This window comes from Macrotis lagotis, chromosome 1 (genome assembly GCF_037893015.1).
Source record: "Macrotis lagotis isolate mMagLag1 chromosome 1, bilby.v1.9.chrom.fasta, whole genome shotgun sequence".
Lineage (NCBI taxonomy): Eukaryota > Metazoa > Chordata > Mammalia > Peramelemorphia > Peramelidae > Macrotis > Macrotis lagotis.
In genome coordinates this window covers 528516569-528588657 of record NC_133658.1, presented here as the reverse complement: position 1 = coordinate 528588657, position 72089 = coordinate 528516569, and the positions used below count along the sequence as shown (strand labels likewise).

Genomic DNA, 72089 nt, shown 5'->3' with positions numbered 1-72089 from the left:
CTATTTTACTACCAAAGGCTAAAAAGAGTTTCTGCTATATTCATATGTCCATCAAAGCTTAATGCTTTTGTTAACTAAAAGCTTTTCTTGGTCTTGAACCTAATGCCCTCATCACTCAGGAGTATACTGCAGACTTCAAAATTCCTCAAATGGTTACATAGATGATAAAGTATATATAAATTAAAATGATTTCTGCTTCTCAGTCACTAAAGAGCCTTCTGCTAGCCTTCATTCCTCTCATCATATTGGAAAATTAGACCTACAAATTTCAGTTACACAACAACTTGAGCAGCTCATGGTTTCATCACACACATGTACACACACATACACATATACTTTTTGTGTTCATTACACAGCATCTCTATAAGAGAGTTAACCTTCTTGGTTTTTTTCTCTTTCTTTGTTTTGTTGGGAAATCAGTCTGAAAAGATTAGAATTCTTTACTCTGGAAAATTAATGTTGAAATGGACTATTATCTAACACCAAATCTACTGTTTCCATAGATTCCATCTGTAACACTGGACAAATCTAGTCTCAATTAAAACTTGTTTAGCAACAGTGAAACTGATAACTTACAGGACTATTTTCAAACATCTCTAACTATCAAACAGTTTTCCTGTTGCTAAACCAAATGAAACCTTCCTCCCAGTATATCATCTGATTTCTAGAGCCATACAATCCTATCCATTTCCCATATAAGAAATACTTCAAATATTTAACAGCTATCATGTTCCCTAAAGTCTTCTTCAACTCTTCCTCAGATAAAAGAGGATTTCATTCTTTTTGTTTTTGCAAGACAAAAGTGGCTTGCCCAAGGCCACACAGCTAGGTAATTATTAAGTGTCTGAGACTGTATTTGAACCCAGGTACTCCTGACTCCAAGGCCAATGCTCTATCCACTATACCACCTAGCCATGCCCTAAAAGAGTATTTCTATCCCTTTGCCACCCTATACATCCTTCTATATATTATTATCAATCTTTAAATATAGTATAATGTTCTGGTCTTGACTCAGATTGGTCTGAGGATTCTAGCTTGGGATTGGAATGAAATGCAAAATTCATAGACCATATTGCTGTTGTTGTTTGTTTTCATTCTCAAAGAGGACCATGACATTAAGGGGGTGACGTCATGATATGCAAGTGAGGGGAGGCTGTGCAAAGTCACCAGCCTCACTTTCTTCTCTGGAGTCACCTGGGTCCAGTAGCCACATGTAGATTAGTATGATCTGAGAAGACCCTGTATGTGGAGGGAGACCTTGGCCTTTTAAAGTTAAGGTCTTTAACAGATCTCAGTTTGCCATATTTCTTACCTAGGTTTAATCACTGAATGGGTGTTGCCTCACTCAAACTGAGCCCATATAACATTTCACAAAAAGAGATTCATTTAACAATAGCATGGAAAAGATTTTTTTTTTTGGTTTTTGCAAGGCAAATGGGGTTAAGTGGCTTGCCCAAGGCCACACAGCTAGGTAATTATTAAAGTGTCTGAGACCTATTTGAACCCAGGTACTCCTGACTCCAAGGCCAGTGCTTTATCCACTATGCCACCTAGCCACCCCCATGGAAAAGATTTTTAACTAAGTTGCAGGTCCCTCCCCTCCACATTTATCATTGTTGCATGCCTAGTTACTAGACAATGTGGGTTGTAGGTTGAATCTGAGAAACGCGAACTGCTAAGGCTTAACCTTTATGTCTTTTAAACAACTAGTAACCTAATTAAATGGTGCAAGTCATTATCTCTTGGATCAATTAAATTTTAGGGCCTGTTTCTTTGACATTATAGAGGAAAATTAGAAAAGGACCTTTCAATCTTACTTCTGTATCATTCTCACTACTAAAACATTCTCAGTCTGCATTTCAATCAAGGGCTTGGAAGCCTGGGGTAGACCTGCCTCTAGAAATACATAGTAAAGGGTTATTTTCCTAAATACACTTCAGAGCAGAATCAGATATCCTCTTATTGCTTCCTTTTACTCATCATTGCCAAGGGATGTGAACTGTGTGATGATGACAAAAAAAAAACCTTTTAGTTAGCTGCTAACTCTAAACTTCATGGATATAATAAAAGAGAAATCTTTGCCCCACAGGTCTCTCCCTTATGCCATCTTTGAAAATATTAGATGTCTTCAAGAGACTTCGATGAGGAGTAGAATACTTTGGTCTACCCAGTCACAAACATGAGCAAGTGTTTTCCTAAGACTGTGCCTTTGTGGTACCACCTTCTGTTGGTGTCTTCTTAGGAGGGAAGTCTTGCATGAACTCAAAAAGTAACTAGTCTTTTGAGAGCAGGATCCCCTCTCCAAGTATCCAAGCAGCAAGACAGTGAATAACAGAGAAGTGCTATTAACAGTAGTAGAGGAAGACATAGTGAAAGGGAGGGGAGAGAGAGAGAGAGACAGACACAGACAGAGACAGAAGAGACAGAGACAGAGACAGAGACAGAGAGACAGAGAGACAGAGAGAGAGTTCATAAAAGAGAGAATTGATCTGGCTATATATTATGCAGAGTAAAATGTAAAATGACTAATTAATGACTCTCAGAAAGAATCTGTAACTGACCCACAGAAATTTGAATTTTAGCTTCTCAACTTATTTTACCAATAATAATAATAAGCTCCTAGATTCATTCTCTTCATCCATGATTCTTTGTTGCTTAGCATTCCCTTTTTATGTGTAGGAATAAAACTTCCTATTCCATACCTAATTCATGTTTGTACTTTCAATATCCTTTTTATACTTACCTCTTCCTCTGCTGGGAAAGACTCCTTAGATTAGAACCCATTGTTAGGAATCTCAGTTGGCAGTGGAATTGCAGCAGTGAAGAGTCAAGGTTCCATATGGAAAAGACAAATAACCCCAGAGCAGTGCAACCAGGGCTAGCCACCAGAGTTGGTAAGGAAAGGACTGACAAAGGTCGCTAGCCAGCTCCTGTGACCTCGACATAGTAGTATACTATGTCAGGGGTCCCCCAAAAATATTAAATGTTCCTTTGACAAGCCCCAAACTAAATGTTTATATCAGGTGTTGTACTTGGATAAAAGTAATACACAAGGGGCGGCTAGGTGACGTAATGGATAAAGCACCAGCCCTGGAGTCAGGAGTACTTGGGTTCAAATCTGGTCTCAGACACTTAATAATTATCTAGCTGTGTGGCCTTGGGCAAGCCACTTAACCCCATTTGCCTTACAAAAACAAAAAATAAAACAAAACAAACAAACAAAAAGTAATACACAAGACATTATTTTATCCTGGGTGAATAATTGTAACACCATTGCAGTAAATGAACTGTGAACTTCACAAGTGAATAATTTACATCTTATTTATAGTTAGTAGAGGCAAGTAAGTGGCACAGTGTATAAAGGACTTGATCTTGAGATTGAGTTCAAATCCTAGTCTCAGGTACGTTGTATTTGAGTGATTGATGATGCCTGAAATTTCCTACAATATAAGCAACATGTTCCAAGGCTATTATGTATCAAGAAGGGGTGGAATTTTCTTCATTTACCAAAAAAGTTGGGGAAATCTATGGTATAAACATATAAATAATTCACTTTTGTCAAGCATTTTTTTAATACTTCAGAGTAATCAAGAATAGTATTATCTATGACCAAAAAAATCAGATTTAGAAGCTTTAAAACAAATTCAATGCATGAGAAAGTTTTCAAAATTCTTAGTTTCAATTCAACCTTCTTGTATTCACATAGCAACTACTGCTTATCTTAATAAAGTCACTAGAGACACAACTCTGGTACAAAGGGACCTTGGGGAAATATGAATGAATGTGGTTTTTATAGAAGCTGATTAGAGAGTCTCCCATAACATTGTTTTCTGAATATTGGTTTGCTAGATGCAGTTACTTTCATCCTTCAGAGGATTTCTTTGGTATAACTTGTCGAGTGGTAATATGAAGTGAGAATTCATGAATAGAGAGACCAGTCCTGAGGCTGGAGCTCAGCTTTACCTTGACCATAAGCATGCTTATGAAGCTAATTTTTCTCAAAAGGTTTTTTCCATTCTTTTTCCCTCTGTATTTCTCTTGTTCATTCTCCATATCATCTTTAATATCGTTAATCATATGGAGATGCTCTCTGACTCCCAGCGCCTGAAGAGGGTACCATCCCCCAAGATTAGCATGGTGCAATACTGATCAGTATTAACCACAGGTAATGTAGCATTGGCTGCAGCACATTGCCGTGGAGGCCTTGACAGTTCCCTGACCCCTGTCCCCCTGCATCCTCCCTCCTCTGATTCCCTCATGTTCGACTGCTGCCTGAACAAAACACATCAGCACTGTTTACTGCAGGAACCCAGCCAAGGAAGTCATAACAGGACAATAGACATATAATCTGATAACCTTGTTAGCCTGAATCAGAGCTCCTGACAAGTAGGAGAGGTTACTGAAGTGGAATAAAACTATTACAATATTTTGGACTCCCTGAAATGGCCTTTCAGCTTTTTCCCTATTAGAAAAATAGTAGCATTTCTTGTCCTTTTATTTAAGATTAAAACTAAGCACAAAGACATGAAACATAACAACATGTACAAGGTCAAGGTTGTCTTTTTTAAAAGAACACAAATGGAGAGGGTTGGACAAGGTTCCCTGATTTTCTTCTACTATCAAGCAGCACATGGTGGTTTGTTCACTGTCCCAAGAACTCTATGAAGCTTTCCTCCATTGGGATGAGCACGATATAACCTTCCTGAGCCAAAAAGAGCAAAGGATGTGGAATTAATTTGTGCAGATGATAACCAGTAATGAACTCATTTCAGATAATGGGGAAAGGACAATCAAGGTCTTTCTATTTTCTGTTTTATTTACTTCAGATTACAAGATGCTATTTCAACACAGATCCTATTTTGCCAGGTTTCATTTGGGCCTTTTTCCCTGACCTTTCTTATCCCCATTTTCATTCATGCAGCAAAATTCCTCCATCTTAAGAAACATAATATTAACCTTAGTATTATCTCCTCATGTCTGAAAAACAGGATGTTTACATGGTATACTGTGAAACTTCAGGAAATTCAATGAGCTTACATGGGTTTCTACATCCATTTTTCCCACTTTCAGTTCCTATGCTTTTACTGGTACTCATTAAATCAATAGAGGTGGCCAACCTTGGGCTGGGAGCCTGGAGACCTGACTCTATCACTATTTATATGACCTTGAATACATCACCAAACCACACTATGCCTCAGTTTCTGGTAACTAACAGGTAATACAATTTCTGAGTGCATTCTGTGTGTCTCAGGAGAATGATTCCTTCCTGTAAACCATGTGAAACTAAGGGATTTTCATTTTATTAATAAATTCCAGTAGAAATCATTTGTAACATAATGGTTTGGCATGACTCCTAATCCTAGTTAAAAAAAAAAAAAAGACAATACTCCACCCTTATTTGCACATCACTGGGATCCAGATCTTCTGAAAGATTAATGAATTCAGGCCAAGTTCATACCTGAATAGTACTTTGAACCTAGTTAAGAGATTTTTTTATTGTGAACATTTTGTACTGTTGTCTTTTACTTGTGAACTCTCTTGAAGTGTCAAAAATATATATTGGCTTTTATTTTGACTTGGAAAAAAACATGTCTTTGGCAGCAGCTGGAAAATCACAATAATAAGCTGAAATTTTCCTGTTTTTTGCAACCCCTTTTTGTGAAGGATTATTAATCATGATAGAAGTGCATTAATATTCCAATTAATTCTGATTTTAAAAAATATTAAAAGAGTAGCAAGGATTTTCTGTTTCTCCTTTCTATTTTGTGCTGGGTTTTGTTTGGAACCATTCAGCAGATGAGTTTTTTATTTTGTTAACATTTTTATTAAAGTTTTGAATTTCAAATTTTATCCTTCCTTGCCTTCCTCTTTCATTCTCTTTTCAAGATGGTAAGCAATCAGATTTAAGCTATACATGTGCAATTATGTAAAACATTTCCATATTAGTCATTTTGTGGTAAGAACACTTAAATAAAAGGAAAAAAAAGGAAAGGAAAGGGAAGCATTGCATGCTTCAGTTTATATTCAATCAATATGAGTTCTTCCTCTGGAAGCAGATAATATGCTTCATTATTAGTTCTTTGGGATTATTTTGGGTCATTGCACTGCTTAGAATAGTTAAGTTATTCACAGTTCTTCATCAAACAATTGCTATTATGATATGCAATGTTCTCCTGGTTCTGTCTACTTCACTATACATCAATTCCTGTAATCTTTCCAGATTTTTAAATCATCCCACTCATCATTTTTTGCATCAAAGTATATTATTCCATATAAATCATATGCCATTAACCATTCCCCAATTAATGAACATTCCTTTTATTTCCAATTCTTAGCAGCCAAAAAAAGAGCTGCTACAAATATTTTTTTGTGCAGATATTTTGCAAAAAGATGTAGTGCTGAGAGAGGAGTAAGCCTTTTAAAAACTAAAACTTAAGAGAAATGATCCAAAGGCTACTCATTATTTGTATTCTTCAATATTCAGATGAAGATATGGCCTCAATATTGAGAACAGGGGCAGTTCCCGCTAAGAATAAAGATCTACACCTGCCCACAGAAAGCAGCACTTGCTCATGTCTTCCCATAAGTTTGTCACAGGGATTTCACTCAAAATTCTGGAAAGTCTTTCTCTATTTCTTGATATTGTATGGAAACCAATGGAGAAGACTGGCAAATAAACCATTAACCTTCACTTATATTATATGAAAACCCCATTTTTTTCTTCTGGAAACACACTTCTCTGATGGCTTCCTAAAAGCACAATTCTAAGTTACTCTCTTTTTTCAATAAACTCCACTGGTTTCTAAATTTATGGTTGATATATCAGTATATATATTTTATTTTATATTTATTTTTTTTAGGTTTTTGGAAGGAAGTGGGGTTAAGTGACTTGCCCCAGGCCACACAGGTAATTATTAAGTATCTGAGGTTAGGTTTGAACTCAAATACTCCTGACTCCAGGGCCGGTGCTCTATCCACTGCAACACCTAGCTGCCTCAAGTACATATATTTTAGAGAGACATGATAAATGGACCACAAGCTGAAACCAGAATTGAAAAGGACAAAGAGTCAGCTATATTGTTTGAGGAGGAAGCAAAACTCTTTAAATAATTCCCAAGTTCCACCCTCTACCTACCCTAAAAAAAGTAAAACCTAAAGGCCTATCTTTTTAACAGTAATCTTATTTTGTGATATACTGCATCAAGCTATGGAATACTATAGCTTTCAAATATTTACACACACACAACCACATAGCTCACTCATATATAGTTATTTTATATGTTGTCTCCTCCATTAATTTGTTGGCTCCTTGAAGAGACTATCTTTTACCTTTCTTTATAGTACAAGTGTCTGTTACAGTGCTTGCCACAAGGTAAGAATTTAATCAATATTTATTGACTAACTTCCCTTTTCAAATATCTTGAGAATCAATCACTCTGTGAATGAACCTTTTCTCTGAATCTAATTGGTCCACAATTATGATTCTCACTTTTGCTTTTTTTTCCCAGTATCATTTTTAACTACCTAATGCAGGATACCCAGATCTGTGTTATCAGAGGTTAAATTTGATGACTCCTTTTTCCTGATGGTGAAAAGTTATCTCTTATAAAATATTTTTTTAAAGCAAGTCACTTATTTGACTCCTCAATTTCCTCCTCTGGGAAGATGGACAAATTGGACAGAGTGACAACCCCTCTTTCAGATCTGAATTTGTGTTTTAATGCATTCCCACATCTCATTAGACTGAAACAGGAAAGGAAATGTTTGCCATTATTCATTCTTTAGGGTTAGTGTTTCTAAGGCCTCTATTAAAATGCAAATGTTATCTTGGATATATACAAATTATAATGAATTTTCACCCATTATTACCTTAACCAGAATTGGTTGATCAGACTGACTTTTAAAGTCACCTAGTGACCTGAGGGACACCATGGGGGTAATTTTGATGTTGATTGAAAAGCAAAAAAACACTGACTTCTGGAAAGACAAACTCAGATTCTGTAGGAGACTTCAACATTCTATAGAGTTTGAGTCTCAAAATAGTTGGATAAGGGTAGGACTAAGGAATAAAAAAAAAGTAAAGGAATAGGTCAAAGAATAGAATAAAAGGGCCACAAACTTCATATTTTTCACAATGTATATGTTTATCTGGGGTAAGCCCTAGTAATATTTTATGACATATATTTAGCCTAGTCCTCTTAAGAAATTAGAGGGGAGGTTAGGTGGTGCAGTGGATAGAGCACCAGCCCTGGAGTCAGGAGGACCTGAGTTCAAATCTGCCTTAGACACTTAAAAATTACCTAGCTATGTATGTGACCTTGGGCAAGTCATTTAACCCCACTGCCTTGCAAAAAAAATAAACAAATAAATTAGAGAGAGATTTCTTCTCTGACTTTATGTATGTCAAAAATGCTGGTGATTATGCTCTACCTTTATGCAGAGCTTTCTATTTAGTCCTATTAATATCAATGGGTCCCTGGCTTTCACAGTCCTTAGGTTAGAACAATTTCCTTCTAATAGTGGTAAAATGAATCATTCCAAGTTTTTACCTTTTGAATAATTTCTAGAACTGGAAAGAATTTTTTTTAATATTTCCTACTAGAAAAATTATAAATTTCAAATAGAAGGAATTTTACATACCTCATAAGGAAATTATATGGCTATGAAATTTAACCATCTAGCCACCTGTCAGGAATCTAGATGCCACATAATTTCCTTTACTGAGTCCCTCCAATTCTTTTATTTGTTGTTTTGCTTTTGCAAGGCAATGGAGTTAAGTGACTTACCCAAGATCACTCAGCTAGGCAATTATTATTAAGTGTCTGAGGTCAGGTTTGAACACAGGTCCTCCTGACTCCAGGACCAGTGCTCTGTCCTCTGTGCTATCTAGCTACATGAGTGCCTCCAATTCTTACCTCCATACTTTGCCTAGAATGTTCTGTCATATGGCTAGAATGATCTGTTCCCCACATTTACCTCAGAATCCCAGACAGAGTATGGCCCCAAACACCATTCTCTCAGAGTTATGACTCTAAGATAACATAATTTCAACCACAGCCCATTTATTTAGCAAACATTTATTAAGAACTACAAGCAATGTACTTTTTCAAACAGACATTGTGATGTACAGCATAACTAAACAAAACATTCATTAAATGTTATTGTTTATTCTTCAATTTCAAAGAGAACCAGTAACATCATAGGGTGATGTCTTTACTTGAAAATGAATTGGATTTAGGTGAGGCAGAGTTGCACAAAACCACTCACTCCCTCTTTCAGAATCATCAAGGTCCAACAAAAGTCAAGATGACTGGCAATGCCTGGGGATATAGTGGATGACCTTGGTATCTTCAATGTCTGACCAACCTTAGTGCTCCACAGAACTTACTTCATCCAACTTCATTGTTGTTGGAACAAATTATTCTCACCTGTCCATTCTATCTTCACATGCTTGGGGTTGACATTCCCCTAACTCAGTGGAATTGAGACTATCAGTTACCCTCAACCTGGACTACCAAGGACTATTGAGAAGATTTTATTGGGAGGTGGCTGATGCATAACTACAGCTTCCTGTAGCCACAGGTAAGAGATGGGTGATATGTAGACACTAGAGATAGATGAGCACTCCTGAAAAGAGGTTGGCAAGCCCCATACTAGTCCTTAAACACCTCATATACCCAAAATGTTATGGTTTAAGTAGTAAAGGTGGTAGCAAAAGGGGGTAAATATCCTAGAACCAGCTCCTATCAGCTCCAAGAGCTTATTATTGAATTTTCTGTATGAGTTTTATACCCTCTAAATTGGTAAATGTTATAATCAGACTTAATTTATTGCTTTGCTGATTGTCTGGGCTTAAGTGGTGGAGAAAATGGCAAAGTGGGAGAAATGGGAGAGGATGGAATGAAATTGGGGCATCTGGGAAAATACAAACAAGTAGATATAAAAGTAGAAAGAAAGTTTGACAGAGAGCTCATAGAAATGATTCAGAATAAAGGGCAGGTAACTTTGCCATGGTGATACAAATGAAACATTGCTAAAAGCATCTTGGAGCTCATCAAAGCATGGTCCAGAAGTTAAATGCAAGGAGCATGACATGAGTTTAAAGAATAAATGGAAAAAGGATATGTGTACTTATCTCCAATTTCAGGAAGGCTCAGTAATGTAGACTGGGGCCAGTGGTGAAAGGGTACTATTCTGCATTCTGGGACAAAGAATAGGATTCATTAAGTCTAAATAAGTTTTCATTGAGGGTACCTTTTTGCATGGTGAATGCAAAAGTGAAGTCATGAAAGGGAGGTTCCTTTTACATGGTGAATGCAAAAGTGAAGTCATGAAAGCACCTGAGATATATTTCTCTATGTTAGTTGAATGTTATATTGAGCTAACAACCAAAAAACCCTGAAAATATTCTAGATTTATCTCAAAGATAGGTTGATATGAATGTGATATAATACTGAAGAAGTAACATACTTCCTTAGCAGATGACAGCTTTAGCAAAATCAGAGGTTGATAGTAGGGGCAGAAGTTATGGTAGGAACAATGTGGCCTAGGGTCCATGTCTCACAAGCCAGAATAATTTATCCTAAGACTATTCTCATGCAGCAAGCTTTTCCTTAAAAGTGAATGAAACTATCTTTGTGACAACTGAATATAGGGAGCTAAGGATGAAACCTCGAGAGTGACCAAAGTATGAAACATTAGGAGTTGGTAAGTCATCTTGGCATAGAAAGAGGCAGAGAAACTGTGCCAAACTGAAACATATCCTTTCTGAATATTCTTTTATTGCTACAGATAAGTAAACTATTTTTTAAAACTTTTAAGTGGTCCATCAATGCATCATTTCATTCCCACCAGGTCATCACTTAGTCAGTCCTGGTCCATAAACTGAGAAGGACTTTCAGCAAATGTAAATGCAGGAGTATAAAGCAAGAACATAAGTAATAGAGCTCTGGGACCATGCAAAAGGGGGTATGAGAGGAAGAAGGAAAACAAGAGGCAAAGATCAGTTAGAGATCCATCTTCATTCACACACACACACACACACACACACACACACACACACACACACACACAGACACCTTTCCTTGATATGGATTGGGAACACCCAAATAGATGAGTCAGTACCCATCCATGAATGGAACTGAGAGGAAGAAAATTATTTAATTACTTGATTTTTTGGCAGTCATTTACTTTAATATTCCCTAATAATTAAAGACTTTGCTATTTGATCTATGATTTTTATTTTTCCTGTTGATAAATAAATCACTGGATAAGGATACAAGTTAAGCATTAATCCTCCATTGAACTCAAGGAATCTTATGAGTATACATTGGGTAAACCTCTCATTACTTTCACAATAGGACAGAGGACCCAAAGGTAAATAGAAAAGGTACTAATAAAGAAGACAGGGAGAGGGGACTGGACTTGGAGACTAGAATAACTGGTTTCATATTTTGCTTCTAATATTTATGAGTTGTGTGATCATCTAACCACATTCCTGTGTGTAGGAATGGCAAATAACAAACTCAATAATAACGTGTTATTAGGACAGGATGAAGTAATACATATATAATGTATATGCACATATTTAAACAAAGCACTTTTTCAACTTAAGTCATTTATATATATATATACATATATTTATACATGTGTATAAGAATATCTAGATATATGTCCTGTTTGTGTATAACTGTTTGTAGGTTATCTCTCTTGTTAAACTATGAGCTCCTTGAAACTAAGAAGTCTTTTCCCTTTGCATCTCCAGAGCAGCATAGAGTGTTTGATACATAATAGTCACTTAATAAATGTTTTCTGATTGAATATGTATTCATCCATTCATTGGTCCTTCCAATAATCCTGTAAGGTAAAACTATTATTTTTATACATAAGAAAACCAAAACTCAGAGAGTTTAAATGACTTTCATAGGGTCATATAACCAATAAAAATCTCTGGTGGGATTTGAATCCAAAGCTTACTTATTCCAAGCTTAGTGACTATTCATAATTCTGGGTAAGCATGAGAGCAACATCCCTTATCTAGAATCCATGCTAGCATGCCATCATGAAACTGATACACAGCACTGATGAATTTCTTCAAGAAACCAAATTTCACCATGATCTTCCATAAGTCCTAATGACCTGTAGTATCAAAGGCCTTGGTCAGCTCAACAAATGTTGTATAAAGTTCTCTTCTGGGCCTGGCCTTTCTCCTAGAGTGGCCAGGAAGAAAACACCATGTTGATGATTCCTCAACTCCTTCTGAAGTCACATGGGCTCTAGGGTAGATGACCATCTTTCAGGTGAAGGATCAGCCAGTTAAGGAGGACTCTGGAAAGAATCTTGCCAAAAAATGACCAAATGAGATATTCTTCCAGCCCTATGATTGTCACAGGACAGCCTATTTTCTTTTCATTTATAGAGATGGACAATGGAGGTATCCTTGATCTCCTGAGGGATAATTAATATAAATATAATATACTATAATATACATAATCAAGAAGATTTCAGTCACCTTTTATATGAGTAGTGGACCATTTGCCTTGTAGACCTCTCAAAGATGGAGTCAGGCCCTTTTGCCACACAAGGAGCCCAATGGCATACAAAATCTCTTTTTTTCAGTTGGAAGTTCAACTAGAGAGGAATTGACTTCAACTTGAGGTTTATGGCCAATGGCTTCAACATTGGTCAATGATAGTCCATTGGAAATGTTCATTTCTCTAGGTTCATGACCTTATCTCTCATCTATTACTGCTGAGTAACTGAAAAGCACCAAAGATCTTTGGCCTATAAATAGTCTTCAGGCATTGGAGAAATGTTTTGGATTGTTTCTATTAGCGTAAAACTGAATTTCATCTGCCTTCTTACTGAACCAAGAATCCTACATCTCTCTAAACTTCACTTGCACTTTACTTTTGATGGGATTAAATGCTTACTTCTTAGAGGCCAATAAACTGTCTTATTGGTAAACCCTGTTTGTTTTTGTTTGTTTAGCAGATTCCAAATTTCCCATCATTTTCATCAAATGAAATGTTCTGTCCTAATGAGCAAATGTAGTACTGTACACCAAGATAATATCTCAGAAGATCACTAAGAAAGAGATTGAATCCAGGGAGGCAGGTTTAGCAACAGAGATAAAGGAAATAGGAGACAGAGAAGTGGATCAGAGCTATATATTATATTACCAGAAGGAGAGTGATTAATAGATAATTTGGTTTTTTTTTAAGTAAAACTTCAATGGTTGACTAACCTCAGCTTTCATTTTGGAATGATGCTGTTGTTATGGCAGATATTTTGCAGGATAGAATGTATTCTTATGTGCTGACAGAAGTTCCCCTAAATTCCTGTAAAAGGAGTGTTATATTCTCAGATGACATTCTATGAAACAATAATTTTTTAAGCAAACTGGTTTTAGAATTTTAAAAAAGTCAACAAATCAGAGTCAGAAGACTAGGCCAAGTAGATCAAATCTAATTGTTCTTCCATTTAAAAGTCCTCCATATGCTTTAAAATTTCTATCTTGTCTGCCCCAAGTCTTCTCTGGGTTAGACAACCTTATTGCTAATATCAAGTAACTTCATTTAGTAGCTGACTGAAATGAGGAAATATAAAAGGCAGTTTAGTGAAAGGAAAAGAACATCAGACTTTGAATCAGAAGACATAGATCTGAGTACTAGTTTTACTATTATTAACACATTTGGGTAAATCATTTAGACTTTTATGCCTCCCTTTTCTCATCTATGAAATGGAATTATATTATAGGTTAGTTTTTTTGTTTCTAAGTGCCTTGTAAACTGTTTAGAATTATGTGATAAAGCACAAGTCAGGAAGACCTGAGTTCAAATTTTGCTTCAGGCACATGCTGACTAAGGAATTCTGGGAAATGGAGGTAATAATATTACCTACCTCAAATAGGTAAAATATAAGCAAAATATTTTGCAAACTCTAAGGTGCTATATAAATGCTAATCATCATTATTAAGTTGAAACTATCATTATGGAAAAATATAACATATAACAGTACATAATGTAACAAACAATTGGAGTAATGGAAGTACTCACATTATGAGGGAGATAGGCATGGACTCTAATATGGAGAATTTCAGTCAGAATATTAAGTTTTGAGTTATAGGATCTCTATTATTTATTTTCTATGTGATTTTTATGTTTAGCTAGGTTATATAGTAGATAGAGTGCTGAACCTCAGGAAAACCTGAGTTCAAGTCCAGCATCAAAATACTGACTGTGTGACCCAGGCAAAGTAACTTAACTCTTTTTGCTTCAGTTTTCTCTATAAAATAAGCTAGAGAAAGAAATGATAAACCAATCCCATTTCTTTGATAAGAAAATTCCAAATGGGATCACCAAGAGTCAGACATGACTAAAATGACTGAAGAACAACAACAATATGGACTTTAACAAGTCACTCCACCTAGGACCCAGGTAGATGCTTCATCTGGAAAATGAAGGATTTGGCTTGAGTGATCTATAAGAAGACAGTAGGGCTGCTTTTCTTATTCATCGTCCCATAATAAGTCATCAGTGTTTTTATCTATAGCATATTACATGCACACACATCCATATAATAAATTCATTGTTTAACAGCTGTCTTATTGTCTGTTTCCTCTCTTCTGATAATTAAAAATGTTTCACTGACTCTTCACTTTCCTTGTTTCTTTTTGCCATAACTATCATTACCTTTCTCACCCCACATTATAGTATTATATAACAAAAAATTAGTATTATATATTTGCCTTAGAGAGATACATTTATGTATTATATATATAGAATTAGTATTATATCTTTTGCATACTTCTACACACATGTTAATAAATAGAATCAGAATTGAAATGTAAAAACAAATTACTTTTTAAAAAGCCCTAGTAGGACACTTTACAAGACAAACTCCTTGAAGTCACATACTTTCTTATTTATGACTATGAGAGATTTTCTCTCCTATATTAATAATTACTGAACTAGAGCTAAGGTATTTTTTCCCCCTTTCAATTTCCTTATTCAAAAATCAGGCCTGGTAGGCTTTTCAGCCAGCATCTGAAGGACATTGCTGATAATGAGATTGGATTAGCTTTCTCTTCAGTCTTGCTCAGATCCCCCACCCAAACACAGAAACTCATTATGTTCTACTCAGATTTGGTGCAGGTACTCCTTCATCTAGATTGCCTGGGACTGGGGACAGTCTGGGAGTAAGAGTGAAAAAATCAGTCACATTCTTCAGCTCTTCATTAGAATATGTGATTCATTGTAATATTCATTCTTCTCATTAACTGTAACACTCAGAGTTGATTGTCATCTATTAGGAATACCCCTCCTCTAAGGGTATATGAGATTCAATAGGGTACCATGATCTTTGGTTTACAAGAGATAGCCAAATGACCATTCTTTTATTATTCACTAGTCATACTTAATAAAATGATATCCTAGAACTTTTTTATGGATCACAACCCTCATATTTTCTATTTCTCCTAATATAATTTTGTTTATTTTACTGATCTCAAATGTTAGCATACTTCTCAAACTATGTTGTATTTAATTACTTTGCATTTATTCTTCAGATGCTTATGCAGCATAAATGCACATATGTCTATAGAGTGTAAATTCCTAAAGATCAGGGATTATATCACTTGTTGTACTTGCATTCCCACATCTTTAACAGCACCTGGAATATAACAGACATTTAATATATACTTTTTGATTGATCAGTTGATAATTGAAACTAAATAAATCCTTAAATGATGGAGAAGTAAAACAATTCTGAATTCCACAAACCAAATCATCTTGGCCTTTGACCTTTTAGAGTACAATATTCTATTTTCAGTGATGAAATATTCAATTAATAATCTGTTGTGCTTACTTTTATTTGTGGAGGTTAGGGAAGAGATAATAAGGGATTAAAGGACTTTATGGTCAAACTAATTAATAACATCATTTGCAGCTCCTATTTATCAGCCCACAGGTTCCAAATTGATTTCATTGATTTAGTTACTTTTTAAGCAAAGAAGGAAATCTTTTGCTTGTTTTACTTAATAGCTCATTTGAAACACTAGTTCTTACTTTAAAATTAAAGTGACGTAGAAGTGTGAGAATGTGTAATTCCCTTAACATTCTGCTGTTTCCTTATAAAGACACAGTGGGCACCTGGAATTCTCAAAGTCTGTGCTAATGGTGCAGACCCCTGACATCAAGGTAAAATAAATAGGATGAATGCTGCATTTGGAGTCAAACCTAAAAAAATCAAGCCTGACTCCTCATCTGTAAAATGAAAGGATTGTGCAATATAGTATTTTAGGTCTATCCTATGATCTACCCTATGATTGGGTTTTAGTTTCCCATCTAACATGTTTCCTACATGAAATGACCATCTTTTAGTCTGCTACTTATCACTATATTTATAACATCATCCGCATTTGTTTGAACATTTCTTTATTAGTTATTAATGTTGCAATTCTCATTAATTTTTCAGTTAGCTGTGGGATTTTGTTCTATTTTTCTTTAAATACTGACTATGCAAATAGCTACACTTAAATATGGAAATTTAGTTTTCCATAATCACTGTCTTTCTCTTTCTATAGAGGAAGAAGGGAGGAGAGACCCTCTTAGGTCTAAATAAACATCAAAGGTTTCTAGCTATACAATTTATTAACTGGGCAACAAATAATAATGCAAAGACATAAATGAGTATTTAAAATACATTAGTTGTGAGATCACAGCCATTGTCACTTCTTACATTCACTTATACCCTTGACTCCTTACTTCTGAAACAAGGAGGCTTTTCAAAATTCTCCAAGAAGATAATGCCTGCTATCATTGAAATCACTCTGCAATGTCTTACACATATTGTTTGTTTATTTATTTGACATACTTGCAGTGTCCTTATAATAGAATGCAAGTTCTTAGAAGTTCTGTTTTATTTTGTTTTTATATCCCAAGTACCGCGTACAGTACGCTGAAACAGCCATTGTCACTTCTTACATTCACTCATACCCTTGACTCTTTACTTTTGAAACAGACTTATTATTCAGTGTCTCTGAACAGGAACCAAAATCTCTCAAAAATACCCATCTTATTTGTTCAAAATATCTATTCTCTCAGAGAATAAATTCTTTCTGTCCTCTCACACAGTGTAACTATAGTTATGTAATTTACAATACAACAGTTAAAAGTGTCAAGTATTCCCATTTGAATCCCCAATTCTATCAGGAAAGGAGGCTTATTCATATTTTTTTTCTGTCTCTTTACCCATCTACTATATAACAATCCCTCTACAATAAAGGGTCTTAATCATCTTTTGTGTGTTATGGATTCTTACAGCAGTCAGCAGAAAGCAATGATCACTTCTGAAAATAATGTTTTAAATGCATAAAATAAAAATGGGATTATAAAGGAAATCATTTATAATGAAATAGAAATTTGTTTCCATAATTTTATGGATCCAAGATTAAGAACCTTTTTCTAGAATGTCAGTTAAACTTCCAATCCTGCAAAAATACCTACCAGAATGATAATTAAATTGAAACTGTTCAAGATTACAAAACTTCTTAAGGAGACAATAATAGTTTTTATAATTTCTGAAAAAGATGCCTTTGAAACTAATGTTACACACTGGTAATCTGCCTTCCTCCCCTCTGCTTCTTGCAGTTTCAAGGGCCCCCTCCTAAAGGTAGCTTTTTCAAAATGCTCCAAGATATCAATGCCTGCTCTCAGTTGAAATCACTTAACAATATCTTACACATATTGTTTGTTTATTTATTTAGCATATATGTAATGTCCTTATAATAGAATGCAAAGTTCTTGGAGGGTAGTATCTGTTTTATTTTCCTTTAATATTCCAAGAACCTGGCACAGTACCCTGAACAAAGGGAGAATTAATAATCTGATATTAATTGGCAGGTTCTATAAAGATAGAAAAGTTTTCCTTAAGATAATTAATTATGGAATTCTTTATACTTATTTTAAATATTGCAAGGGGGAGAAGGATACTTGTGTGAGAAACATTGGATATATATTTTTAAACAGCCCATCAAAGTTCTCATGTAAAAACAGGCAGTTCTGAAAAGACATGAGAGAAAGCCTATCCAAAAGTGGGAGGCAAATATAGGCAAACCATCATTTCTGAGGTCATTTGGATATTATTTTTAGGTGGTCTTTAGAGATGAAAAGTGGAAAACCGTAATGGCCAGTACTTTTTTAGTAGCTATGGTGTGTCTATGGTAGATCCAACAGAAATAGAAATTTTAGTTTCTTGATCTAAGCTAAGTGACTTACTTGAAAAAAAGGAAATCCACTTTGAAGCAGTTTGCTAAACAATAGGAAACAGAAATCAAGTACAAGAGAGATGGGTAAAAAAAAAAGAGGGGGGAAGCAAGGCAGCTGTTATGCCCTGAGATCAGCTGAGTAAAGGATGACAGGCTTTACAGAAGCTGGTGGGAGCTGATATGATTGGAGAGAAGCACTGCAGTTCAGAAGAGCTGATGTGAGAAAAGGAAAACCTTTTATTGTTTGAGGAACTGTCAGGGAGAAGAGAAATGAAAACGTAAGCTGCCTTGCCCTTTACTGCCACCCACAGTTTAATACATGGAAATCCCTTTAACAAGAGGATATTATATGGAATATAGTGTTTACTATACAAATGTTTCTTCCTTTCCCATCTTTTTATCAATACATATGTATGGCTTGAGTAAGGAAAAACCTTCAGAGTCTAGTAAGCCAAACTGAAATAAGCACCAGACACATTTATTGTCAGACGCTGTCCTACAAAATTACAGAGAAAAGCAAAAAACTTCTCTCTTGAAGCTCACAATTTAGTGGAAGAAACAAAAGACAAACAACTATGTTCAAATAAACTACTAAAGAACAAATAGAAAATAATCAACAGATGGAAGGCACTGGAATTCAAATAGATTATGAAAGACTTCCTGTAAAAAGTAGAATTTTGGCTATAACTTAAAGGAAACCAGGGAATCCATGATGTGAAAATGAGGAGCAAGAGTATTTCATGGATGGGTAACCAACCAAAAGTACCTGGAGAGTGTAAAGTGTAAAAAGACTGAAAAGGTTGAGGTCATTGGGTTGCTAGGGCTGCTATATTATGAAAGGCTTTGAATGCAAAACACAGGATTTATTCTGTAGATTCCTAATGATATCTAGTTTAGTTAAGAGATCTTAAGCTGCCAAGGACATGAAGCACTCAGCAGACCCACAGAATTTGAGAGTAAGAAGGGATTATAGTGGTTATCTAGTGCATCTATATGTCATATAACTTCTACTTGAAGACCCCCTAAGGAAGGGAATCATGTCAGTACACATTTGAATGGCTATAGTTGTTACAAAGTTTTTTGTTTTCTTTTTCCCTAGACACCCAGTTCAGGTTTAGGGTCTCTGCTTTACAAAAGGGGCTAAATATTGTTTCAGCTGCTTGAGTGTAGTAATCAACAGAAAAGCAGTCCTGCCCAACTGGTAAGTGGACAGCCTCAGAAGAGGAGTAGCCCAACCCTCAGCAGGTAACACTAATGAAGACTGTTTCTGAAAGAGGCCAAGGACATTATGACCTGTTTTCCAGAGTTGAACAAATACATGGATTCCAAGTATGTGGATTCTTCTATTCAAGTATTTTCCTACTAGTTTCTGCAAAGCACCACCATATCTCCATGGATATTTTGTATTTATGGATGAAGTGTTAGTTTATGATTATTATTGCTTTTGCCACCTTGCTTAGTAACTGTTTGATGAGTAAGTATAAAATTTTCTTCTTGATAACCTGATTGGCTTAAATAGGAAGTACTTCAGTGGAATTTTAGGAGCTAGGGTTGTGAGTGGTAGACATATAATTTTCCATTCTTAGCAATTTCCCCCCACCAAGGGTACCCTTAGGAATCTGAGAGTAACATCAAGACTGCCCCACCCTACTTCTAACTGTAACCCAACAGAGAGAGAGAGAGAGAGAGAGAGAGAGAGAGAGAGAGAGAGAGAAAATTAAAACTAGATATCATGCAAACACCTCAAACTCAATGTGCACAAAACAGAATCCATTATCTTTTCCCCAAAACCACCCCTTTTCCAAACGCCCCATTAATGTTGAAGGCAGACAGCCAGTCAACATTTAACATTAGTACTAATCTCAACTTCTCACTTGCACTTATCCTGCTCATCCAATCAGATGCTAATCTTGCCATTTTTATGTTTACTATCAATCTTATCCCTTCCCTTCATTCACATGGTAAGCATCATATTTCATCTTCTAATCACTTCTCAAATGGACAACTATAATATTCTCCTAATTAGTCTTCTTGATTTTGGTTTCTTCCCTTTCCAATTCATTTTCCACACAGCTGTCAAAGTAATTTTCCTAAAGCACAGTTCTAACCATATCACTCTCCTGCTCATTTAACTCCAGTCGTTCTCAGTTACTTGTAAAAGGAAATATAAAATCCACCATTTTCATTAAAAAAAATCTTCAAAATCTGACCTCCAAGTTTGGGGGTCAGATTTTGAAGGTTTTTAAAAATACATATGCATGCATGTATACATATGATATGTACATATATATATATATCTATCTAATATTTTCTACCTTTAAAATGTAACTTCCTTTCAAGAACATTACAGTTCAGTCAAATTGGCATCACTATTCTACACACATATGATACTTCATATCCTATCTCCAAGTGTTTGAATATCCCAATAGGAGGATGAGTATCCCAATTGGAGCATAAACATCCTCCTTCCTCCTCTTAGCTGCTTTAATATTTTTCAAGGATCAACTTAAGAACAACTTTCTAATGAAAGTCCCTGATCCTACAATTTTTATCAACTCCTTCAACATCAACTTTGTAGCTAATTTGCAAGTACAAATAAGTATGCCCCTATACATACAGCCTCTAACTCTGCTTTTTTAAAACTATCCTTCATATAGCTGTCAAAGTAATATTCCTAAAGCAAAGAAATGTCTGACCATGTTATTCTCCCACTCAATAAATATTAGTAATTCTCAAATATCACTAGAATAAAATACAAATTCTTCAAGTTTTTATATCACTTTACAACCTAATTTCAACTATCTATATTTATTAGGCATTACTCCATATTGCATTCTTTATCCCGAAAAACTCTCCTTCTTGCTATTCCTCATGCTTGGCCCCTGTCTCTCATCCCTGTGCTCTTGCACACTTGGTTCCTATATCCTAAACCTTCAGTACATTGCCTTCTCACTTCTGCTTCTTAGAATTCTGTTTCATTCAAAACTCAGTGCAAACACCACTCCCTCTATGAAGTTTCAATAGGTTGCTATTACCTGCTCCCTCTGAAATTACATTGTTCTTATTTTAAGTTATATATACATGTCTCCACTGATAGAATGTAAGCTTCTTTAGAGCCAATGATAATTTAATTTTGTCTTTGCTTATCCATTTCTCAGAATATCATCTACTAAAGTAGATGTTGTTATTTTGATGACAATGTATGATGCTAGCCATTGTGGAAGGTAGACTAGGCAAAATAATAACAGTAATAATAATAATAATAATAATAATAATAAAACTGGTCTAAGAAGGGATGAAAGAGATGGTAGTGAGAGGAAAGGGGATTGAAAGTATTGTTTTTCTGTCAGCAGTTTTCATTCTTTTTCTAAACTGAGATAATGAGATTTGTTCTATTTTTTACAATTAACATGACAAATTGTGCCCGGCATTTATCAGACATGTCACATTAGCTGTAATGGGAGTGCCTAACTCCTTCACATCAAACATTAATTACAGGAAAAAGTCATATACACAAGTAACCACAAATCAGAATGAAAACTGACCCTTCTTACCTATTGAATTGCTGAGTCTTTGTCTAGTATCTCATTAAAACACCATTTAAAATTTGCAGCTGTATTCCCTTGCCTTTAGTTGTTCTGAACCCATATTAATTTTAGAAATTATGTCTGTGTGTGTTCAGATATCTATACACACAGACACACACTTCCTTGGGAATGCAGTAATCTTTCACACTAAGATATATTTAGCACAAATTATAAATTACAGAAAGAATCAAAATGACAATGGACCCTGATTGAATTTCAGAAGCGATCCTAATCCTGTTTTTAAAAAATGGACCATTTTTTAAGTAGAGTCTCTGCTGTGCACTGGTTGCAAATGAGTCACCTTTAGAAATAATATTAACCTTTTCGGGTCACTTAGATAGTTCTAACTAGCTAGAGTTGTAATTAAGAAAATAGGAGTTAACTATCTCTTAGAATAAAATAAATGAGACTGTATCAAAAAATTGCCGGTCACAGTAAGTAGCTATCCTTTCAGTGCATTTTTTCTCTATCATGATACTAAGTTTCAGAGAAATATCACTTGGAAATTGGATAGATACAAAGTTTGGTATATTATTAAACAAGGGGTCTTACTTTACTTCTCATACTCCCTAAACTACACTTGAGACCTAGGATGGCCTTAAGAGGCCTTTAGGTTCTCTAAAGTTTTCTATGGTCACAGTTGTAATCATATATAACTAATTTGTACATGGAAAGAGTACTAAAAATAGTATTGATTTAGAGAACTTGAGTTCACATCTTGGTTATGCTACTTACCACTTGTATGCCCATGAGCACTCAGGTCATTAGGTCTCTCCGGTCTCGTTTTCTTATTGGAACAATAGGGGTAGGGGTGCACTAAATGACCGCCAAGATACCTGATAACACTAAATTCCATTTTTTTAATGGAGTCTAAAGTTTTATATCAATTTCCTTATCTGAAAAAAATCATAGATTTTGATTCATATCAGTCATCAAATTTCCTCTCCTCACAACTAGCTGAGGTAATATAAGTATTTTTCTCTCTTTAACAGATTCTCTCTTGAAGGGAATGCTGCTCTTAAACTATGATAGCTATCCCAGGGAGGTTGACTTTTAAAAAGGGATTTGGATTGGGTGAAACACAAGAAGGTAGAGTATTCCCTTAAATATTCTGCTACAAAATATGAGTTTAAGAGGGAAGTTGAACTAATCTAGAATTAGAACTCACTGGAGAACTTTAAATTATCAACTATCCTTGTTCAAATGTTTAATTAAAAAAAGAATATGAAGCTATGCTCCATGAGAATGTATTGTGAAGATGCACAAACATATTTAATAAGTGTACTAACAGCAGGCACAAACAGCTTAATAAATTATTTGGGGAAAATTAACTCTGTTGACAACTCAAATACTCTGTTTCCTGCCCTTATCTACCTCACCCTCACCTTAAGCTTCCAGGGTAAATATGGAATAAAATATGATTTTGTCAGGGATGTTTCCTGAAAAGGGATACAGAAGTAAAGTCAGCAACCATTTCCAAGGTCTTGTAGGAGAAAGGGAGAAAGGGAAAAAGAAATCAGACAATACAGAAAGACATTCTGAGTTCTTCTGAAGATGGCTGAATCCATAGTTCTAGTAAGACAAAGATACTCCGATTTCAAGATACTCAGTGAGTTTGAATTCACTACAAACTACAGCTTGAAACATCAGCAATTCATTTAACTTTTCTCTTAATGCTGAGGATATAATTAGCTCAAAGCAAAAACATTTAATAAAATAGTATGGTAAAACAAAGTGGTAATAAAATATTATCAATTATATTGAGCATACTTTCACACATATATACATTTTCACTCACAAGAGTGGTACACATAAAAAGGTGAGTAGGTAATGTAGAAAAAAAAAGTATGAAATGTATGAAAAAAATCCATCCCTTCTAATATCACAGGACCACTGATATCACACCAAGATGTCATCATGCTATTCCCTATTCCCAAAGGTTATGTTCTTTAATGGTCTTCTATGGGCTGAAGTGGCTGCTGGATGTTTAGTCTCTAATATAGGTACCAGTATGATGTGCATTACTTTTTATCATACTTTTTTTTTAAGTTTTTGCAAGGCAAATGGGGTTAAGTGGCTTGCCCAAGGCCACACAGCTAGGTAATTATTAAGTGTCTGAGGCTGAATTTGAACTCAGGTACTCCTGACTCCAGGGCCAGTGCTCTATCCACTACGCCACCTAGCCCCGCCTCTTTTATTATATTTTTTGTCTGGTGTGCTACTTAATGGTGCTCTGAGCATCTCATAGATATTGCTTGTCACTGCCAAGTGTACTGCCATTGAATACAAGGTTCTCATGCCTCTTTTTAAATTTAGTTTCTGGCTTTTTTCAGACTTCTTAATTGAGAATCTACTTATTCTCCATAAAAGGAAGAACAAGTTCTGCTACCTCTCTTTGAAGCTTAAAACTTTGGGTTTAAGATATGGTTTTTTCAGTCAGACAAATTCCTAATATATCCAGGCACTGGATAAGTTAGGAGGAGGGGTCCTTTACAACATTCCCTCACATAAGGAGCACTTATCTGTTGTCAGATCCTTAACCCAAATGGGATTTCTTTCTTGGATCCTTGTTTTAATGTCTGATTGCCTTAAGGGGAAAATAACCAATTTTTGTTTATTTTATATTATTATAATAATCTGTTGTGAGAGTAATCATAAAACCCCTCCCAACCCCCCAAAAAGATGAGAAACATCAAGAAAAGTGAGAGAGAAAAAAAAAGTGTACTTCAGTCTGTGTTCAGATTCGAATAGCTCTGTCTCTGGGGTGAGTTGCCATTCCCATTATAGCCACTAGAGAAGTTGTTTCAATATTTTTTTCCCACAGTTGCTATCACTAACTGTATTCCCCCCCCCCACTCTATTTTTCCCCACTCTCATTTATTCCATTCTCTCTCTCTCCTTTCATCCTGCCCCTGTTCAGAACTGTGTGGTATCTGAGTACCCTCTCCCACAATCTCCCCTCTCTTCTATCACCTATTCCCCCTTCCCTCCTCCCATTTCCCCTTATCCCATCCCTTTCCTCTCATTTTTCTCCAGGGTAAGATAGATTAATATACTATATTAGTGTATATGTTATTTCCTCTCTGAGCTGTTTCTGATGAGAATGAAGGCTCATTCATTCTCCCTCACCTTCCCCCATTGCACTCAATTGTAAAAGCTTTTACTTGCTATTTTTTAACTTTTTTAATCACTATATATTTATTATGAATTTTTTTTACAATTTTACTCCAATCTTGCTTCCCTCCCCAGTCCCCACAGAAGGTAGTCTGTTAGTCTCTACATTGTTTCCATGGTATACATTGATCTAAGTTGAATGTGATGAGGGAGAAATCATATCCTTAAGGAAGAAAAATAAAGTGTTGTGCCTTATTGTTGCACTAATGGAATGAGCAAGTCCATCAAGGTTTGTTATCACCCCCATGTTGCTGCTAGGGTGCATAATTTTCCAGCATCAGTCCATGCAAATCAGGCTTCCCTGAATTCCCATTCCTCCTGGCTTCTAATAGAACAATAGTATTCCATAACATACTCATACCCCATTTTGTTAAGCCTTTCCCCAAGGACATTTATTTAATTTCTAATTCTTTGCCACCACAAGCAGAGCTGCTATGAATATATTTTGTGCAAGTGATTTTTTTATACATTACTAAAATATTCTTGTTTAAGAGTAAGCATAATACCTCCTCCCCACAAAAAATGTAGACCTTCATGAGAAATAAAGGAAAGGAAAGAGAAAAAATGTGTTTCAGTCTGTGTTCTGATATCATCAGCTCTGTCTCGGGTGGATCATATTCTTTATAAGTCCATCATCAAAGGTACTTCCATATTTTTTCCACTGTTGCTGATTATAATTCCCTCCATCCATTCCTCCCCACTACCATATATTATATTTTCTCTCTCTGTTCACTCTGTCCCTCTTCTAAAATGTGCTATAGTGTAGCTGAGTGGCACAGGGGACTGATCACCAGCCCTGGGGCCAAGAGGCCCCAAGCCCACATACCACCCCTAGAGACACAGAAATGACCCGGCCCCGTGGTCCCAGACAGGCTACCCAATCCCAGCCCCTTTCAAGAAGTAAAAAAGAAAATGTGTTATATGTGACTATTCTCTCCTTTGATCTATCATCCCCTCTATCACCCACATTCCCCCCTTTCCCCTTTCTCTCCTTTTTACTCTAGATGTCTATACCCTATTGAGTGTGTATGCTGTTTCCTCTCTGAGCCACTTCTGATGAGAGTGAAGGTTCCCTCATTCCCCCTCACTTTCCCCCTTCCATATCATTGCAATATTTCATTGCTAAAAAACTATATGTTTTATACAAAATATCTTAGCCTATTCCACCTCTCCTTTCTCTTACTCCCAGTGCATTTCACTTTTAGCCATTGACTCTATTTTTACAATATAGTATATCTTCAAATTCAGCTCTCTCTTGTGCTTCATCTATAAAAGTTCCTTCTACCTGCTCTAATAAGATTCTCATTTGCATTTCAAGCTCTTTTTTTTTGCTTCCAGAATATTATATTCCAAGCCCTATGAGTCCTTAAGGTAGTTTCTGCTAAGTCCTGTGTGATCCTGACTGCAACTCCACAATATTAGAATTATGTCCTTCTGGCTGCTTGCAATATTTTCTCTTTGACTTGGGAGTTCTGGAACTTGGCTATAATATTCCTGTGGGTTGTTTTTTTAATCTCTTTCTAGGGGAAATCAGTGGATTCTCTCAGTTTCTATTTTGCCCTCTGCTTCTAGGATATCAGGGCAATTTTTCCTGTAGGATTTCTTTAAAAATGAGGTTAAGTCTCTTTTCCTGATCATAACTTTCTGGTAATTTTTAAATTATCTTTCCTGAAACTGTTTTCCAGGTCAGTTGTTTTTTCAATGAGATGTTTCACATTTTCTTCTAATTTTTCATTCTTTTGGTGTTGAATTATTGTATCTTGACTTCTTGTAAAATTATCAGGTTCCTTTTGCTCCATTCTACATCTGAAGGATTTGTTTTCCTTAGAGAGCTTTCTTATCTCCTTTTCCATCTGGCCAATTCTGCTTTTTAAAGCATTCTTCTCTTCAATAATTTTTTGAGCTGTTTTATCCATTTGACCTATGCTAGTTTTTAACAAGTGATTTTATCAGCATTTTTTTGAAACTCCTTAACTAAGCTGCTGACTTCTTTTTCATGTTTTTCCTCCATCTGTCTCATTTCTTTTCCCAAATTTTCTTCTATCTCCCTTACTTGATTTTCAAAATCTTTTTTGAGCTCTGTCATAGCCTAAGTCCAACTTCAATTTTTGTTGGAGTCTTTAGATGCAGAAGCTTGTACTTCCTCATCTTCAGATCGAGTATTTTGATCTTTCTTGGGCTCATAGACAAAGACTTTCTCAATGGTGTTCCTCTTTTTTCTCTGTTTACTCATTTCTCCAGCTTGTGCATGATTTTGGGGTGCTTCCTGAGCTTTTCAGTGTTATTGGGACACCTGCTTTGGGGGATGTTTGGGACACCCTACTGGGACATTTATTCCTCCAAGGTCTTATGTTCTCTTGCCTGTGCTTTGATATGTAGATGACAACAGGCACTCCCTGGAGTTGTGAGGAGGATCCCTGCTATCTTAGTATGGAAGGCCAAACTGCAACCTGGATCTGAATGTTGGCAAACAGCAGAGTCCTGCCTCAGGGAGAAAAGAGATTTCTGCAGCCTCCCCTGACCCCTTTACCATCTATGGGCTGTTCTCTGGATGTGCAGACTAGTTTTCCCAGATTCCTGCTCCAGGTTCTCACCACAGGGTTGTTCTGAGGCCAGTGCTCCTCACTCCACACACATTCTAGTGCATCAGAGTTCTCTCACCTCCCCTTTAAGCTGTTCCCAATGATCCCTGGGCTGGGCTAGGCTGGGCTGTGCTGAAATGCAGTGGGGGCTTTTTCCCCAACCCCCATTCCTGGTGAAATATACCTTTCCCACTGAACTTCTAAGTTATCTTAGACTGGGAAAATGTATCATTAAGTTTTTCTGTGGGTTCTGCCCCTCTAAATTTTGGCTAGAGTCATAATTTGACAGCTTTTGGAGTTTGGGGGGGAATGAGTTTCTGGGAAATGCTCATGCTACCATCTTGGCTCTGCCCCCTTTTATTGACTCTTATGTGAAATATCTTAGCCCCTTCTTCCTCTCCTTTCTCCTCCTTTCAGTACTTTTCTTTATCACTCATTGACTCTATCTTTTTACTGTATTACACCATTGTATTCAGCTCCTTCATGTGCTTTGTCTATATATACTCCTTCTGACTGATCTTATAAATGAGGAAGTTCATATAAGTTATCAATATCTTTTTCCCATGCAGGAATACAAGCAGTTAGACATCATTAAGTTCCTGATAGTTAGTTCTCTTCATCCATCCCCTCTATGGTTCACCTAAGTCCTGTACTTGGAGTTCAGACTTTCTGTTTACCTCTCGTTGTTTCAGTAGGAAAGTTTGAAAGTCCCCCATTTCATTAAAATTCCATCTTTTCCCCCTGAAAGAGAATGTTTACTTTTGCTGGGTAGTTGATTCTTGGTTGTAAACCATGATTTTTTGCCTTCTGGAATATCATATTCCAAGCCCTATGAGCTCTTAATGTAGATGCTTCCAGATCCTGTGTTATCCTGATTATAGAGCCACAAGTAGTTGAATTACTTGTTTCTGGCAGCTTTTAGTATTTCTTCTTTGACTTGGGAGTTTTGGAGCTTGGCTATAATATTCCTGGAAGATTTTCTTTTGAGATCTCTTTCAGGAGGTGATTAGTAAATTCCCTCAATTTCTATGTTATCCTCTGCTTCTAGGAACTCAGGGCAATTTTGCTGTATTATTTCTTGAAAAATGAAGTCTAAGCTCTTTTCCTGGTCATGATTTTCAGGTAGCCCAATAATTTTTAAATTATCTCTTCTGGATCTGTTTTAAAGGTCAGTTGCTTTTCCAATGAGATATTTCACATTTTCTTCTAATTTGGGCTTTTTTTTTTGGTATAGTTTTATTTCTTTCTGAGTTCTCGCAAAATCATCAGCTTCCTTTAGTTCAATTCTCCATTTGAAGGAGTTATTTTCTTCAGAGAGCTTTTTTTTTAATTTCCTTTTCCAGCTGGCCAGTTCTGCTTTTTTTAAGGTATTCTTCTCATTTGTCTTTTCTGTTGTTTTTTCCCATTTGGCTTAAACAGGTTTTTAATACACTATTTTCTTCAGTATGTTTTTGTATTTCTTTTACCAAGTTGCTGACTTGGTTTTCATGATTTATCTGCATCATTCATTTCTCCTCTCAATTTTCCCTCTACCTCCCTTAATTGCTTTTCAAAGTCTTTTATTTGAACTCATCCCATAGCCTGATCCATTTTCTATTTCTCTTTGGAGGTTTTGGATACAGAAGCTCTGATTTTGTCATCATCTAAGTATGTATTTTGATCCTCCTTGGGGCCAAATTAATATTATATGGTCAGATTCTTCTTTTTTCCTATTGTTTGATCATTTCCTCAGCCTATTAACTTATTTAACACACTTCCAAGGCTTTGGGAGGAGCTGGGACAACCCACAGGGACCTTAATTCCTGCAAGGTCTTATGAGAGGTTCTGACTACTCTGTTATCTGTGTTCAGGCCCTCCCCATGCCCTGGAACTGTGAGAATGGTCCCTGCTATGATGGTATTGTGGGGGTCCAGACTGCAACCTGTATCTGAGTGTGGGCAAACAGCTGAGTCCTGCCCCAGGTAGAGTAGAGAGACCTCTGTAGTCTCCCTCCAACCCCCTTACCATCTATGGTATGAGAGCTCTGGATGTGCTAGATGGCTCTGTCAACTCCAGCTGCAAGTTCTTACCTCAGAGCTCTCTGAGACTGGAGCTGCATTCACTCTAGTGCTACAGAGTTCTCTCACTACCCCTTCTGGCTATCCCTGATGATCCCTGGGCCAAGAGATCTGGAAACCGCCCCCTCTGCCACGGGCCCAGGAGTCTGGCCTGGCTGTGCTGTGCAGCAGCTGCACCTGTACTATGAGTTTTCCAACTGCCAGTCCCAGTGGAACAGACCCTTCCTGCATAACTTCTAAGTTTTCTTGGACTGGGAACTTATATCACTCAGTCTCTCTGGGTTCTGCCCCTCTAAATGTTGGCTAGAGTTATAATTTGACAGTTTTTGGAGTTTCTTGGGGAACAAATTTTTGGGAATTCCATCTTCACACCACCATCTTGGCTCTGTGGGAAATAACTAATGTTGAAGGGGCTATAAAAAAAAGATACTAGTTGATGTTACTGTGAAATGACTCAGTGGAAAGTGATTTGGAACTATGTTCCAAAAGTTTCTTTTATCAGATATATCACTATAAGACATACCTCAAAGAAATTTTAAAAAGAAAGAGGAAAAGGATCTATGCAGCAAAAATATTTATAGTAGTTCTTTTTGTGATAGTCAAAACTAAGGAGGTATTTTCCTATTGAAGAATAGTTAAATTATGTCTTATGTAATGGAATATTATTGGACCATAAAAATTATGAATTGGGCAACTTCAGAAAAAACTGGGAAGATTTCTTTGAAATGATGTAGAATGAAGAGAACTAGGAGAACAATTTATGCAACAATAATAATAATAATATAGAGGGGGAAAAGCCTTTAGAATACTTTAGAAATTCTGCTCGATATGAAGATAAACCATGAGTCTCAAAGTATGAAGATGAATCTTCCTTACAAAGAAGTGATAACTTCACTCAAGATATAGAAAAAGACATAGGTGGTTAATATGGGAATTTGTTTTGCTAAATTATGCATCTGAGTATTGAAGGCATTTCCATTTTTTTTTTACAATTTGTTTTGGGGGGGGGTTGGGGTTTTTTTTTTTTAGGTTTTTGCAAGGCAAACGGGGTTAAGTGGCTTGCCCAAGGCCACACAGCTAGGTAATTATTACATGTCTGAGACCGGATTTGAATCCAGGTACTCCTGACCCCAGGGCTGGTGCTTTATCCACTACACCACCTAGCCACCCTACAATTTGTTTAATGGGAAATGGAACATAGTATGAGGGACAGATTTAAAAAAAAAAACTTTAAAATTTCTTTTTATGATTAAAATTTAAGGTCCATCAATCTCTCCCTCTGCATCATTCCTCCAGGTTTATTGTCTTGCCAAAATCACCCTTCAACCTTTTCTGTTTCCCAAGTCTGTGCCAGTTAGCACCATGATGAGCTAACATCTATATAAAACTGGTTTTCCTGTCTGGTCTTTCCTTTTTTTCCCTCAAAAAATTATCAAAATTATATTCTTAAAACAAAATTCTGCCCACATCAGTGTCCTCACTAAACTCTTGTGATTCTTTCTTGTCTTAAAACTAAACTCCTCTTTTCAACACTTAGAGACATTTACAACCTAGTACATCCTACCTTTACAAGTTTATTTTAAAATGCTTTCCTTCATGGACTGCGTGACCGAACTGAACTTCCTGCTCTTTGTCATATGCTATATTCACTTCTATCATGTGGTTGTCCCCCATACCCTGAATGGGGTATACTTTACCTTCCATTCTCAGAAACCCTGCTTTCCTACAAAGTTCAATTCAAAAATTACTTATCTGGGGGTAGCGAGGTTGCGCAGTGGATAGAGCACCGTCCCTGGAGTCAGGAGTACCTGAGTTCAAATCCAGCCTCAGACACTTAATACTTACCTTTCTGTGTGGCCTTGGGCAATCCATTTAACTCCATTTGCCTTGCAAAAATATAAAACAAAATTACTTATCTGAGGTTTTCCTTACTCCCTCTAGCTACTTCTCTCCCCAGTAATCATATGAGATTTTATCTGGGAAAGAATTTAATTTAGAAAGACCAACGTTACCCACTGCATTCCGGATCATCACCACTTACTTTGACTTCTGTCTTGCCTCTGGACTTCATGACAGAAGAAGAGAGTGAGGCTGATAACTCTGGACTGCTTTGCCTCACTTAAATCCAATTCCTAAGCAAGTCAAGACAATAACCTCATGATGCCATTGGGTCTATTTGAGAATGAAAAATGATCAACAACAATTTTTTAAAATTTATTTTTATTTTTTTCATCCATATGCACATGTATATTTTTAAGTTACAAAATTCCCTTCCACTCTCCCTTCTCACACCCCTCCCCTTAGAGGCAAATAGTCAAATTAGCATTGTATATACATTTTTTGACATGTATGTTTACAGATTAGTCATTTTTGGTATGAGCAATTAGGATTAAGGGAAAGACATAAATAAGAGGTACTTTTTATAGAGTCTTTATGAGATCCTGAAGGGTTGGGTTTTTGTGTGTTTTGTTTTGTTTTGCTTTTCTTCCTCTGGGGATGGGGATATAATTCATAGCTAGTCTAATATAGTTGCCCTAGTTCTCTGAACTGAGAGGAGTTGCTTCCATCAGGGTAGATCATCCCACAGTGTTGTTGTTAATGTGTACAATGTTCTCTTGGTTCTGCTCCCTTTGCTCAGCATCAGATCCTTTAACTCATTTCATACTTCTCTAGAGTCTGACCATTTATGGTTTCTTATTGAACAATAGCATTCTATACCATAACTTGTTTAGCCATTCCTCAATTGATGGGGATCCCCTCAATTTCCAATTCCTTGCCACTTCAAAAAAGAGCTGCTATGAATATTTTAGAACATGTGGAACTTTTCCCATTTTTTATGATTTCTGCTGGATAGAGACCCAGAATTGGAATTACTGGGTCAAAGGGAATGAATAGTTTTATTCCTCTTTGGGCATAGTTCCATATCGCTCTCCAGAATGGTTGGATCCATTCACAACTCCACCAGCAATGCATCAATGGCCCAATCCTCCCACAACCTCCCCAACATTGATCATTTTCCCTTTTTCTCATCTTGGCCAATCAAATTTTAGTTAAAGTAATCACCACTTGTTTTATAACAGTAAAGCATGACTAATTGGAATGTCCTAGTAACCATGATTGTTTTCCTTCATTAAACTTTTAGGAGAATGAGAAATTACAACTAAACAAGCAATCATCAAGAAATCCTGTAAGGGAGGGAAAGAATGGAAAGTATGGAATGGAAATTCTTGAATATGTTTTGGGATTAATAATAATACAGCCTTTTTTTTCTGGTATCTCCTATATCAGTATTATGAGAAATAACATTTGTGATTTTATGGACCTTCAAGGCCCCAAAACAGAAAATAATAAATTAAATCCAATGCAATGTTAATTATTGAGGCAAGAAAGTTAATACATACGTTTAAGGAAATCTTTCAATAGTAAATCTTAAAGCTAATCTTTTGATTAGTGATAAGTGCTTTATAAATATTTTAATTGTCTCATTTATCCTCATAATAAAACTTGAGGTTAAGGGTTATTTTATTTTTATCTCCCTTTTACAATTAAGAAAGCTGAGACAGACAGTGTTTAGCATCTTGCCCAGAGTCTCATAAGTCATTAGTGACTGAGGTCAAATTTGAACTTAGATCTTCCTGACTCAAGCCTGCAGTAATTTCCCTGAACATTTTATTAATGGAGACTTTCATTCAATATATATGTGAATAGCACAGAATGCCTTCCCATTGACTTTTCTATTCCATGTTTCAGAAAATTAAAATTCTTTTTTAAAAAGTGCAAATCAGTGCAATTGTAAGGCAGAAAAAGTTATTTCTTTGACCACTAGAGGCAATAGCAGTTGAAGTGCTAAGGGAGGCATATGCCCATTCTTTAATAGTCTATTATTCACCTCTCTGACTTTTAAAGACCTCTTCAGAGACGATCTAGAATGCTTTGCACACATTCAAAGTACAATAAATGTTTCCTTTCTTCTCATTCTTTCTATCCTACCCTGCTGGTGCTGGATAACAATTCTCTATGTTCTTTTCAAACCATGCCTCCCACTGTGTCATTTGATGAGCTAGAGATAGGCTGAAATTATCCAGCTGTGATGTAAAAAGTAATTGAGAATTGTCCCTGAGCCAGTGCATTTCCCCCTTTGAGACCAGTTTGATTGAAGTTGTGTTACAAATATATTAGAGTATAAACATGATTTCCTCTATTCCTTTGACATTCAGAATGGCTTACATACTTAAAGAAAGTAAAGTGTTGCTGATTTCTGACTGATGACTATGATGAAAGGATAAAAGAATGATGTATAATCTTGAAAACATTCTCCCTTCTCCCCCACCCCCAAATATTCACCAAACTGAGAAGTATATTGAAGGTAGAGAGAGATTATATGAAAGTTCTGTGATCTAAGCCTTTATACATCACATCTAGGCAATATATTATCATTTAGATATGGATAAGTTAGGAAAAAAGTCTTCCAAAAGATTTCTTAATCATACCTATTATACTTTAGCATTTCTATCAATTAGATGAATGGGAGAGTGATAATAAAATATTTCATTTATCTATATAAATGGATTTTCAAGCACTTCATATAGGGTTGTCTCTTTTAAATTATACTACTTTCCTGTGACATAGATGCTCTTATTGGTCACATTTTTATATCTCTCATAGAAAGGGTGAGTTGCTCAGTATCACACAAGCAGTGGATATCTGAGGCAAAATTTGAACAACTCAATTCTTCCTGACTCCATTGCCATCATTCTATCCATTGTTACCTAATTGACCATAATTTTTTTTTGTATGAGCACTTTAGAGCCTACAAATGGATAAACCCCACTCAACTCAACTCCCCATATTTCCACCTTTACAACTATGCCAGCCATGGTTGGAATAGGCAGTCACCTAGCTTGTGTGATGTTATATATACAGTATATCTTTCTAGTACTATACTGTTATTCATAGTATCATAGATTCAGCCCAGAAAGAAACCTACTAATCATCAAACTGAACTCCTTCATTTTACAAAGGGGGAAAGTCAGGCCTTAGAGAAGTTAAGTGGCTTGGTCAGCATCACATGGGTTACTAAGAGATTGAATTTCAATAGTCTCTAAGTTCAGCCAACTGATATACTGCTCTCATTAGCTTATGTGGGTAGACAAAATTCCCAGTAATGCTGGGGGGGGTAGTATTAATTTACAGAACCCCCCCCCCTTAAAATGAAGCTCCCAACTGTCAAAGTGTCTTGCTCATAGCAGATATTCAATCAATATTTATTAATTTGTATTAAATTAAAAGGAGTTGAATGTTGGATAACTCATAAAGGATAATACATAAAGCCATTATCAGCTTTAAAAGTGAAAATACTTAAGAAATCAACCTTGAATTTTACCCCTGACAGACTGACCGAGAAGATTTGAGTTTACCAAGTTCATGGCTGAAAGCTGGTTAACAGTGACTTCTCACTGTTTCCTTAGTATAGGAAATTATGTTACACAGAAGGCCATTTCTGCATTCATGACTCATTGCTGTAAACATTCCTACCTAACTGTGCTTGTTTATGCTCTACTCGGCTTTTCCTGAACCTATCTTTAGGAATGACTGCAGTCCTTTGGACTTTAGCAAATCTCTAACAGCTCCTCATTCAGGAAGGTCACTTCAACCTCCAGACTCATTCAGTTCCCTCTGCTGGGGTGGGGGGTGGGTGGGTGTACAGTAGAGAGGAATCTCTTAGGCTGGAGGTGGAAAACTGAGAGAGCTCTTCCCAGACCCTCCATTTAAGGAGGTTTTCCCCTCCCCAGTTACCTCTCCCCTCTATTTCAGCTTTCTTTTGTGAGTAGATTTTCCTTATTGGATTTTAAGTTTCCACAGGGCAAGGACTGTCTTTTCTTTTTTTTTTTTTAATATCCCTCAGTGCTGAATATAGTGTCAAGCATATAATAAATGTTTTATGACTGTCCCATAGATTCTTGAATGTAGAACAAAGAAAGTCTTACTAATGGCTCTAAGAAGCAAGAAACAGATGTCTACCTGATAAAATAGTGTGCTTCATACACATACACATATTCTTTTTTTTAAGGTTTTTTTGCAAGGGAAATGGGGTTAAGTGGCTTGCCCAAGGCCACACAGCTAGGTAATTATTAAGTGTCTGAGGCAGGATTTGAACTCAGGTACTCCTTACTCCAGGGCCAGTGCTCTGTCCACTGTGCCACCTAGCCGCCCCCATATACACAAGTTCTACCAATATTTACTAGATCCAGGAATTCCATCATTTTAAAATGCAATTGCCTCATTGGGAAACTTAAGCTTCATTCATTTCATAATGTCAAATATTATTCCTAATAATAAGATCAATAGCTATTTGAATTAGATAAATACAAATCAACTCTAAATAAAATGAAGAGAGGAAATTTTAGGGTGGGAATTGTAGTCCTGAGTAGTGACTTTGGAGTCAGAAGGCAGGAGGAAGACATCTTGGAAGAAAGGTAGCACTGGTCTGTGTAAAATTCTTCCTTCACCTTACAATGTATATAAATGTCAACCAACATGATTATTTACATTATTAACATTTTTAAGGTTTATTGGCAATGATCAATTTGATCAGTTTAAAAGAATGAAATTATTGTATAAGATAATAGGTCCACTCTTCTAGACAATCATTTTCAAAGCTGAGACTTTCTCAGTGAATTGTGAAACTATAACTACTTAATTTTTCATTAATTAACAGATCTATTCAGTAATTTCAATTAGTCATAAATGAATATGTTCACAACTTCCAAATGAAATCAAAATCAAAATCTTCACACCACCTACTCCACCCAGAATTTTTCACCTATCCTGGAACTTCACACCCTCCGAACATTATCACAATCTCTAGCAATGGCTTCATCCTTTTAGCTTCAAGATTTCAGTTTATGGACTAAAGGAGCCATTCTTTTTTCCCATTCATTCCATTCTCAAACACCTTATTTTCCAAGATTATCAATCAAGGTACTGATTTGTTTTGCATACTTATGTAATACACACACATATATAATATATATAAATATGTGTCTATATACATACATATATATGTGTAAATATGTAATATGTATGCATGTGTGTTATCTCCCCAATTAGGCTGTAATCTCTATAGGAAGGAGTAGAAGCTCTCACTTCTTCCCTAAACTTATATCATGCCTAGCATATAGTAATCATGAATAAATACTTGGTTATTGATTACTTGATTTATCGATTCTATATATTTTTCTACCCTTGGAATTTTTAGAACATACTTCATTAAAATGCTAAGGATCTACTGTGTTGAAATTTATTATAGAATTCTTGAACAAAGAAGGAATGGGCTTAACTAAAAGGCTGCAGAACTTTAAATATAATATAGTACTTTCTCATACTAAAGGCTGTTAAATTTTGAAATAGACTGATAGAAGAGACTACATAATGTCCTTCCTAAAAGTCTCTAAACATAGACTTCATAAACTATAAATGAATTAGTCTAGAACCTATTCATTCAGAGGTTAAAAGTCTTCTCAAGGTCCCTTTAGACTTATAAATCCTGTGTGCTCACAACAGAATGAAGGTCTGAATATTTCATAGACACCTTAAGAAATATGCCCTTAAGATCTTGAACCTTATAATCATGAAAATTGTAGCAGATAAAGCATTTTAAAGCTTTTGGTTACCTTTGAGAAATAAAACTCCTCCCTGATTCTACAAAATTCCCTTTTAGTTTTGAGTGCCTTTTCCTGAGGATATTCAACCTTCATACCACTCAGGGATTCCCAGTACAGTTTAATCTTCCCATTTGGGGAGAGGAGAAACAGGATTGATTAAGCTCTATTATGTGCCTGACTAAAGTTTTGATAAATTTCATCTCCTTTATCAAGTTGGATTTTATTCAGTAACCTATTGTCCCAGTTATGTTCTATTTACTTACTTATGGTAGCTTCCACCTTATATATATATATATATATATATATATATATATATATATCTGTCTCGTTATTTTTATCTTATTTCCCCAGTTAGCACAGTGTTTCCAACTTTGTAAATGTTTAATATATGCTTGCTGCTTGATTGACCAATCCCACTTCCCATCTCCATCACTCCTCATCAAAATTTATTTTTCCTATTACCCCGTAATCCAAATAAACAAAATACACTAGGTATAATGGCTAACTTCCTGAATTATATTTTTAATTGAGTCTTTATCAATGCTTTATCCCAGAGAAGTGGTTAAAAGTGCTTTATAAGAGCTTAAAGAGCTTTATATTTATGTAATTAATTATAATATATAGTAATGTGGTAAAATTAGACACTTTGGGGCAGTGGTCCATTGGTTGCTTCCCCTCAAATCACGTAGGTGGCTGCCTGTTCAATTTTTACATAGATGAGGTTTCATCTTTTCTAGAACATTTAAGTTTTTTAGAAACTATAAAAGCTGTCGAATAACATTTGGCATTGTAAAACATGTCTATGAATGAGTTCAGAAATCTGTTGCAATCTCTTGTTTTACTCCCAAGTCATGTAAGGTGGCTAGAGTATTTGCTCTAACAAGGTGAAACACTGAATAAAGTAAGTGTTGCCTTGCTGCTTAATGAACTACATTTGATTAGTTAATTAACCTCACGGTGCACCTTGCAAAAACAACAAAATTCTTATTTAGCGCAACAGAGAAAGATGATGAGAGAGAGAAAGAGAGAGAGAGAGAGAGAGAGAGAGAGAGAGAGAGAGAGAGAGAGAGAGAGAGAGAGAGACTCTGGCTATATTCCATGGGAAAAAACCATTTGCCAATTTTAGGGATTATTTCAAAATCATCTCTGGTACTAGGGGGTCAAAAACTAATAACCTTCCATTTTAGAAGGATGGGTGCCAGCAGGGAAAGAAAGAGGGAGTAATTAGAGTCTATTTGTGTATTTATTATTATTATTTTAGATTTTTGCAATGGAATGGGGTTAAGTGGTTTACCCAAGGCCACACAGCTGAGTAATTATTGAACTCAAGTACTCCTGACTCCAGGGCCCATGCTCTATCCACTGTGCCACCTAGCTGCCCCTTAGCGTCTTCTTTAAGAGAGATGCCCTGGGGCGGCTAGGTGGATAGAGCAGGAGTACCTGAGTTCAATAATGACCTAGCTGTGTGGCCTTGGGCAAGTCACTTAACCCCACTGCCTTGCAAAAAAAAATAAATCTAAAGAAAACCAGAAACAAACAAAAAAAAGAGGGAAGCCCTTCGAGGTATAGAAGGGTCATGGCCCCACCCCCAGCACAAGTGCGCATGCCTAGCACACTGGTCCTGGAAACGTCCCTCCCTCCCCAAAGGGGGCGGGGCCTCACGTGCCGCTTTTTGGCGCCGGTTGAGCCGGAGGCGGGGAGAAGGAGGAACCGGTGGTGACGTGTGACGTGGTGACGTGATGACGTGGGCGCGCGTGCGCCTTGGCTGGCTGCCGGAGCCCCCTCCATCCTCGCCGCCATGCCGCTCCCGCCCGCCCTCCAGTCCCGCCTCGCCAAGCGGGGGCTCCTCAAGCTGGTGGAGCCCGAGCCGGAGGAAGAAATCATCGCGGAGGACTACGACGACGACTCAGTGGACTACGAGGCCACCCGCCTGGAAGGCCTCCCCCCGAGCTGGTACAAAGTCTTCGACCCGGGGTGCGGCCTCCCCTACTACTGGAACGCGGACACGGACCTCGTCTCGTGGCTCAACCCGCAGGACCCCGGCTCCGTCATCACCAAGGCGGCCAAGAAACTGAGGGGCAGCTCGGAGCCGGAGGAAAAGATGGAGCGGCCCGAGCGCGGGGGCTGCGACAGGGCGGAGCCCCGGTACGAGAAGGCCGAGCGCGGCTTCGACAGGCCGGAGCGGGACGAGGCCAAGGAGCGGCGCCACCACCGCCGGGAGGAGCTGGCCCCCTACCCCAGGAGCAAGAGGGCGGGCCGCAGGGCCGAGGAGCTGGACCCCATGGACCCCAGCACCTACTCGGACGCCCCCCGGGGCACCTGGTCCACGGGTCTCCCCAAGAAGAACGAGGCCAAGACGGGCGCAGACACCACGGCAGCCGGACCGCTGTTCCAGCAGCGGCCGTACCCGTCCCCCGGGGCAGTTCTGCGTGCCAACGCAGAGGCTTCCAGGGCCAAGCAGCAGGACTGAGCTTCCCGGGCGACACCGCCCCGGGCTGGAGACGCATGAGACCCGCGAGGGAAGGAGAGGGGGATGGGCGCAGAGCGGCATCATTCCCGTCAAAATGGGCGTTGGCTCAAATGGGTGACTCTGACTGCGTTTTTTTAAAAAAATTCAGCCAATACCAACTAAACGATGCCAGAGGTAACACAATCTGCTTGGCATTCAGGGGTGACTTTTAAAATATTTTACAAAGGAATCTTAAACTTTAAAGATGAAAGGAACTACGGATGTTATCTAAGGATGGCTTAGCAAAGGACTTCTCGGACCAACCCTTGACCAAAGTCTGCAAGGAGCAGCTAAAGACAAAGTCCATCACAACCGGACCCTCGCTCTTTATTTTTCTGCTATGTACTGGCATAGAAGTACTTGTGCACAAGTAGGCCATATTCTAATTTTTGAGAAACCCTGACTCGGGACAAAAACCAAATAATAATTTGTAAGCTGGATTCAAGATTGAACCAAATCTTTGTAGAATCAAAGTTGTGAGCCTGAGTCTTGGATTTATAGTTATCGTTATAAAACATTTGAAAAGGGTTTTTATTTTCCAAATTCAGTGATCCCTCTACTTGTCAGGGCCCCTTTTTTTTCAAATCATCAACTACTGTAAATTTTCTTATTTGATTTTTGTATTTCCCAACAGAATTTAAAGTTTTTGAGGATATAAACTATATTTTTTTCTGTGTATTTTCAATGCCCAAGCTACTATCTTAATCTTTGTAGGCATATAATAAATGTTTTTGAATGTAATGGTCTTCACTCTTTCTCTTCACAGATTATTAAACTAGTAGGGGGAGAAAGATTACAAAATAGATTATGCTATTTTGACAAAATGGCTGAAAACAAACTAGAAATTGCCATCTAAAATAGTTGATTTCAAGTAAAATATTTATGAACATCATTATGTTTATTGAGTGCTGATGAAAATATGAGAAGGGCTTTTATAAGAAATTTTCTATAGTAGGCAACATCTTCATAGAAATATAAGAATACATGATCCTGCTGAGGCTACTTATTTGTCAAAAAACTATAAAATTCAATAGAAAAAAACAGCTTTAAAGGCACTTATTTTAAGTGTCTTTGTAACTGTTAAGACTATGGCATAGAATTCAATGACAGATCATAGAAATATGTTCATTTTGAGCATCAGCACTGAATATTCACAGGAAGCAAGGCACAGAACAGGAAAATAGGCACAAAATCCAAATACATGAATGTTATTCCCTCAAGTCAAAAGATTCTCCACATTGACCTTTTTTGCAGATGGCATTGAGATTGCATCAAGGCTCAGAACATTGCAAGGCCTTAGTAATTCTATGGTTCCATAAAAGAAATTGCCCTAGACATTCACTCAGGAAAAATAAAGTGAATTTTTAAAAGGTAGGTAGAATGGGATAAGAGGAAACAGATGTTGCTAGGATGGGGAGATGAGAAGAGATTTAGGGGAGTGTGTGATGAACTCAAGTTCATAGAGAATCTTAACTACAGATGGAGCTGTGAGAGACTAGGATAAAAATAATGGAACTGGGATTCAAGAAGTAGAAGAGTTCTTCCCTGTACCACCTCCCGGGAAAGAAAAGGATGTCACAAAAGAAAATTCCACTGAAGAAGGAAGGAAGAATGTGTCTAGTTTAAAGAAATAATTGGAATTCATTTGGGAGGTATTTGCATATTTAGGAACCACATTCTCAGAAATAGGAATAGCCAGTGTATGCTGAATAGCAGTAGAGAAAGGATAGCATGACCTTTCCACTATCAGAGTAAAAACTAGCAGAAGTAATGTTTTGTATGAGTTCATGTGACAAAGGTTCATGAATTGGTATGTCTTGGGCAGAAACAACAAAAATAGATCTAGAAATCCAAAAATAAGATCCACAAAGGCAATAATGAGAAATGAATAGAAAAGGGAGCTAAAAGTTGATGTGTAAGAAACTTGACTCTCATGAGGAACACAATTTAGAATAAGCCTTGAATCCAAAAATAAATTTCAAAGTATATATAAAAAGGGAATAAGAATAAAGCAACGTGAAACTTGTAAAAGTACACAACAAAACACTATTAATTCACTGTCCAAGGAAAGAGATAATATGAATAAAAATAGAGATAAACTAATGAACACCTGCATAACATTTTAAATAAATTCACAGGACTTCAGATAAGATAGGTAAATAGGGAATTCCCATGACAATAATAGCGATATAGTCTAAAATCACAGAGACTATAAACTTCGACTTTTAAAAAGGAAAGGGATGAAAAGAAATTACAAAAGAAAGAAAATACAAACTGATAATACATTTAAATATGAGTTAATTATAATCCAATAAAGAATAGCAGAATAAGAACCCAAAAGTCTATATCAGAAACAAATGAAAACCAAAAAAGTTGTTGATAGTCATTTATTATGGATTTACTATTCCATACAGATATAAACAAGACAGTATAGTCCCTACCTTCAGGGAGCTTACACTTGTATTAGGTGGAGAGTAAAAGAGAAATAAAAACCAAATACTAGAGAAATGATAAAACTAAAAATGGTTATTTGAAAAGACAAAACTGATAAAACTTTAGCAAACTTTCATTTTAAGACACTGGAAAATTAAATTACCAAAATGAAAAAATGAAATCACAAGAGACAAGAAATTTTTAGAAAACCAGAGCCAACTACACAAAATGTATTATTAGCAGAATCTAAAATGCAAAAAAGTAGATCATTATCTTCTAAAATATAAAATATCTTAAGTAGATCATAAAAGAAAACTAAACAACCCACTTACAGACAAATTGAGCAAGTTTCCAAGGAATGAATAATGAAAATGACCTCTGGACCAGGTGGTATTATCTATGAATACTATCAAAAATTTTAGGAGCAATTATAATCTATACAACAAAAATTCAGAAATATTTAACATGCTTTTAAATTCCCTTTATGAAGCAATTATAAAGTCAAAACATAAACCAGGGTAGGAAAAAACAAAGAAACAAAACTAGAGAATAAACCCAATAATAAATGTTGGTACAAACATTAAAAAGAAGATGAACAATATATTTTGAAAATTATAATAAACTTTGATCCATATAGGCATTTATACTAGATGTGAAAATGGTTCAACCTGAGGAAAAATAGCATAATTAGTAATAGTTTTTAAAACACCAAATCACATGATCACATCAGGATTTACATATAAGATCAAAACTTATCCTAAACACTTTACAAAGTACAGATGTGAATGACATTTTCAACTGATAAACAGTAAATATTGAAAATCAAAATTGGCATTATTTGCATTAGAGTAAAACAAACCTGATAAATAGGGAGAGGACTAGGTCTTTGGAAAATTATATATGTCAGGCAAATTTGATGTGTTAATTGATTTTACTGTCTGCTTTTTTTTTCTCTCTTTAAATCTTTGTTACAGAAATGATTCACTATGTAGAGGAAAATGGTGTCAGAATGAGAGATATATTCCATTACAAAATGTGATATATAAATCTGAAAGAAAATGACTACACTAAAGAGGAATACTGGTTATCTTAAGATCAGAGATGCCTGGCTTAGGTCTTTACAGATATGCTCTATAGAGATTCACTTTCAATAGTAGAGGAGAATTAGCTAAGGTGAAAAATGAGCACTTATAACCCTAAGGTGTTCAGAGCATAATGGCTTATGCTATCTTGTATATGATCTCTGTAGATCTAGATTGGAGGATGAGGCAGCAGGAAAAAGAGTAAAAAATAATGAAAGAAATGTTGCCTGGAGGAACTTCATCTACATAAATTACAATCTATCACATATAAATACATATGGGTCACATGTGTTGAAGGCAGTATAGGAGTCTGAATTTTTCAGACTCCAGGGTCACAAATTTTGTTTTCAAAAAAATTATAAGCACGAGGATCAGGTTATAAACTATAGTAGCATCTATAAAATATTAAAAGTGTTTTTATAAGAGCAACTCACAAGGCAAGGAAGGATAAGAACTGAGAAAAAGTTATCAGAGTTGGCAATTAAGAAATAGTATTAAGAAATTTGAGGACATGAATTTTATTTCTTTTAGCCAAACAAAAAGAAGAAACAGAGAAAACATTTCTGGCTCAGTCCATCAGTAGTGATGAACTAATTGATGAATTCAACCCTTGCTTTCAAGAAGCTGACCACTATACAAACAGCAACTGTATATTTGGGAATATGAGAATATGAGAACAGAAGGTTTTACTAAAATTGTTATATAAGAAATATACCTTTCTAAAAAGTTCATATTATAAATTATCTTTCTTCTTGCTAATTTTTTGAAAAACAAGCACATGATGTAAATGTTAATCTTTTGTAATATTTTCACTTAATCTATTAATTCAAAAATTATTGTGCATAATCTATGAATGCTGATCAAAACAAAAATTTCACAGTAAATTACAGATTGAGTGTATGCACATTGAATCAAATAGATGCAAATCAGATATGGGTTATTTGGGCTAATTTCTACTTTCTCATTCCTTCTGGCAACTACAATCAGAAGTATGTGGCAAATACTTCTGTGTAGATGTGTATGAGAAAAACCCTTGAGTTGTACTAGAAGAGATAGTATCATTACCATCTTTTTTACAATAAATGCAGTTTTTTATCTTCTTTTTTCCTTCTTTTTTAATTATAAAGATTTTATTTATTTTGAGTTTTACAATTTTCCCCCAATCTTACTTCCACCCACCCACCCCACAGAAGGCAATTGGCCAGTCTTTACATTGTTTCCATGGTATACATTGATCCAAATTGAATGTGATGAAAGCAAAATCATATCCTTAAGGAAGAAACATAAAGTATAAGAGATAAGCAAGATCAGGCAGTAAGATATCAGTTGTTTTTTTCCCCCTAAATTAAAGGTAAGAGTCCTTGGTCTTTGTTCAAACTCCACAGTTCTTTCTCTGGATACAGATGGTATTCTCCACTGTAAACAACCTCAAATTGTCCCTGATTGTTGCATTGATGGAATGAGCAAGTCCATCAAAGTTGATCATCACCCCTATGTTGCTGTTAGGGTGTACAGTGTTTTTCTGGTTCTGCTCATCTCACTCAGCATCAGTTCATACAAATCACTCCAGGCTTCCCTGAATTCCCATCCCTCCTGGTTTCTAATAGAACAATAGTGTTCCATGACATACATATACCACAGTTTGCTAAGCCATTCCCCAATTGAAGGACATTTACTTGATTCCCAATTCTAATCATTACTGATTATTGAAATAAAATAGAGCCCTGAATTTAGAATTATCTTTTCTGTCTGTCTATCCATCTATCAGATAAACAATGGAGAATTCTGATATGCTCTCAAGTATTATATTCAAAATATTATGGAAAGTGTCTTGAGACTTATTAAACCTGAAGACCAATATCCAATTTTGTTGAGAAATGTAAGGCAAAGTGAACACCAGAAGTAAGCTTTGCCTGGGATTGTGAAATCTTATAAAAGAAACTAAGGACTTTAGGGACTTAGATATTATAAATTTTTCTGCCTGTTGAATATAGGGGCATCAAGAGTAAGTAATATTTGAGAAGTACAAAGCTGTTCAGAGAGATAATATCTGAAAACAGATTTTAGATGGCTGAACCACTGATAAAATATATGACCAAACTTCCAGGATGGAACCAAGATGGCAGTGCAAAACTAGGAATCTCCTGGAACTTTTCACAAACAACTTCAAATGAAGACTCTAGAGTCACAGATCACACACACACACACACACACACACACACACACACACACAAATTGAAACAAGTTTGTAACACAAGATATCATGAAGGAACTTCAGTAAAAGTGTATTTCATGTGAGTAAAAAAAAAGAAGTATAGTCTAGTACAAACAAGAGACCTGGACTTTTGGGACAGAGCCAAGATGGCTGCATGAAGCTAACATGCTCCTGGAACTTTTGCCTACCAAAGATAAATGAAGCCTCTACTGTGACATTCTCACTACAGATCCCACCAAGAAAAAGCGAAGATTCAAAGAAGTTTTAAATTATAAAATATCATGGAGGATCTTCAGAAGACAGGACTGGGTCAGGAACAAAGCACTGTTAAGTCAGAACCTAGACTTTAAGGAGGAAACAAACCTCTGCAATCCAGGGATCACACCCCAGCCCCAACAACAACAACAAAAAAAAAGCTTAGATTTATACTCCCTAATACCCAAGGACCAGAAGTAAAACAGCCAAAAAGCTAGAAGAGAGCTCACTATAGAAAACTACTTTACAGACAAAGAAGACAACAATGCCATGCCTGAAGAAGAAAGCTGTGACAAATCACTCATAGGGGAAGTATCAAAACAGTCTATAAATTGACCCCAAATGCAAAAGCTCATCAAAGAATTTAAAAACCAAATAGGAAGAAATATGGGTAAAAGAAATGAAAGTCAAGCATGAAAATTATGAAAAATTGACCAAAAAATCAGCTCCATTAAAAGTAAAAATAACAAATCAGAAAAGGAAACACAAAAGCTAATTGAAGAAAATAAAACCCTAAAGATGAGAATTGAATAAATAGAAACCAATGAAGCTACAAGATTACAAGATTCCATCAAACAAACTTAAAAGCCTGAAAAAATGGAAGAAAATGTAAAGTACCTTTTAGGAAAATCAAATGACCTGAAAAATAGGTCTCAAGAGACAATCTATAAATCATTGGATTACTAGGAAGCCTGGATCAAAAAAAAAAATTAACCCAGAAAACATCATGCAAGAAATTATAGGGGAAAACTGTCCAAATCTACTAGAACAAGATAACAATATAACCATTGAGAGAATCCACAGAACCCCTCCAGAAAGAGACTCCAGGATAAAAACTCCAATTTGGCTATAATAGCCAAATTCCAGAAATCTAAAATGAGAGAATATTGCAAATAGCAAACAGGAAGTTTGCTTACATACAAAGGAAGCACAATCAGACTCACGCAGGACCTATCAGTCTCAACAATGAAGGACTGGAAGACCTGGAATAACATATATGGGAGAGCAAAGAATTACAACCCAGAATGTACTATCCTACAAAATTGTGCTTATAGTGACAGGAAAAATATGAATGTTCAATGAAATGGAGGATTTCCAGAATTTCCTCTCACAAAGACCAGAATTGAACAGAGAATTCAAATTGTCAAATACATGCTTCAAGTTGCATAATAAAAGGTAAATGAAAAGGGGAAGGAAAAAAACAAAACAAAATAAATGTTGGTCAAGTCCATCAAATTGTATACAACCCTTAAAGGGAAGATATAACACTTCTAATTTTTTGCATTTTACTTCTCTTAGGATAATTAAAAGTCAGAATATAATTGAAGAGGATGGACGTAAAGGATATGGGTATAGTTAGAGCTTATCTGTCCATTGAAGAGATCCAAGATGACATCATTATGATTGAGACAAAAAGCCCTGAAGAAAAGCAGGGCATCATAAATTGCGAGGACCTGAGTCAGTGTCTCTGTAATTTACAATCATTTGTAAGGTTCTCAGGTGTGACCTTCAGAGCCTCCCAGTTCCTCCACCCTTTCTGAAGCCTCACTGGCTCTCAGGAAAGTGACCACCTTCCAGGTGAAGGATCCGCCTATTGAAGACACTGGTAAGAATCTTACCAACAATGACCAAAAGAGCAAATACCCCCGCAATTGTCATAAGACAATCTATTCTCTTTAACTTTATAGAGATGGAACATGGAGAGCATCCTTGAATTCTTGGGGGATAACTTCTTCATACCATATTACCTGGAAAATATTCAGTCAGTTTTTAGATGAACAAGGTTCTCCCCATCTTGTAGATCCCAGCTGGAAATGGAATCAGCACCAGGTGCTTTGCCACTTGAAAGGAGCCTAATGTCATTCAAAACCTCTTCTTCAATTGGAACTTCAGCTAGGGACTGATTGACTTCAACTTGAAGAAAGAATCTCTTCTTCATTGAATGATGATGGTCTGTTAAGAACTCTATGGAAGTGTTCAGCCCACCTCCCTAGGATCAAGTCCCTATTGTTAATCAATGTGTATCCATCAGCACTGAGTAGTTGAGGTACACCATATATTGCCTTTGACCCATAAATAGCTTTCAGGACATCATAAAAGCATTTTGGTTTGTTACTGCCTGAATAAAATTGAATTTCCTCTGCCTTCTTACTGAGCCAAGGGTACTGCATCTTTCTAAACTTTGCTTGGACTTCACTTTTAATGGAATTAAATACTACCTTCTTAGAAATGGATGAATTATCCTGCTGGTAAACCCTGTGGAGTTCTCATTTTTCATTTAGCAGCTTCTGTATTTCCCCATCATTTTCATAAAACCAGTCTTGGTGTTTGTGAGTGTTTTGGTCCAGGTGAGCAAATGCATTGCTGTACACCAGACTTCTGAAAGCTGCCACTCCTTCTCTGCTCCACTGTTGCCAGCTATGTGTTGGCTCAGTTTTCCCTCCAAGTTAGGAACAAACTGTTCCCATCCAGAGAGAGACAATTTAATCTCTTGACGTTAATTCTTCTAGTATTCATTTTGTCTTGGGGCCACTGCTTTGGTTGACTATGAATATTTAGCTTAGAGAGGATGAGTGATCAGTACAGTCTATGATCTAACCATACATTGTGTTGATCACTCTCATATCCTGTCTGTCTCTTCTACTTAAGATTATATTAGTCTAACAGATGCTAATTTTTGCTATGAGGATGTATCTAGGAAGTTTTATTGTTTAGGTAAATGGAAGACAGTGTTTGTGATGAAGAAATCATGAGATGTTCAGGTCTTCAGTAGAAAGAGACCATTGTTGTTGCTGTTTCCAGCTCCATTCTTTTCAAGGACTTCCTATCATATCTGGTAAATAAGCCTATTTTAGCATTAAAATCACCCAGAATTATGAACTTTTCCACTGTTGGTACATTGATGATAAGGATCTCCAGATCTTCATAAAATTTTTCTTTCTTTTATCAGTATTCTTCAAGGTCGGAGCAAAGGCATTGACGATGGTGGTATGCCATTTTCCTGGAAGTGGCAATCTCAATGTCAGAGCCTATCATTCACTCCTATTGGTAGGCATTCAAGAATGTTGACTAGATTAGTTTTGATTGCAAAATCTACCCCAGCTTCATGAAGTTTCCTTTCACTGTGACCACTCCAGAAAGATGTGCATCCAACTCCAACTTCAGATCTTCATTTGTCAGCCTTGTTTCTCTCATACCTACTGAGTTCTCTGGCAACAAGAGTTGTTTGTCTTTCAGGTCCATTGGATCTTGTGTTATCTATGAGTGTGTACACATTCCATGCACCAATGGTGAGTGGAATCTTCTCTGAAGAAGTTTTTGTAGATTTTTTTTTGTGTCTCAACCACACTGTGAGATTTCCTGCCTGCCATGGTAATCAAGCCAGCATTGGGTAAGCAAAAAATGTTTAGGGAACCTTTTCTAGTCCCTTCCTCACATTAGAAGGTGAGCAGTGCAATTCTTAAAAGGCATGTTCAGTCACCCAGGGGGCTGCCGAATCCCACTGCTGCTTTCAGTGGCAAAACAATACTATGGCCCTGGCCCACCTGTGGCAGGGTTATGACTACAGTTCCCAGTGTATCAGTACCTACTGCTTTGTCACTTACCTGTTGCCACAGGACTTGAGGAATGGTTATGAGTAATGTCTTTTGTTGCATGTAAATTGTATTTAAGTGAGGTAGAGCTGCACTAAATCAACCACTTTCACTCTGTCTTCCAAAGTCTTCATTATCCAACATAGCAAGACAGAGTCAAGACAACTGGGATGCAGTGGATGATCTTGGCATCTTCGATGTCTAACCAAGCTCTAAGTGCTCCACAGCACCTGCTTCATCTGGCTTCATGGCTATTGGAAGTCTTCTCATGCTTGGCATAGACACCCCCTGCCTGTCAAAAGGCTTTACTGGGTGTGGCTGCCATGCATGCTTTTTGCAGCCACAGGTGAAAGAGTTAGGTGTCTGAGGTGGACATCATAGGTGGAAAGCAGTCCTGAACAGGGCTCAGTAGCCTTCAGACCAAGGTACTTGTCTTTCTTGAACACACCCTATACCCCAACATGCTTTTGTCCTTCATTCTTGAAAAGGACCATTACATCAAGGAGGTGATGTCTTGACAAGCACATGAATTGGATATGAGTGAGGGGGTGCTGTGCTAAGATACCAGTCTTACTTTCTCCTCCAGAGTCATCTAGGTCCAATGGCCAGACATGAATCAGGACAACTGGAGATGGTCCTGGATTTAAGGCAATCAGGGTTAAGTGACTTGCCCAAGGTCACACACCTAGTGAATATCAAGTGTTTGAGATTGTATTCAAACTCCTGTCTTCTTGACTCCAAGGCCACTATGCTATCCACTGTGCCACCTAGCAGGTCATATTCTTTTTTAAAAAATCTTATTAATTTATATATGATTATGTGAATGCTTGAAAAATATTTATTAGACACTTTTAATGATCCAAAACACCATGGTAAGCCTAAAAATGCAAAAATGAAAGAATATGGTTCTAGAACAATCACTATTTCTCCCTCTGCCCCCATAAATAAAATATAAACTCCTTGAAGACAGGGATATATTGATGTCCAGTCAGGAATACATTGGTTTCTAAAGGACATGGTAACTAAAGATGAAAGTCAGGTTGTATATAAAGAAAATACAGTCTTGTTGAGAAATCAAGTAACCACTGCTGAGTAATTGAGTTGACCATATAATGGAAAAGAAGAAAAAAGAGGAAAATTTCCAAGATATTAAATATCAATAGCACAAGATCAATAGGAACATATGACCAATATTGTATCAACCAATTAAACACAAATGTACCTATTTTCCAGGAGACCTAATAAATCTACTTCTTCATTTTTTCTCTTTTTTAAAGATTATTTTAAAATGTAGAAATTTTTTAATTTTTAAAAATATCTTTCTCTCCTACTCTCTTACCCCAGAATAATTTTAAAAAGGGAAAGAAAACCCCCATAACAAATTTTCTTAGTCCAGTAAAATAAATTCCTACATTTGCCATGTCTAAAATGTTTCCTCCTTCTACATTCAATTCTATCATTTCTGTCAGGAGGTGAGTAGTATGTATCATCTTCAGTCCTCAGGTTTTGTGGTTTATCATTGCATTGATCAGTGTTTTAATATCTTTAAAAGTTATTTTCCTTGTGAGTTACTTTCTTCTTTCTCTAATTTTTTTAATTTGCAGAATCAATTAAGCTACTTATTCTTTGTATGAGTTTGTGCAAGTCACTTAATGTCTTTGGGCCTCAGTTTCCTCATCTGTAAAATAATAGTAATGGACTAGATGATCTTGAAGAATTCAAGATTGGAAGATGAAAACCAAAGTCTTAATGTGCAATTTTTGAATATGATATTCCAAAAGATTCAGAAATATGAATAATTCAATGACCTAAACTTCTATGATATCTTCCTTTCTAGTACACCTGGTCAATCTAACCCAACCCCATCATTTTATAAATAAAGAAACTGATAACTATAAATCTTAGGTGACTTGTCTAAAATAATTAGCAAGGTTATGTGACTTCAAGTTCAGTACTTGGAAATTGATATTCCAGAAAGCAAAATTCTAATTATAACCAGGAATAACCCATATAGCAAAATTAAATATAATCAGTCAGGGGGAAAATGATATTTAATGAAATAGAGGATTTTCAAACATTCCTGATGAAAAGACTGGAGCTGAAAAGAAATTTTGACATTCAAACATAAGACTGAAGAGAAGCATAAAGAGTTTAGCATACAAGAATAATTGTAAGTGGGGCAGTTATGTGGTGCAGTGGATAAAGCACCATCCCTGGAGTCAGGAGGACCTGAGTTCAAATCCAGACTCAGACACTTAATATATTATTACCTAGCTGTGTGGCCTTGGGTAAGTCACTTTGCCTTGCAAAAACCTAAAAAAAATCATAAGGAAATCAATAAATTTAAACCATTTAAACCATTTACATTCTAAATGGGAAGATGGTACATGTATCTTCTAAGGATTGTATCATTATTTGGGCAGTTAAATGGAGTTTACATTGACAGAGGGCATGAATGTGAGTCAATTTTAATCACCAAAAAAATGAAGGGATGAGAAAGAATGATGTACTGGGAGAGGGGGATAAGGAAAATTTCTTACATAAAAGAGGCATAGAAGGAAAAACTTTTCCAGTATAGAAATATGGTATCAAGCAGAGCTTGAATCTCATATCAGAACTGTTTCAAAAAGGAAAGACTATAACTCTCATACAAATATACATATATAGAGAGAGAGACTCAGTTTTATATATAAATAATTGTATAAATGAATTCACATGCCTAATTGCCATATTGGTTGCCTTCTCAGTGGTTAATCGAGGGATTGGAAAGGAGGGAGAGATTCTGGAACTCAAATTTAAAAAGAAAAGCTTGTTTAAAGTATATAAATTTTAAAATATTAAAAATAACAAATCTGTATAGTCAAGAAAAACAAATGAATATATTGGCCACATCTGAGAATACATATTCATTCAGAATCTCTAGTCCATTACCTCCCTGCCATGGAGTGGGAGATATGCTTTGTTTCATCATCTCTTTTAAAGTCATGATTAGTCTGTTTTGTTAATTCTCATAGCTTTCAAAACAAATCCTCCTATAAACAATGGACTTCACTACAACAATTATATCAACCTTGGAAAGTATTGGTTCAGATGTCAAAGTAAATTGCTAATGAGGTATACCTGAAGGGTACATGGGTGCCAAAGGCAACTTACAGTTCCTGGTCCTGAAATGTTTGAAAAACTTTCCCTTGAGTGCACTGTTTCTGATGGATGGTTGCTCAGCTATGTTTCCTGGTTCTATAATCAGCTCTCTTCTACTATAAACCCTAGTCCTTGAAGCTGTTTTTTTTGTTCTTTTTCCCTTGAATAACTGTCTTTCTGAGTCTGTGTCAGTCTGGGTGTATATAGAGACATATTATTTCAATTGTGCTTCGAACTTTCTGGAACTGATAAATTCTCTAACAAGTAAATTGGATATTTCCCTTTGGGTAAGTCACTGCAAGATATTATGGCCAATTGGAGAAGAGGGGAGAAATTCCTTTCCCTCCTCATTCTCTTCTATTCCTGCTCTATGTCCCCCTCCCCAATATCCTCCATAAAGCCCTCCCTTGAACCTGCACTCCCTTGAACCAAAACTCTGTTCTTTAGCTTTAGCTATTTAAAGCGCAGATCATCTAACCAAATTTCTCCTTTAATTCTGACTGCAAAAAAGTGTTCATCCACCCCAGAAGGATCACAGATGAGTCTTTAAAGTTAATTTTAACACTGTTAAATCTAGTGATTACATAGTGGGCTGGGGATATAGGGTGCGATGGGCAAACATCAGCTCCCCTACATGTACCAAATGAATGCAAAATAGTTTGGGGAAGAAAGGATTCATATAAAAAGTAGCAATTGAAATGAGTATTAAAGGAAACCTGGGACTCCAAGATGAAATGAATTTCCAGCATGTGTGACTGCCAGTGAAAAGGGACTGAGATGGATATGGAACTTTAATATGGGGAATAGTAAATAGGTCAATAGGGTTAGTAGAGTGTGTGGTGGGGAGTAATAAGTAATCATGATGGAAAGGCAAAAAGGGCTCATCTTGAAAAGAGTTGTAAGTGCCAAAGAATTTACATTTGATCCTAGAAAATTTCCCACATTACACTGTATTTTCCTTGAAATTAGTCTCACAATAATGTTGTATTTATAATTGTTATATTTCTCCTTTCATCTCTTACCTCTATCACAGTGCCATAAACATTTTTTGTGAAGTCCTGTAACATTTTTTTTTGTGCAGATCTATGTGGTAAAACTCTAGTATGAAAATCCCTCTAATGATGTAGGTTGGAAGCTTACCTGCAATTTATATCCTTAAAGAGTTGTTGAAAGAACTATGAATTTAAGTGGCAGGTCCATAGTTGTTTCTGAAGGCATGAGATGACTATCCTGACTTGGAAGCAAATTATAATATCATGATAATTCTTACCTTATACATAGTAGACACCAGGTAAATGATTGACAAATCTAATGAAGGAGTAAATGCTGTACAAAGGAAATTGGAATCAGAATGGTAACAAGGAAAGAATCAAGGTAAAAAGTTTTGCCCATATCTTACAATGTGTGATAACTTAGATCCCAGGTCTTTCTACTTTCTGCCTAATGTCCTCTCCAATGCTTGGACATGTGTGGTGGTGGGAGGAGGGACTGGCACATTTCAGATCACCTCAAACAGCATCTCCTCATTACAGAAGTTGCTTCCCAGAGTGTCTTGATGACAGTGAATAGAAGTACCTCATAGAGACTTAGAGAATTTGTAGATATTCTATAACTTGCTCTAATCTTCTAAGCACATGGTTGAGAGGAGCTCTGTTTGCTTGGCTTCATAACTAGAACTAGAGGTACCTTAAGAAAAAACCTGAGAGAGCCTTGGCCAATTTCTCACTGAAAAGTATTTTTAGTGGATGTTTTAGATTCCTTCACTGATAGCATAGAGACCTTGAACCTTTTTCTGCTGATGCTATCATGTAACCTGTACGTGAATACAGGTCTGGGTTCTTTCATTTTTGAGGAAGAGGAATGCCATCCTGGTGTGTGGGTTTTTGTATTGTATCAACCAAACGCAAATGTACCTGCTTTCTAAGGAGACCTAATATCAAAGAATAATCTTCAGAGTATAATCAATCCAGGGTAGTAAAATAAGGATCACTCTAACAATTATGCTGTAGTTGAATGTTAAACTGAAAGCACCAATGCTATGATGGAAATGAGCTAAGTTTCAGTCTCTGGTTCATTCTGTTCCCCCAAGAAAACTCTTTCTGAGGGTTACATGATGTGATGTTGTTCCTGTTATCCCTGCTCTCTACCACAGCTCAAACCAACTGTCCAGGTGGATGCAAGCTGCCATGGGAGGCTAGTCACAGATCTGAATTCTTGCTCATGCCTAAGGAAACCCTATGTCAATTGTAGGGCCCATCTTGCAGGGCAAAGCATATGTCAAGTAGGGGCACCACTTCAGGTAACACACACAGCAGAGAATTTATTGTGAAGGTACCATGAGGAAAGTAGGGATTCAGTTACAGCAATTAAAGTGATACATTTCTGTGCTCGCACAAGGTGAGAAAGAAAGAAAATTACGAGTACATTTGTAGCATGGATCCTGGATTTGAAGGAGTGCTCAAATGTGGAGTTTCTAAACTAAAAGGTCAAGTTTTAGGATTTTCCTTGGTTAGAGACCCATTTATAAATGAACCAGATGAAGGTTATATTGCTCTCTTGGGGCCTATCTACACAAGCTGAAGGGGAAACTTGGCAGAGATACAGAGTCAGGGTGGAGTGCAGACATGTCCATAGTGTCCCTTAATATTATTCTTAAGGATCACCAAACCTGACTTATTCTTTTCTCCAGAGAAAGGGGTAGGATAGGGAGAATGTATTTCTCTGAGATTTAGGGGAAAATATTTGTAAATTTGTTCTTGTGACATCTTCAAAATAAATACTTATTTATAAAATCATGGCACACAACTGAGCTTAAGACAAAAAAACAGGATGGATGGGAATTCAGGGAAGCCCGGAGGGATTTGCATGAACTGTTGCTGAGCGAGATGAGCAGAACCAGAAAAACACTGTATACCCTAACAGTAACACCCCCCCCCACACAGAAGGCAATTTGCCAGTCTTTACATTGGTCCATGATATACATTGATCTAAATTTAATATGATGAAAGAGAAATAATATCCTTAAGGAAGAAACATAAAGTATAAGAGATAGCAAGATCAGACAAGATATCAGTTGTTTTTCTAAATTTAAGGTAATAGTACTTGGTCTTTGTTCAAACTCCACAGTTCTTTCTCTGGATACAGATGGTATTCTCCATTGCAGACAGCCCCAAATTGTCCTTGATTGTTGCACTGATGAAAAGAGTGAGTCCATCAAGGTTGATCGTCGCCCCCATGTTGCTGTTAGGGTGTACAGTGTTTTTCTGGTTCTGCTCATCTCGCTCAGCATCAGTTCATGCAAATCCCTCCGGGCTTCCCTGAATTCCCATCCCTCCTGGTTTCTAATAGAACAATAATGTTCCATGACATACATATACCACAGTTTGCTAAGCCATTCCCCAATTGAAAGACATTTACTTGATTTCCAATTCATTACCATCACAAATAGAGCTGCTATGAATATTTTTGTACAAGTGATGTTTTTACCTTTTTTTTCATCATCTCTTCAGATTATAGGCCCAGGAATGGTATTGCTGGATCAAAGGGTATGCACATTTTTGTTGCACTTTAGACATAGTTCCAAATTGATCTCCAGAAAGGTTGGATGAGTTCACAGGTTATGATCAGATAGACTTGCTCATTCCATCAGTACAACAATCAGGGACAATTCTGGGTTGTCTGCAATGGAGAATACCATCTGTATCCAGAGAAAGAATTGTGGAGTTTGAACGAAGACCAAAGATTATTACCTTCAATTTAGCAAAAAAAAAAAAAAACCCATTATCTTATCATGCAATTTTGCTATCTCTTATACTTTATTTTTCTTTCTTAAGGATATGATTCCTCTCTCATCACAATCTTTCTTTAAAAAATTTTTTAAAAATTTAAATTTTAATAAAAGACACCCCGATCGTCTCAGGATACCCTAGTCCACTGAGGAGGAGATGTAGATAACTTAGTTCTGAGATAGTGGGACAAAGTATGTGTGCTCTGAGAGCAGTCATGCTATTAAAATTTATTGATGAGCTAATTCTTTTTTTATATTATAGAAATATTTGATTAAATTACTCATAAAAGAATATGGAAATTTTAACCTGCTCTCTGAATATTTTTTTAAATTTTCTTAGAAAATATACTCTTTATTAACTAATATATGACTCCTTACAATATCTGTCTTCCAATTTTAGACTACGGCTCACAGACACACACACACACACACAACTGACAAGCATAAACATATTCAATATGAGTGCAATTGTATTGTTTTCTTAGACTACTTTCATGCTCATTTCCTCCATTCTAATTAATGATATTATTAGGGTGCCATAGGAAATATCTATTCATTCCTTTCCTACCATAAAGTTCTATGAATCATTTTAGGGAAGCACCAGGTGGCAGTAGTGTACTAACAAAAAAAAAATAGGATGGGTATTACCTAATACTCTAGGATTATGATATACAGTGGAGAAAGAACTGATGGGAAATCTTTCAGGAAACAATCCTGAATGCCCTTCCAAGAAGCCATCAAGGTTGCTAAGAAGGGAATTTTTATTCAGATAAGGATTGAATGAAATAGTTTCTGAATTTCCTTTCAAGTTAAAGAGTCCATGACTTAATACAGGGTTACTTGTCCTTTTTTCATATTGCTGAACAAAGCTCAAGCTGAAATTTAGGTATGAGATGAGGCAGAAAATTTCAATTCTTTAATAAGAAATCTCAGAAACAGTACTTGAATAGCATAAAGTAATAAGCTGTAATTAACAATAATTAATACTATACATATAATTTACATCCTAATTTATCAAACTTATGTCAATCCAAATGGCAACAGAGACAACTCGTTGCTTCTGTAAAAAGCACTAAGCAACATTTAAATAAATATAAAATTGATGAAGCATATCATTCTAAGAAAAGATGAAATGTCTCACAACTGCTCAGAAAGTATTTTAAAGATGATTAAAATAATATTTAGGCAATGAGTAATGTTATCATTCTGCTACCCTAACAAAAAAGTTGTGTCTGATATCCTTTCTGAGTAAGGAATTATTGGAGAAGTAATTTCCTTGCCTGTTGTAACATCTAAACTTCCTTAGAAAGTAGAAACACAGTAAATTATATATATATATATATACATATATATATATGTCATAACCAGTTCTGTGTTTTATTGTTTTGATTTTTTACAGCATTTTTCTAAGGAAAAAGTTTTCTTTTATAGTAGTGACAAATGTTAAAATAAAATCTAAAGTTGATTACTTGAAAAATAAGTACTGGAAATATTAAGAAATGTATAAAGGTTTAGTGAAAAACAAAATATGAGAGAAACTACATAGATATGCATGTGTGAATTATAATTAATATGCTGTTATAGAAGGAGCACTGGAGTTGGTGTCAGAAGACCTGCATTTAAATCTAAGCCTTTTCATTTTCTATAACTGATGTACAAATAGAAAGTTTTACACCCAGGGCAAGTAACTTAAATGTCACTGGAACAAGCCAGAGAAAATTGACCTTGAAAGACTTCTGAAAAGTCTGTAGGGTAGGGAGTAGTAGACCAAGGAAGAATTTACCATTGGTAACTTCCTATTTTAACAGCTTAGTTGTTTCTACCCTTCTTAAAACCAAAGGGTTGCCACTACCAGAAAATTTGGTGGCCTAAGGTAAAGTCTAGAAGAAGCTAGGTGGCTCTATGAATAGAGACTGGACCTGGAGTCAGGAAGATCTGAGGTCAAATCTAGCCTCAGAAACTCACCAACTGTGTGACCCTGGACAAATCACTTAACTTGTGTTTGCCTAATTCACTGGAGAAGGACAGGCAAACCATTCCAATGTCTTTGCCAATAAAATCTCATGTGGGGTCAAGAAGAGTTAGATGACAACTAAACCAAACAACTAAATAAGGTAAAACCTAGAACACTATCACTTTAGTTATGACTATATTTGACTGCACAACTAACACTGTACAACAAACATTTGTCAAGAGCATAATAGCATTCTGAAAGGTACTAGAGAGATCAAGTTTGCAGTCTACTAAGGAATAAGAGATACCTTCAAGACAAACTGTTATTTTTTCAAGTAGTCTACCTTAGCTATATTTTAATATTTGTGTCAGTACTCTAAAAGAAGGATTTTTTCCTTAGAAATATTATTTAAAAAAAAAGAAATGTTGCAAATATGCTACATTATTATAACAAAGCAATAATTGAGACATATAGAAAGAATGATCTAGGAAGACTTCCTTATGGAGATCACATCTGAGATGGATTTTGAAAGATAATGGGAAGCAAACTGGTAAAGGGAGAGAAAAAGGGCATTCCAGATGTAGGGAATAATCTATGTCTAGTTGAGGAAAGTCACTTGAACTCTCTGAATCTCAGGTTCCATATTTGGATATATAAACATATAGATTCACACACACACATATAAAATGTATGGATATGCATGTATGAACACATTTATCCATGCATATTCAAATAATGACTATTCATGAATGACTGCATCTTAGGGTTATTGTAAGTATCATAAGAAATATTTCAATAATTTAAAGTCTTCATGATTTTTTTCAGAATGCTTATTTTCACCATTAGAGAAGCATATAACCTATCAATATTTTTCTAATCTTTATCATTCCATAAATTCTTCATTGAACAACTGACCAAAATCCTAAGATTTCTTCTAGGTCTCTTCATGTATCATGAATATGTACCACATAGACTTTTCATCTATTATTCCTATTCAAAGTACATGATAAGCTTAATTTAATTAAATGAATTTGTTATCAGTATCATGGATATTCCATATACTTTTTATCATTAATAATAGGACTAGAGCCTATCTGTATGAATCTTTCCATTGTATTTTAAAAATTTTAATTCATTGGAGAGTATGTTGTTCTATATATTTCATTTTGAAATAATATAGAATAAATATAGCTATATAATGATCAGGAGAATAGTTTTAAAAATGATCTTTTCATCTGCCACAATAACATACACTTTATCAATTAAAAGAAAAAAGAAAGGCCTTAGGATTAGAAAAACAACTTAGAATGGTTTAAGCATTGCATCATCTTCCCAATATGATTTTATCCTCCTCTCCGACTCCTATATCATTCTGACATCTGCAGTGACTGATTGCCCAAGATTTAGATTTTTTCCTATTTATATTAATAATCTGATATCTTTTGAATGATCTAGAATCTCATTAGATATGTGCTATATTATTCAGGAAGTCTTTCAGAAAACAATGATATAAAACCACAATTAAAATTATCTATAGAACCTTGCCTTCTAAAGATAAACCCTTTTTTATTTAGACTTTGCACTAGACATCCTTTAGGATCACCATGAATACTTTTGATTAGCATGTTTCCCTTTTTAATGATCTGCTTAATATTGGGAAGCAGCTAGGTGACACAATAGATAGTGTTAAAGACTGAGCAAGAGAGATATAAGTTGAAATTTGGCATTGGGCAATTACTAGCTTATTGACCTTGAGTAAGCTATTTAAATTATATTTATCTTTGTCTCCTCGGTTGTAAAATGAAGTTTATAATGGAGTTTTATAATTTACTGCCTAGGATTGTGAGGATAAAAATGAGGTATTTAGGAAATGCCTGGCATGTAATAGGTACTAACTTAAAATGTCATCTATTATTATTTTTATAATCAGGAGATCATTACATTAAACTATATTTGTGTTAATATTATAACCAAATAATAAATGATCTTGTTATATATGCATATGATTTTAGTGAGAGTATTTAAGTCTTTCTTTTACTCTACCAGAGTAAAAGGGTGGAGGGGGGGAAGATAGCAATCAACAAGCAATAAACATTTGTATTCACTATACAGTTTCTCAAATTGACTTACTTGGAAAATATAATCAGATTTAGAAAATTTCTTTAAAAACTTGACATTCTTCTCTGTGCTGATAATACAATTGCCAAGAGCCAGTCAGTCAATAAACTTTTATTAAGGGCTTACTGTGTGAGATAATGAATTTTCTCCAAACCTATTGAATTTATTGTAAGAAATATGGCAAGCATTAGCCTCTCTAAGGGTAAGGATCTCTTCAGTAATGAAAGAAAAAGCTTCTCTGACTAGAAACACAGTGGCAATAGTAGTCAAAAAAGCCAATTTTCTTCCCAAAGACTGAAAGCACAAAGATTATCCTGAGCCTTGAATTTGTTGAAGTCAGCTGCAGATCTAAAAGGATAATTAAAAGATGTAAACATTTTAAACTCAAAAATAAAACAAACTTCATATTCCATCATTTATTTTCATCCAGGATAACTTCAATATGTGCTTAGAACATTCTCATAAAAAATTGTAGATTTGAGAAGTAAAAAGGATTTCTGGATTGGTAGCTACTGATTTATTTTTCACAGTTGTCTTTTCTTGGTATTGATATCATCCATTTCCCCCCATTATTATCTCATCTTGACCTATTTTATATGTCTTAACAATTTATCATTTCAAAAATTGAAAATTATGTCCATCTCAGATTTTCTTTGCTTCAGTTGATACTGTGACAGGTGAAGTGGAAAAATAAGCCATTTTTCTTGACTTCATTTTTGTATATGCCTTTCCACTTCCTCATGCAGTACATCTGGCTCTGTGGTATTGGTCTAAATGAGGTGACTTCATTGTTATCAGTGATGAGAATAGATTTCTAAACACTAGCACACATCTATTTCAGTTCTATTTCTTGTTATCATTCCAATTTCATATGTAAATGTTCCTGGGATTATCTTGTGCATACTTGTTTTCCCCTCTACTGCTTTTCATTCTATCCTTTTCATCTGTGATGTTTAACAAACAGGCTTGTATTCTCAGCCAGTTGGCCCCTTCTCTGTGTACTTGGCAAGAAAATTAGATGTTTTCTGGCTAAAGCTGAGTTCTCTTGGCTCCTTTTTTAATGTGGTACCTATTTTACATTGGTTAAAGTTCTTTAAGGAAAAAAATTTTTTTCACTTTTATATATTTTCCATTTTTTCAAGGTCAACTACTTGTTTACATGGATAAGGTTGAAGTTATTGTTATTATTCACAGTGCCTTGTCTTGTTTTGATTTTGTGTTAATTCTGACCTTTTCTCTACCTGGTCAGTGATCTGACTACAGACAGATGCCTATTCTGAAATAAGTATGATGTCTATACATGAGTTTTTTCCCTATCTGTCAACATATAATGAATGTTTTTTTTTCCTTTACTGGATATCAGCACACATATTGGTTAATTATAATCAACATCCAGGAACATTTGTACTGAAGCAGTACCTTATCCTATACCATTCCCTATCCACTTTTTTCTTTTTTTAAAAAAATGTAATTTAAAAAAATTTTTCCCCAATTACTTGCAAAGATAGTTTTCAACCTTTGTTGTTTTGTAAGCTTTTGAGTTTCACATTTTTCTGCCTCCCTCATTTCTTCCCCCTCCTCATGAAAGCAAGTAATCTGATATAGGTTATGCATATACAGACATATTTAACACATTTACATATTAGTCATGTTGCAAAAGAAGAATCAGAACTAAAAGGAAAAAGAAAACATGGGAAAGAAAGAAAAAAAACAGAAAACAAGTTTTAAAAAGTTAAAATAGTATACTTTGGTATGCATTTAGACCACATAGTTTTTTCTTGGTATGTGGGTGACATTTTCCATCACAAGTCTTTAGGAATTGTCCTTTATCACTTTTCTGCTGAGACAAGATAAGTTCAACATAGTTCATCTTCATACAATGTTGCTATTAAAGTGTATAATATTCTCCTGATTCTGCTCACTTCACTCAGCATGAGTTCATGAGAGTCTTTTCAGGCTTTTCAGAAATATCATGATTTCTTATAGAACAACAGTACTTCATCACATTCATATACCACAATTTGTCCAGCCATCCCCCATTTGATGGGCATCCCCTCTTTATCCAGTTCTTTACCACTTATAAAAAGAACTACTATAAATATTTTTTGCATGTGTGTGTCTTTTTTTCTTTTATATGATTTCTTTGGGATATAGACTTAGTAATAGTATTGCTGGATCAAAGGGTATGGAGAATTTTATTGCCCTTTGGATATAGTTCCAAATTGCTCTCCAAAATGGTTGTATCAGTTCACAACTGCAGCCACAATGAATATAATTGATGAATTCTTGATATGATGATGTTCAAATTTTCAAGTCCAGCACATTATGATTCTCTTCTTTTGAATAGAATTGATTATATTTTGGCAGAAGGCTTCTGAATAGTCTGTAAACTTTGATTTTTTTCATTTATTAATCCAAAATTATATTTTTCATTTTTCATTCCTGTGCCTTGTTTTTTGCATTGAAAACTTTGAGGATTAAAATTATGTGTTTAATTACTTAGCTGTGTGGCCTTGGACAAGCCGCTTAACCCCATTTGCCTTGCCAAAAAAAAAACCTAAAAAAAGGTATGTATTGACTTGAAGTAGAATATATTGAAAAGTTTCCCCTTGAATTTCTCTGCTTCTTTGTCATCAGTAAAATGATCATCTGTGGGCTAGTTTTATGATGCTTCCCTTGCCTACTCTCAGCAAGAGAGCTGCTAATGAATAAAATTTCATTAGTAAAGTGAATTTTATGAAATTGTTTCTTTGGACTTTTCCAACTAACAAAAGCATCTTTTTCTGATCCCTTTCTTTACTTATTTGCCATCCTTATATTTTACTTCAAATAGGATTGCCCCAAATAGGAGTGCTTGATTTCTTTACATGGTGCAATAAATAGAAGGGACTGGATTAAGAGATAGAGAACCTGATTCTGTTACTTATTGCCTATGTAATTTTGAATAAGTCCTTCACATATAGACCTCAGTTTCTTCACTCTCAATGTAAAATGAGAGAAATTGAACATTCCATCTCTAAATCTTTGATTTAGCTCCTAATCCTGGATTTATGTCTCATAAGAGCCATTTCACCTCTAATCTTTGATTTAGTTCCTAATTCTGGACTTCTCTCACCTAAGTATATTGGGTATGGAAAAAAACAGAGTTATGAAAGATTAGATAGAAGGAAATACTTGTAATTTTATTGGAAAGAGCTATCTGGGTTCTGAGATAAAGATGCAGACATAATCTCTTGAGTTTATGCATGCAAAACTGTCCCAAAAGGCAATTCTCAAGTGAAAAAATTAGAGCCATGTATAGTCATATGAAAAATGTTTCAAATCATTATTGATTAAATAAATGCAAATTAAAACAACTCTGAGGTACCACCTCACACCTATCAGATTGGTCAATATGAAAAGAAAGGAAAATGTTCAATGTTGGAAGGGATATGGAAAACCTGGAACACTGATGCATTGTTGGTGGAGTAGTGAGCTGATTAAACCTTTCTGGAGAGCAATTTGGAATTTTGTCCAAAAGGCAATAACATTGTGCATGCCCTTTAGGAGAGATATCAAAAAAGGGTAAAAAAACCCACATGAGCAAAAATATTTATAACAGCATTTTGTAATGTCAAAGAATTGGAAATTGCAGAGATGCATACCATCAATTGAGGAATTGTCAAACAAACTGTGGTATATAAATGTGATGGAACACTATTATTCTATAAGAAATCAAGAGTGATGGAATTTCAAAATAAACTGGAAAGACTTACATGAACTGATGCTAAGTGAAGTGACCAGAATCAGAAGAAGATTGTATACACTAATAGAAACAATGGACAAAGTTCATTTCCAGCAGTATAATAGTCAAAGACAATTCTAAAAGACCTGTGATGGAAAATACCATCCATTTCCAAAGAAGGAACTGTGGAGTTTAAATGAAGACCAAAGATTACTATCTTCAGTTTTAAAAAGTTGTCATATATATTATTTTATTATTTTTTCCTCTCTAATTTTTTTCTCCATTTTGATTTGATTCTTTTTTCAAAACATGATTAATATGAATCTATATTTAACATGGCTATTCATATTTAGCCTAAATTAGGTTGCTTTCTGTCAGGAGGATAGGAGGAAATGAAGGGAAGGAAAGAGAAAAACATAAAACTCAAAACCTTTCAAAAATGATTGTTGAAGGGGTGGCTAGGTGGTGCAGTGGATAGAGCACCGGCCTTGGAGTCAGGAGTACCTGGGTTCAAATCCGACCTCAGACACTTAATAATTACCTAGCCATGTGACCTTGGGCAAGCCATTCAACTCCATTGCTTTGAGAAATCTAAAAAAAAATGATTGTTGAAAAAATAAATAAATAAAATATTTTCAAAAATATAGTTTCCTTTAAAACATTTTATCCAATCCTACAGGAAAATTGAGGGTAGGGGGAAAGGGAAAGAAAGAAGAAGGAACTTATAAAAGTAAGGATAAATGTAAAAGTTAAGGTAAAGCTAAAGTTAAAAAATTAAAAGAGGAAAAGGAGAAGAGAAGGGTAAAGGACTGAGCATCAGAATCTAAATGATGAAAAGGAATAAGGGGAAAGGATGTAGAGAAGTATAAATGAGGGAAGATAGCATAAAGAGAAATACAGAGTTAATATCCTAACTGTAAATAAAAATTGAATGCAATGTTTTTTCTTTCTTTCTCATAGTTCCACCCCACCCCCACCCCACCAGCCTTGATTCTAATTCTTCTTTCACAACATGACCAATATGGAAATATGGTAAACATGAGTGTACTTTTACCAGATTGCTCATGCCACAAAAGAGAAATAGAAAGGAAGGTGGTAGAAAAATGTTGAATTCATAAATTTGCAAAGGGATGAATGTTGAAAAATGCCTTTGCATCTAATTGAAAAAAAATTAAATCATAAAGGATAGGACTTCAGAAAAGCCTCTAAAGGCTTACACAAACTGATGTTGAACAAAGTGAGCAGAATCAGAACATTGTACACACTAAAAGCAACTATAATGGACTTCTCAGCAGTATAACAATCAAAGACATTCTAAAGGACATGTGATAGAAAGTACCATCCACATCTAGAGAAGGAGCTCTAGTGTCTGAATGCAGATCAAAGTTTACTATTTTTGATTTTTAAAATTTGTTTTATGAATTATGGTTTTTCTCTTCATGATTTTCCCCTTTTGAGTTGATTCTTCTTTCGCAACATGATTAACATAGAAATGTTTAACATATTTATACATATATAATCTATATTATTAGATGCTCTCTATCAGAGGGGGGAGAGAAGGAAGGAAGAAAGAAAAATATGCAACTCAGTCTTACTAAAAATGATAATTGAAAACTATCTTTGCATGTAGTTAGAAAAATAAATAAAATATTAAAAATAAAAAGAAGGCTTCACCTATCAGAGATATCACTGGTGAAGAAGAGTGTAAAGGGATAGTATTTTATTCTCTTGATTGTTCTGGGGAATGGAGAGCAAGAAATTCTGCATTGAGGAACTAACAAAAAGATGGCTACTATCAAGAAACTGAGGTTGTGCTAAAAGCAGTGGTGTGAAGGACACTAAAGCCAAATACTGACTCCTCTGCAGGAAGCTGAGAAGAAACAGAGGCAGAGACACATGGTAAATTCAGTATTGCCTGGAGTTTTCAATCAGTGATGGACTGAGGAGCTCAAAATAGAATTAAAGCAAGAAGTACAATGTTTATACTTTCAAGTAAATGGCTGAGAACACAGATCTCATGGAAAGAGCTATTGAATGGTGAGTATTATTATTTCAAAAAGCTCTAACATGAAAAGGAAATGTTAACTCCCTTGTATTTTATGAACCTTGGGTTTATAAGAAAGATGGGTAACAAAACCCATGGGAGTTTCAGATGGTGAAACTTTCATATTTTCTGAATAGGGACAATAATCCAGAGAAATAAGCAATCTCCAAAATAATCCCAGGATTACTTTGTCTTTTAAGAGTGTTGTAGGCAAATCTCTAAAGCCACACTAACCTTTATAGTTCAGGCTTGGTGTTAGGACAAAACGAAACACTCGTGAATCATTGAACAAAGGAATTTAACTGTTTTTGAACACAGCAAGTATATACAACAGGGATATAGTGACACAGCTTCTCTGGATAAAGCTGCACCCTTGACTCCATTTGGAAATTAATTTGGTCAATAGGTCATTAGGCTATGGCAATTTTCATAGTTTTAAGAATTCATCAAATCTGAGAAGTACCAACTACACATGACTAAGAATTGGTATTCCCCTAGGGAAGAAGCTGCATCAGGGAGAGTAGTACCACAGATTGCATGAGAGGAAAAAAGTCTAAAAATTCAGATGCTGAGTCAAGAAAACACAGGTTCAATTATAGAACACTGACACCAGGATACAGAAATACTAGATTTTAAAATTCATGATAATAACAATGATCATTTACTAATACTGGAATCAAATCTATAGTTCTTAGAGCAGTGTTTTGCAAAAAATAGTCACTCAAAGATGAATATATATTTCAATTCTTTTCTTGTATCTGTGATCTCACCTTTGTGAGCATTCTCTCTCTCAGTGCAAATTGTATTTATAATGTGTTTTCATTCTATTCAATTCTTGTTCATAACTTCATAAAAATCCCAGGTACATAAGATAACCAACTAACTCTAACATTTTTAGCATTCCACAACTGCAGTACTAGAGTTCTCTATTAACCCTTGCTATATGGCCAGTATATTCAGTAGGTTCCTAATAGACTCTTTTAATTTTTTTTTAGGTTTTTGCAAGGCAAATGGAGTTAAGTGGCTTGCCCAAGGCCACACAGCTAGGTAATTATTAAGTGTCTGAGTCTGGATTTGAACCCAGGTACTCCTGACTCCAGGGCTGGTGCTTTATCCACTGAGCCACCTAGCCACCCCTAGATTCTTTTTAAATGAATGACTATATTGTGTACAAGTTCTCATGTATAAGTCATCATTGAGGATACTCTGAAGTCCTCTAATCCTTATAATACATCTCTCCATCTCCCTTAGGGTCATCCACAATTTTAACCTATCAGAAACTATGGCAGTCTATGTGTCACCATCATAATGATGATGGAAAATTTCGTCTCAGGTAGTGTCTTGGTAAACTGAACATGCACAATTCCTGGAATGTGATTCACTTTGCTGTCTTTCTCCCAGTTAAAACTGAGTCCAGTTCAATGTTCACCTTCATAACCTATTCAAGATAGATTCACTGGGTATGATAGGACAAAAAGCTACAAGCATTTCTCCACAACATGGATTAGACTCATGTCTCATCCCTTCACCTCTCCACCATCCCTTCTGCCAAAAGGATTCATTTTCTTTAAATAAAAAAAAAAGACAAAAATGCTTTGGGACCTAATTGATCCCTGCTTTCCTGGTCAAGTTTTCTGGACTTAAAGACATAAAAGAGCAAATTAGTAGATTTCTGAAGAACAGATGAATTAGCATATCCTGGCCTACTAATATGACACTTTTCCATATAGAGTTGTAGTTTCCAGAGAAGCCATGTTAGAGGAGAACCTTTAAGACTGTCTTTTGTTCTACCATGTCAGCCAACAATTATTGCAGATATTTTGTGTTTTTAACCTTTCAGGTAATTGTTAAACTATGAAGATTTGGTTTGATATAGGGAAATCATTTTAAAAAGTCTGTTCTCTTCTCATATTTTCATCAAGTGTATCCTCTACATGTATGGATCATACTAATAAAGATTTTATCTAAAAATATGATTGTTGAGTGGACATGTAAAATATAAATTATATTAAGAAAATTTAAGAAAGAAAATGGAACTTTAAACCAGTGGTCTAAATCAATATTTATTTTAACTGACTTTAGCATATACATATATATATATATTTTATATATATATATATATATATAGATATAGATATAGATATATATCAAAGCAGCAGGGAATGAAAAATGAACCAATCCTCTTTATTGTAGGAAAAACATACATACATGCATAAAGACTAATTACAAGGTCCCTATTGTTTAGCATTTCATGAAAATATTATTTTATGAAATAATGTATTTATACATAATAGGATGTTTTGTGAATATATAACTCACATTATATTACACTGTGTGGTATGGTCTATGTCATCCCCTCTGGAAGTCCCTAACCTCTTCAGCTACACAAACCAATGGAGGGATAGTAAAGCTCTCACCAACACAGAATTCTTCCCAAACAGAGGAAGACAAAGACAATACAGGCAAGTAGCTATGCTTCACATAATAAGGGAGTCATGAATGCTTAAGAGATGGAATCAGGTCACAGAATCACTCATTCCCAACCTAGCACATTAAAAGGGGAACTCTATGTTCCAGTATCTTGTTCTATAGCAACATTGAGGGGTAGCTGGACCCTGGAAGATAGTTCCCAGTAGACCAGTTTAGGAAACATCAAGCAGAATCACAAGACCAAGGGTAGAAGGACAACACAACAGATCAGCTCCTGGTGGTAGTGGCAGTTCAGGGTAAGAAGAGTAGGCACTGGTTTGCTTAGGGGCAAAAAATAGGCTCCCTATGCTCACTGCTTACTGTAATTTAGAACTGATTGGCCCTTCCACTTTGCTGCCAGTATCACACATTAATCATTTTACAAATCCTTCCCAGAGCTGGCTTGAAGGATTCATTTGCAAAATGGAAATAATAATAGTACCTTCCTGCAAAAGTTGTGATGAGGATAAAATGAGATAATATTTGTAAAATGGTTTGCAAACCTTAATGCTATGGAGAACAGCTTGCCTTTTAGCAATAAAAAGGTGCCCCTGTAGCTTCCACAAAAGAGTTCAGTCTTTCAGAGACCGCTCATGGACCAAAGATTTTTATATTCCCAGAGGGACTACAAGGGTGGGGGAAATTCTAAGTGGGGGGATTGGGATATAAGAGATGCTATAGGTCAATTCTATGTGACCCATGGAAAAGATGAGTGACTTTAAAAAGGAAGTTCCTACATTTTGGCTTTAGCCCTGATGTTCCTAGTGCTCCTTTGGCTTTTGCTTACCTTTTTCTATTGAAAAAGCCATTGTGAACTGCAAAAACGTGACATTGACCACCATATGGACCTGATTATTTAGAGTCAGGTCTCAATTTTTCCAAATTGGGGGGAGGGAGAGAGGGAAGGAACAATGCCTGTGTTTCCTGCCACACCCTCGGGGGATTGCTAATATTGGTTTGGTTTGATTTTTGCAATGTTTTGCTTTTCTTTTTTATCTTTAGTGCTAACTATATCATACTTATTTTTGAATTCCAGAACTAATGGTTGACCAGTATTAACCCTAAAACACTGAAGTAGTGGAAGGTGTCTCTAGAAGACCTTAAGTAATTACCACCAAGAGGTGGAAGATGGTAGGAGCAATATCCTAATGCTTGTCCCTATGCATCCTCTGCTAATTTAAGGTATTTTTGATGTCTTAAAAGATGTTAAATTCTTTTTTTATTAGTAAAATACTATTAGTAAAATAAAGACATTGTAACTGCAAGTGCTTTCTGCTACTTAATTGGTGGAAAATGACAGGTTTCCCAGGCAAGGGACCTTCTCTCATTTGAATGAACTCAAGCTGTCCTCAGTGCTGATCCCTGTTGAATACCTTTCTCTTCTGACTAAGAATGTCTTTTTTGTTAATTGATGAATTACCTTCAAGTGGCTCATTTGGATCCAATATCAGGAGACTGATCCCACCCAAAAGAGCAGAACTTTCACTAGCTACATATATAACTAAATGTCTAACCATTCAGTGAGTTCAAGATCTAAATCACTGTTTTCCCTCTGCAATCTTCTCTTCCTTCTGACTTCCTATTTTTGTCTGCAACATTATTATAAAATCCCAAATGGAAAATATCTCCTACAGGGACTTGCAAATGGGAAGATCCCAAAATTATCCCAGGTGAGTTCCCATGTATAACAGCCCCTTTGGGGTCACTCATGCATTGGTGTGTTAGGTTCAAATGGGAAAGAATAACTCTTCCTGCATTCTAGCTTCAAATACAATTACTAATGAACTCTTATATGTTTTGATTCCCCTTATCAATTACCAGTACAATTCTAATAGGTTTTAGAAAAGGGATTAACTGAGATGAAATACCAAGGATAATATTTACAAAACAATCTACCATGAGCTCATAGTAGTAGAAAGTATCCCATTTCATACAAAAGGTCTCTAGGTAGAAGGGGTTCAAACTTAACATATAGTTATGGTAAGAAATGTATAAAGAACACAAATGTCAAAGCCATACTTCCTGACTCTTGACCCCACAAGCCTTCTCTCTTTATGGAGTCCTTATGAGGTTCCCCTTAGTTGTAGCTCTCTGCTGAGTTTGAATGATTGGTGCTGTTTTAGAGTTCATAACTGTATTTCTTTAATGAGAGGTCATGATCTCTGAATTTGCTGCTATCGTTGAAAGATTGTGTTTCCACTTCCATATTCTGTTATCAAATGGACTTAGCTTTTTTGAATCTGAACCTTTGTTCCATCTCTTATAGACAATTAATTGTCAATTCTGTAGATTCCATTCCTATAAAATCCATTACAACTATTTCCCATTTTTCAGAACCTATTCCTTTCCCATCCATCTGGACTGGTACACTAGTCTTCTTTCATGTAATCAATCCTTCGTATTGCTGTCAAAACTTTGTTTCTCATGTTTTATTTATGCCATTCATTTTCTCAAATCTTTTTCATGACTATCAACTTTGGAAGGAAACTCAGATCCCTCCAAGTAGTTTCAAGACTCTCCACAATTTCCTGCCACTCTAACTTTTACAATATAATCTCATTAACATGTGAGCAGGAATTTTTGGCAGAGTGGTGGCATATGGTGACTAGAGTGAATAAAGAGAGCTGCACCAAGAGTCAACAAGACTTGAGTTCAAATCTAGCTTAGATACTACTTTTAAATTTGTGAATTGAGCAAGTACTGTTAAATGATTTGTTAAGAATCTGCCTCAGTTTCCTCACCTGAAATAAGGAAACAAATAGAAAATAGGGTTTAATAATAGCACCTACCTCCTAGGACTTTTGTTAGGACCAGACAAGATATTTGTTAAAATCATTTCTAAATCTAAAAGTTTTATATAAATACTAGCTATTACTGACATGTGTGTAAGATACCTGAGTCATAATCTCCTTCAAGTCAAGGTAATACCCCATATTCCTTATATAATGCAGCTGAGGGCTTGTCACTTCTTTCGGTCCCTATTTCTTTCTTTTGGCATCCAAAGAAAGGAAATGGTTCTGATTGGTTCCTGACAGCTGCTTATTAAATTATTTCAGGGGAAATTAGGTAGTCAGGGCAAGTGCAAGCAATGAGGAAGTAAGACTACAAGGAGGAAACAGTTATCTGTAAGTTCTGGGAAGAGAAAATGAAAGGGGCAATAACAAAGAAAGCTTTTTGATAGAATATATATATATATAGAATATATATATATATAGAATATATATATATATATATGATATATATAATATCAAAAAAGTATCAGTGAACCATTTGGGTTCTAATCATTTGCTATCAGTAAATCACCAGACCATCTCTTTGTTATAATTATACATCTCTTGAATGATATCTTTTATGCCACTTTTTGTTCCCCAGAACCTCAGTGATAATATGCTGCTGCCTGTTTGCATACATCAAATGTCTCCCCATTACCCTT

General features: G+C 35.7%; 1 protein-coding gene across 1 annotated transcript; it reads left to right on the top strand.

Moving 5' to 3' along the window:
• Window positions 1-39060: 39060 nt before the first annotated feature.
• LOC141520961 (polyglutamine-binding protein 1-like) lies at window positions 39061-39887 on the top strand. Its single transcript, XM_074232966.1, has one exon. The coding sequence runs from the start codon at window positions 39131-39133 to the stop codon at window positions 39800-39802; it is 672 nt and encodes a 223-aa protein (XP_074089067.1). The 5' UTR covers window positions 39061-39130; the 3' UTR covers window positions 39803-39887.
• The last annotated feature ends 32202 nt before the right edge of the window (window positions 39888-72089 follow it).

Coding starts and splice junctions, on each gene's coding strand:
- LOC141520961 (XM_074232966.1), top strand. CDS start 39,131: ATGCCGCTCCCGCCCGCCCTCCAGTCCCGCCTCGCCAAGCGGGGGCTC.